The 60,948-nt window shown below is 46.9% G+C and overlaps 1 protein-coding gene across 1 annotated transcript; it reads right to left on the reverse strand.

Annotated features, from left to right (window-relative positions):
• Positions 1-21,550: 21,550 nt before the first annotated feature.
• TOR1AIP1 (torsin 1A interacting protein 1) lies at positions 21,551-54,134 on the reverse strand. Its single transcript, XM_049777583.1, has 12 exons — positions 53,403-54,134; positions 50,742-50,828; positions 48,162-48,213; positions 45,870-45,913; positions 38,020-38,058; positions 36,653-36,742; positions 34,587-34,634; positions 29,354-29,395; positions 27,749-27,817; positions 25,054-25,098; positions 24,297-24,347; positions 21,551-22,944 (listed from the first exon to the last, which is right to left on the reverse strand). Exons 1-12 carry the CDS (start codon positions 54,097-54,099, stop codon positions 22,154-22,156), a joined length of 2,055 nt encoding a protein of 684 aa, XP_049633540.1. The 5' UTR covers positions 54,100-54,134; the 3' UTR covers positions 21,551-22,153.
• Between the last annotated feature and the right edge of the window lie 6,814 nt (positions 54,135-60,948).

Consider the following 60,948-nt stretch of genomic DNA (forward strand, 5'->3'; position numbering starts at 1 on the left):
TCACCCCTTTAAAAATAAATAAGTAAACAAACAAACAAACAAATCCATAAGGATGGGCAATCGATTCCTTATGCAAAAGCTTCAAGATCAGACCCTATTTTGTGACAGCAGTTGAGAGATCAAGCAGAGTGGCTAGGGGCTACAATTTGTTAAAAAAAAAAAATGCAAACGTAGATGAGGGCTATGAAGGGGTGACAGCCTGACAACTTGGAAAGCGTGAAGATTAATAAGCTAAAAATCTCACCCCTGGGTTGCTCGTGTGTGTATATATGTGTATGGAGGGGTTTGGGGTGGAGATAGGGGCCCCCCTTTCCTCCCAGCCTCCCGGAGCTGCTCACATTGGGGCGAAAAAGATCAAGGTTTTCCCTACACAGGAGCATTAAAAATAATAATCATAATAAAAATAAGGAACAGAAACTCGCCCTCCTTCCCTTCCCAGTAGGGGCCAGATGCCCGGAATTCCCCCCCCCCTAATCTTCCCATAGGCCCGATCTTGCAAATTCTCCTAGCAGAGGGGAGGGACCCCTATGGGGGTGCTCACTCACGCCCTTTGCAGAGGAGAGGGGAGGCAGGTGGAGACGATCCTGGGAAAGGGAGAGAGTCCCCCCAAAAGATGACAGCACCGGGGGGCCCAGCCTCGAGAAGCTCGGGGGACAGATCCCCCCCGCGCCCGCCCAGCCTGTCGTCCCCCGCCGCTCACCTGAGTGTCGCCTCCGCCCGCCCGCGGCCCCCACGGTGCATCCCGCGGGGCCCGGCGGAGGGAGCAGCGCCCAGGCCGCCCCGGCCGGCCCCAGGGCTGCCCGCCCGGCCTCGCCTCCCCGGCTCTCCAGACGCTGCCCTCCGGAGACAGGCGGCGGCGCGGCCTCCCGGCCGTCCGCAGTGTCCGCTGGCGCAGCTCCGCGGGCCCTCGCTCCGCCAACCGCCCGCCCGGACGCACTAGGGCAGCGGCGGCGCGGGCGCCATTACGGCCCAACGACTGACACGGACGCGGAGCGGCGGCGGCGGCGGCGGCAGGCAAGGGGCTGGGGTGAGGCTGAGGCTGAGGCTCAGGAGGCGGAGGCGGCGGCGGCGGCGGCGGCGGCGGCGCGGAGCAGGGCGGGAGCGGTCCCGGGCTGGCGCGAAGTCTCGCGAGAACAACAGTCGCTTCGACGGGAACGCGGCCTGCGCGCGCGGCCATGTTGAGTGTGGCCGGAAGGGCGCGCTCCGCGAGAGGAGGCGCCTCGGGCCGCCATGTTGGGCGTGGCGAAGTGTCTCCGGGAGGAGCCCGAGGAGATCCGCAGAGCCGACCCGGGCTCCCTAATTGAGCCTCCGGACTGCGCATTTCACCCCACGCCGGCGCAGAGGACGAGCCGAGCCGGGCTTGCTTTCTCCGGGGTGAACTTGAAGTCTGGGAGATGGCGGCAGCTCCTTCCGCTGGACCGTGTCTGCTTTTTAGTTACCCTGCGGCCTTGGCCCTCGTCATTGCGGCTTCGCGGCTTTTGTCATCGTGACTGGCTGGGATTTGGGGTTTGGTTGTTTGGGTTTTTTTTGCGTTTTTTTTTTTTTATTTGTCGAAGAGGGTTACGTTATGATGTTCAGCCTGTGCTCGCTCGATCAAAGGGCTTGACATTACACTGCAAAGCCAACGCACTGCCTCCCCCCGAAAGGAATGAGCTATTCAGGCCACTGTCCTTTAAACGAGTGTCCCTAGGATAGGCGCCTCCTGGGCTCGCTCTTGCATCCCTTCATCTCTGCAGGGTGGATTCTAGCTTCTGTTCAAAACTGCTTAGGAGTCTGTCTGGAAGTAACGCCGCCTTCCTCCCCGCCCATCACTTCATCACTTTCTCCACCTTCTGAACTGTAGTTATTCACCCAGACCCCCACCCTCTCTCCTCTCTTCTCTCCCTCTCCCTCTCCCTTTCCTCTCTCTCCCCTCCCTCTCTTCTGTCCTCTCCTCCTCCTCTCTCTTTCTTCCTCTCCCTCCCTTCCTCTCCCTCGCTCCCTCTCATCTCTCTCTCCTTTCTCCTCTCTCCCTCTCTCTCCTCTCCCCCTCTGTCTTCTCTCTCTGTCTCTCTGTCTCTCTCTGTCTCTGTCTTTCCCTCCCCCCCCCCCACTGTCTGGGAGTATCTGGGAAACACTATGATTTCTTTATACCCCTACAGGGCCTCACTCAATCACTACATTATTTTTTGTGCTCAATACATACTCAGTCCTTCAGATCTATAGAAGCCAGAAGCAATAATTTCCTCTTGGCAGGATCTGTTCCTACAACCGAATGGGAAGTAAGTGCGTGAAGCCCCCAAACCTTGTACCGAGGTACCACGTGTGCTGTATCTCCAGAGGGCTGGGCTGGGAAAGACAAGAAATGTGTAGGGGGCCAGAGTGGTAGCACTGCAGTAGTGTTTGCCTTGCATGCAACTGACTCAGGACATGCATGGGTTCCGTCCGCAGCATTCCATATGGTCCCCCGAGGCAGGAGGGATTTCAGAGTATAGAGCCAGGAGTAACCCCTGAATGCCACCGGGTGTGGCCCAGAAACAAAAAAAGGAAAGAAAGAAGAAAAAAATGTGTGTTTCTTGATGGTTGAAGAAGAAGCAAAGAAAATTGCACAAAAATGAGTTAGATTTTTCATTCTTTTTTATGGAAAGCTTTTCAGATGTCTTTTTACTGAATATATGTTACAATCTTATAAAATAAGTATTCTGGTCACGAAAAAGAGGCAATGGGCTCTGAAAATAAAAACAAAGTAATGAACGCAGTATTATACTCTCAGTAAACTGTGTCTTTTCAGTATGCCCTTACCACAAAAATGATTGATGCTTTTTTCACCCTACCCTCTATCTCCCAGGGACAAGGAAAATACAAAAAATGTCTGTTCCAGGAAAAGCAATGTGACCATCCTATCAGCCTGTCCAGCCTGTGTACGATTGTCACCACATATGCTTCTGCTGATCTTTGTCTTCTCAAGTACCCCAAGCCACATCAAATCTCAACAACTCTTACTCTTTCCACCCCAGTGTTGACTCGGGTATTCTGGTTTGCACTGCCTACTGTCTAGAATAAGAAGAGGAATTAGGGTAAGAATGGTGCACAAGCGGTAGGACACTTGCCTTACTTGAGCTAACCCAGGATGGACCATGGTTCAATCCCCCGGCCTCCCATATAGTCCCTCAAGCCAGGAGCGATTTCTAAGCACATAGCCAGGAGTAACCTCTGAGTGTCCCTGGGTGTGGCCCAAAAAACAAAAACCAAAAAAAAAAAAAAAAAGAAAAGAAAAAGAAGAAGAGAAATTGGTCTCCATTTGGATTGGAAAGTTCTCAAGGAAAGTCTTGTGACCCTCCCAATAGTTTCCACAGTACCAGGTACATAGCACCTGATGAGTTTTGTGCCCCCTGAACTTTTACTTCCTAGTAAAAACTAAGGTTGGGGGCCTGGAGAGATAACACAGCAGCATTTGCTATGCAAGCAGCTGATCCAGGATCAAAGGTGGTTGGTTCAAATCCTGATGTCCCATGTGGTCCCCCGTGCCTGCCAGGAGCTATTTCTGAGCAGACAGCCAGGAGTAACCCCTGAGCATCGCCGGGTGTGGCCCAAAAACAAAAAACAAACAAACAAAAACAAACCAAGGTTGGAGTTTTCCATCTAATCTCAGTGAATTTTTTTGGCTTTGACTCAATTGTGAGGTTTCTTTGGGGGGGGGTTGTTTGGTTTTGGTTTTGAGGTCACACCCAGTGGTGCTCAGGGGTTACTCATGGCTCTGCACTCAGAAATAGCTCCTGGCAGGCTCAGGGGACCGTATGGGATGTCAGGATTCGAACTGCTATCCATCCTGAATCAGCCAAGTGCAGGGCAAATGCCCTACCTCTGGCCCCCTGGCTCAATTGTTTTTTAGATTAAATTGGTCTTGGGGTCAAGCCAGAGAGTCCTTCTCTAATAGTCTGTTGTCCATCTCTGAGGTACAGAGGTCAACAGAAATTTCTTTCCATCAGATTCCAAATTCAAGGGACCAGTTTTCTCCTTCTTGATTCCGCAAAGCCAGTTCTGTAGTTCTGTCATTGCAGAATGTCATGCTGAGAACTTTTTTGTTTATTTGGGGGCCAGAGTCAGTGAAGTTCAGGAGATTACTTCCTGGCTCTGCACAAAGTAATCAGTTCTTGATGGTGCTCAGGGGACCATAGGGGATGCCAGGGATCAAAACCAGACTGTGCCTTACCTGCTGTTGTTTAGTTGCTGTGCTATCACTCTAGTTTCATGCTAAGAACTGTTGAGAAGCTCCATTGTTTAAACAGAATGCCAGGCATCCATTTGTGTCAGTGTCTTTGCTGTGACTCAACTCAGAGTTTCTCAACACCATTGACACAGATTCTTCTCTCTGTTTCCATCTATTCATTTGCATCACTCACCAAAGACAGTGTCATCTCCACTGCTCAAGGACTGCAATAATCTTCCCAAAGTTCAGTTTCAATTTTGTCCCTGCTCTGTTTGTGCCTGCCAAGATCAATTCAATCATCATGGTCTTTCTCAATATGGCACTAGTCATTTGTCTCCCTGAAACATGACAAACAGGGCTGGGCTGTAGTATCAACAAGACTCTGATTCAGATCTTGGCTCCAATCACTGACCTGCCCTCTGACCCTTCAGAAACCTTCACTTTGCTGTCTCTAAATGAAAGCTGATAGCTACCCTGTGGGGTGGCAAAAAATGAATAATAATCTTCATCAAGAACTTCCTATAGATAAAAATAAGAAGAGGCGGGTAGGATGCACCTATTTTATGCTAGTTTCAGACAAACTAGATCCATCAGCCCTCTAGCCCAAATCACATGGTATCTTGATTCACCATTTCCACCACCATCTGGTAGTCCAAGCTCCAAGTTCAACCTACTAGAGGAAGATACCACTAACAGCTCACACTTGGCTCTTGGATTTCCCCATACTCCACCAAGTGATGTCTCTCCCTTATGATTTGAAGTAACTAGCCACCACAATGGTAGTTACCTCTCCAATCATTCACACATCACTGTCACCCTGAGCACTTTGTCTAGACAATCTACCTCCATGTCTCCTTTGTAATAATTGTCTCCTGCATAATAGGGCAATCAGCCCACACCTACAAGCTTGGCAGAAGCAGAGAGATCCTCTAATACCACATGCTGGCAACCATGTGGTGCAGTGAAAAGATTTACTTGCACCTATGGGGCTCAATGGCACAATTTGGGAGCATTGCTTAGAAATAAATATGCAGTAAAATAGGAGATGGAGCAGGCCCCTCTATCTCTCTTTCTCTGCTCCAAGTTTCCTATGGTCCAGACTGTTCCTGCACCATATTCAAAGTGCCCTTGCATGGATGCATATAATATCACTGCCACTATTTATATTACTCGTTAGGTGAGTGGCCTTTTCTGTAGGACATAAGGTTTGTGGTTATTTTGTTGTTTTTTGGTTTGGGGTCACACCAGCTGGTGCTCAGGGCTTACTCTTGGCACTGCACTCTGCACCCAGCAATCATTCCCGTAGTGCTTTGGTTAAAATATGGGATGCCAGGGATTTAACCTGGGTTGGCTGTGTGCAAGGCAAAGTTCCTACTCTCTATCCTAATGCTACAGCCTCTCGATAAGGTTTTCTTTTTGTTGTTGTTTTTGTTTTTTCACTCCAGCACCTAGATAAGGGTTTTCTTTCTTTCTTTCTTTCTTTCTTTCTTTCTTTCTTTCTTTCTTTCTTTCTTTCTTTCTTTCTTTCTTTCTTTCTTTCTTTCTTTTCTTTCTTTCTTTCTTTTTCTTTCTTTCTTTCTTTCTTCTTCCTTCCTTTCTTTATCTTTTTCTTTCTTTTCTTCTTTCTTTCCTCTTTGTTTCTTTTCCTTCTTTCTTTATTTTTTCTTTTTACTCTTTCTTTTCTTTTCTTTTTTTTTTTTTTTTTGGGCCACACCCGGCGTTGCTCAGGGGTTACTCCTGGCTGTCTGCTCAGAAATAGCTCCTGGCAGGCACGGGGGACCATGTGGGTCACCCAGATTCGAACCAACCACCTTTGGTCCTGGATCGGCTGCTTGCAAGGCAAACGCCGCTGTGCTATCTCTCTGGGCCCTTTCTTTCTTTTCTTTTCTTTTCTTTTCTTTTTCTTTCTTTTTTTTTTTTTTTTGTTTATTTTTGGGGGGGCCACACCCGTTTGATGCTCAGGGGTTACTCCTGGCTAAACGCTCAGAAATCGCCCCTGGCTTGGGGTACCATATGCGACGCCGGAGGATAGGTCCTTCCTTGGCTAGCACTTGCAAGGCAGCACCTTACCTCTAGCACCACCTCGCCGGCCCCCTTTTCTTTCTTTTATTCTTCCTTTCCTTCTTTCTTCTTTCTTTTCTTCCTTCTTTTTCTTCCTTCCTTCCTTCCTTTTTTTCTTTTCTTTTTTTTTTTTTTTCAGTTTTGGGTCACATCCAGCAGTGCTCAGGGGTTACTCCTGGCTCTGAGCTCAGAAATCACTCCTAGCAGGCTCAAGGACCATATGGGATGCCAGGAATCAAACCCAGGGCCTTTCCAAGTTGGCTTCCTGCAAGGCAAATGCCCTACTTCTGTGCTCTAGCCCTGATAAGGTTTTCTTTTTTGTTTGTTTTTGTTTGTTTGTTTGTTTGTTTGTTTTTGAGTCACACCTGGCAGGGCTTAGGGGTTACTCCTGGCTCTATGCTCAGAAATCCCTCCTGGCAGGCTCAGGGGAATATATGGAATGCCAGGATTCAAACCACTGACCTTCTTCATGCAAGACAAACTCCCATATGGTTCCCCGTGCCAGCCAGGTGCGATTTCTCAGTGCAGAACCAGGAATAACCCCTGAGCACCACTGGGTGTGACCCCCAAACTCCCTTCCCAAAAAATAAAATAACCTTAAAAAGTTTCTTTGGGGGTGAGAAAACAAAGTTTCTTTAGGTTTGAGGGCCATAGCCAAGAGTATTCAAAGACTAGTTCTGGTGGTGCATGGGATCCAGGGTTTATAGATTTAAAACAAATTTGGTGGCTTGACAGTTTGATAAGGTTAAATATCAGAGCTGAGACATTTCTGGCAAGGGTGTAGGGGTGGTGTTGGGTTGCTGTAGTTCATGCAGAAAGGGGAGTCTGCCTCCCACCTTTCTGAGGGTGCCGGAGAGGTATCAGCAACTATTATTTCTTTTGTTTGTTTGGGTTTCTTTGGGTTACACCCGGCAGCACTCAGGCATTATTCCTGGCTCTACACTCAGAAATCGCTCCTGGCAGGCTCGGGGGACCATATGGGATGCTGGGATTTGAACCACCGTCCTTCTGCATGCAAGGCAAATGCCCTACCTCCATGCTATCTTTCCGGCCCCAGCAACTATTATTTCTTTTGCCAGGATGTTGTTTAGATTTTTGTTTTGGTTTGGGGTATTTGCCTTGAATCTTTGATCCCTGACATCCCATATGGTCTCCCGTGTCTGCCAAGAACGATTCTTTCTTTTTTGTTTTTGTTTTTGTTTGTCTGTTTTGAGGGAAGCCACACCCGGTGACGCTGGGGGTTTATTCCTGGCTATGTGCTCAGAAATCACTCCTGGGGAGGTGGAGTAGCGGTGCAAGTGGTAGAGTGTTTGCCTTGCACACACTAACTTAGGACATGTCCCACATGGTCCCCCAAGCCAGGAGCGATTTCTGAGTGCATAGCCAAGAGTAACTCCCTGAGCATCACTGGTGTGGCCCAAAAAGCAAAAAAAAAAAAAAAAAAAAAAAAAATCTCTCCTGGTTTGAGGGACCATATGGGATGCAGGGGATCGAACCATGGTCCATCCTAGGTTAGCGTGTGCAAGCGCCTTGCTGCTGTGCCATTGCTCCAGCCCCACCAAGAATTCTTTCTTTCTTTCTTTCTTCTTTTTTTTTTTGGTTTTGGTTTTTGGGTCACACCCAGCTTTGCTCAGGAGTTACTCCTGGCTCTGCGCTCAGAAATCCCTCCTGGCAGACTCAGAGGACCATGTGGGATGTCAGGATTCAAACCAGGGTCTGTTTGAGTACCTTACTGCAGTGCTATCGCTCCAGACCCACCAAGAATGATTTCTGAACCCAGAGCCAGGAGTAACTGAGCACTGCCAGGTGTGACCCAAATACAAAATAAAGTTAGGCTAAACAATTTTTTGGGGGGGATAAAAATAACTTGAAGAGTTAGTGGAACTATTGGGCAAACAGGTAAATTCTTAGTGCATTTGTACCCATCCTGTTATTTTATTTTATTTTATTTTTGGTTTGGGGGCCCAATTCCGGAGTGGGCTCTAGGCTATTCCCAGTGGTTCTCGGAAAACCATGTAGTGTGGGCTGGAACCAAGGGCAACCACCTTAACCCTTGAACTCTCTCTGGCCCTCCCATCCTGTTTTCATTATTGGCTGGCAGTAGTTGATGAAGATAAATTGAGTTGAGAAAATATAGCTTCATAATTTGTCGAGTTATCACCAAAAAAGGGTGAGACCATTAACCCCTTCTTTTCTATCAGATAGAAAGCCTTCATGTGTTTAATACAGTGGTGGGTATTTCATTCCCAGGGAACTTAAAAAGAGAAGCACATGAAATGATCATTGCGATTAATTCATTGCAGCAATGAAGTAGATGAGGAGAATTAGCACAGTCTACTTTTGAAATATGTGGTTACTCAGATCCAAGTAATTGGGGGGGTTGAATTGTCTGGAAAATTGCTTCAAATCTACATCTCCCCTCTGAATGCTAATCCCTCTGATGAGTCCTAAAGAGCTCTTGGAACCTTTTGCACACTTTCCTCTGTTTCTTTTGAGAGCAGAAACAAAGCAAGGTATAGCCAAAATGAAAGGCAGTTGATTTTATTCTCATTTATTTTTGCTTGTTTGGGGACCACACCTGGAAGTTCTCAGTGCTTATCCCTGGTTTCGCACTCAGAGATCACTCCTAGTTTGATTCTGGAGACTATATGGGATGCTGGGGATCAAATTCAATTTGGTTTCATGTAAGTCAAGTGCCTTCCCCTTTGTACTATCTCTCTAGCCCCATGGTAGTCTTACTTTTTTTTTTGCTATGATTTGTTTCCTTATGTTCCTTTTGGGAACACACATTTAGTACTGATTGGGGAACCCTGCAGTGGTCGGGATGGGATCAGCCATATGCAAAGCCAATTCCTTCTCTTTACTATCTCCCTGGCCCAATCTATCTCCTTGCTAGATTTCCCCAACAAGATCCATGCATGACTCAACCAAAATGCTTACATCTCAGTCCTACATTGTTGTATAAATATAAAATATATAGTCCTAGTATTGTTGTGAGACCTTTCTCGGCAGGCGCCTTCTGCCTGTGGGTCTGAAGGCACAGGATAATGGCATAGAAATTCACGGGCAGTCAGTTAAAGTTTCAGGAGTAAGCCAGCCTTATTTCACAGCCCTAACTGCCATGTGTGTTTCTTCACATGGTTTCTATGCTAAGCCTTTTCCAAGCAGCTTCTTCTCTGCTGCTTTCCATTTGCTCCTTTCTCTTCTCCCCTTCCCTCCAGGCAACACCTTTATTCCAAATCTTAGACCCATGAGGTGATATCAACATATGGCATTGGGGGAGGGGTATATCATACCCCTATATCACACTATATTATACTATATCATTTCTATTTCCCCGAAGTAAGTTTTTTTTGTTTTGTTTTGTTTTTTGGGGGGGGCCCACACCCAGCGTTGCTCAGGGGTTACTCCTGGCTGTCTGCTCAGAAATAGCTCCTGGCAGGCACGGGGGACCATATGGGACACCGGGATTCGAACCAACCACCTTTGGTCCTGAATCGGCTGCTTGCAAGGCAAACACCGCTGTGCTATCTCTCCAGGCCCTCGAAGTAAGTTTTTATTGTGCTGGGCAAGAATACTTTTGTAAAACCTGAAAAATTATTCTGACATATTTTTAGTGTTAGGATTTATATTTCTCCAGGGCTAGGAACATAGCATAGATACGACTACCTACCTACCTTGCTATGTAAGGTCTCATCATATATAACCCCAATGAAAAAAAATGAAAAATTTAAAATATACGAGTGTTATTTGAGGGCAGGACAATAGTACAGTAGGGAGGTATTTGCCTTGCATATGGCTGACCTAGGTTTTATCCCTGGTATTCCATATGATCCCCTGAGCCTGCCAGGGGTGATTCCTGAGCAGAGAGCCAGGAGTAACCCCTGAACACTGCCAGGTGTGGCCCCAAAACAAACAAAAGAAAATTAAACATACGAGTTTTATTTCCCTGCATTTAATCTCCAGGAACCTTCAAAAATTAGTTCCTTTTGGGGCCGGAGAGATAGCATGAAGGTAAGGCGTTTGCCTTGCATGCAGAAGGACAGCAGTTCGAATCCCAGCATCCATATGGTTCCCCCGAGCCTGCCTGGAGCTTTTTTTTTTTTTTTTTTGGTTTTTGGGTCACACCCAGCAGCGTTCAGGGGTTACTCCTGGCTCTATGCTCAAAAATTGCTCCTGACAGGCTCGGGGAACAATATCGGATGCTGGGATTCGAACCACCATCCTTCAGCATGCAAGGCAAACGCCCTACCTCCTTGCTATCTCTCCGGCCTCAGGAGCCATTTCTGAGCATAGAGCCGGAGTAAACCCTGAGTGTTGCCGGGTGTGACCCAAAAACCAAAAAAAAAAAAAAAAGTTCCTTTTAATGCTGAGAGTTTCTTGCTTTAGTGGTTTCCTTATTGGCATCCCTTTTGAAACAGCTTTCAAACACACATTAATTATTCTACAATTAACTCTACAAAGGCACCTGCCCCTCCCCACAGAATACTCACAGATAGTAGCAATTAAAAAACGATATGCATAAGAGTTTATAAGTCAGAACAAGATGAGATGTCATCAAACCAAGCTGTTATTTGATAAGGGAGTGAACTTCTCTGTTTGCATGTGGTGGAAAGTTTTAAACTCTTGACAGGCGATTTTCTGTGGTGCTTCTCAGAATAGAAAAAAAGGCAGCTGGGTCCCTAGTCTGGGAGAAGAGCCACAGGTTTTAATGAGGCTAATCAGCCAATAAAAAGGCTTTGGAATCCTGGGAGGTGATGCCACCCACCTGTTGAACAAGGCTTGAGTCTGGAGGAGCATTCGGTTACAAATCCAACGCTGTTCAGAGAAGGCCCAACAATATTTTTTTATGAGGGATCAAAACAGCCGGGACTGTCAGGCAGAAAAACAAACAGGCAGAGAATTCAGATCGGTGGTGAAGCTGAAGCCAACCGGAGAATTCAGAAATGTCTTTATAGAATTAGGGGGACAATGATGCAAACATTTGCTGATTATAATTAGATTTTGTTTTCCATGGTCATCTTCACAGGAACATTTTTCTTTCAATTTTTGTTTGTTTTTGAGCCACACCTCGTGGTGCTCAGGTGCTAAGGGGTTGCTCCTGGCTTTGTGCTCAGAAATCACTCCTCAGGGGCTCAGGGTACCTTATGGGATGGACCCAGGTCAACCTTACCTGCTGTGCTATTACTACCACCCCATATCTTTCTCTCTTTTTTTTAAATGTTTTTTGAGCCACACCCGGTGACACTCAGGGGTTACTCCTGGCTCTATGCTCAGAAATTGCTCCTGGCAGGCTCGGAGGACCATATAGGATGCCGGGATTCTAACTGGGGTCATCTGGGGTTGGCCATATGCAAGGCAAATGCCTTACTGATATGCTATTGTCCAGCCCCATATTTTTCTTTTCTAAATAGCTCTTACATCACCTGTGTTATTCACACACTTTGCTTGCTTTGTATCTCATCACAAGCCATGGTGAGATAACTCTATTCCTGCTACAGAGGAAGCTGAAATAGATTGTGAGGAAAGAACTTGTTTAAATTCACAAAGTTGGTGGAGGGTGAGGGAGTTTTTGGTGGAACCCTGGAACCTCCTTTTTCTGAATCCAATATGTGTCAAGTCCTCTCTTCAGCACAGGGCAGCAGAGCAGGGACGGCTCTAGCCTTGCACATGGTGGACCTGGCTCAACCCCCAGAACTACATAGGGTTCCTCAATTACCACCAGGAGTTTACAGCCAGGAGTAAGCCTTGAGCACCACCAGATGTACAAAAGGTACAGGGTCATTTGTTATTATTGTAGGTTTGGTTGGTTTCGGGGTCCCAGGGATCCAATCCGATCTACAAGCAAGGCACGCACTTGTGGTGCGACCACAGTTGTTTGGTTCTTATTTTCATTTGTTGGTTTGGCTACTGGGGATCGAACCCAAGGCCTCGCACACAGCGTTTGTACACTAATTATGGAGCTCCCTTCCTGGCCCCCAAAGTAGATTGAGAAAGAAATATTTTTGTTCTTTTTGGGTTTTTTTTTTTGTTTTGTTTTGTTTTGTTTTTTGTTTTTGGGCCACACCCGGTGATGCTCAGGGGTTACTCATGGCTATGCGCTCAGAAGTCGCTCCTGGCTTGGGGGACCATATGGGACGCCGGGGTATCGAACCGCGGTCTGTCCTAAGCTAGCGCAGACAAGGCAGGCACCTTACCTCTAGCGCCACCGCCCGGCCCCATTCTTTTTGGTTTTTGAGACACCACTGGTGATATTCACTCTGTGCATAGGACTCACTCCTGGCAGGAGCCAGGGAACTATATAGGATGTCTGAGATTAACTGGGTTGGCAACAAGCAAGACAAGAGTCCTACCCAATGTGCTATTGTCCTGACCTCCAGAGATATGGACTTCTGTACTTTGGCAGAGTGACGAGAGAGAATGTGAAATAGTTCTGTTGGTGAAGGTCAAGACCTTCTATATCCCAACTATCTAATTATGTTAAAACTAGGGGGCTGGAGAGATAGCATGGAGGTAAGGCATTGGCCTTTCTTTTTTTTTGTTGTTGTTGTTTTTGTTTTTGTTTTTGTTTTTGGGCCACAACCGGTGACGCTCAGGGGTTACTCCTGGCTATGCGCTCAGAAGTCGCTCCTGGCTTGGGGGACCACATGGGACGCCGGGGGATCGAACCGTGGTCCGTCCTAGGCTAGCGCAGGTAAGGCAGGCACCTTACCTTTAGCGCCACCGCCCGGCCCCTTTTTTTTTTTTTTTGGTTTTAGGGCCACACCCCGCGGCGCTCAGGGGTTACTCCTGGCTATCTGCTCAGAAATAGCTCCTGGCAGGCACGGGGGACCACATGGGACACCGGGATTCGAACCAACCACCTTTGGTCCTGGATCGGCTGCTTGCAAGGCAAACACCGCTGTGCTATCTCTCCGGGGCATTGGCCTTTCATGTAGAAGGGCATTGGTTGGAATCCTGGCATCTCAAATGGTCCCCCAAGCCTGCCAGGAGTGATTTCTGAGCGGGGAGCCAGAAGTAACCCCTGAGCGCTGCCGGGTGTGACCCAAAAACAACAAAAACAACAAAAAAATCCAGCCCAGTTTGGTGATAAGGAAAATTGGTGTGTACAAATGGGCATTTTTAGGTGTTGGGTTTTTTTTTTTTTTTTTTGGTGGTTATTCTTGTTGTTTTTGTTTTGTTTTGTTTCCTTTGGGGCCACACCCAGCAGTGCTCAGAGCTTATTTCTGGCTTTGCATTCAGGATTTAAAAACTTCTGAAGGGTCATATGGGATGCCGAGGTGTTACTGTATAAATGTTAATGTATCTTTAAGGGGTGATGATACCCCAGTAACTGTCAATGGACTGAGACATGCCCCCTACAACAGTCAACTGACCAGGTATAAAACCAGAAGCCTGGCTGTTAGAGGGTGGGCCCATGATGACACTGGTGGAGACTCTTGGCGGAGGGGGGTTTGGTGGCCCCCCAGGAAGCCCTAGCCCTCCGGCAAGTCTCTCTCTCTCTCTCTCTCTCTCTCTCTCTCTCTCTCTCTCTCTCTTCCCCTCTCTCCCCCCCTCTCTCTCCCTCTCCCTCCCTCTCTCTCTCTCTTTCTCTGCCCCCCACCATGGGGAATCTTCAGACAAGCACTGAAAAGCAATGTTCTGGGCCGGGAAGGTGGCGCTAGAGGTAAGGTGTCTGCCTTGCAAGCGCTAGCATAGGACGGACGGAGGTTCGATCCCCTGGTGTCCCATATGGTCCCCCCAAGCCAGGGGTGATTTCTGAGCGCATAGCCAGGAGTAACCCCTGAGCGTCAAACGGGTGTGGCCCAAAAACAAAACAAAACAAAACAAAAAAAGAAAAGCAATGCTCTTTTTTCTTCTCCCCTTTTCGAACTGTGGTCTACTTGTTTCTTTCTTTATATTTGAAGTCCCTGGGTAGGCCCTGGCACCAGAGATCGAATCTGAGTTAGCTGTGTGCAAAGCAAATGCCCTACCCATTGTACTCTCTGACACCATATAGGCATTTTTTTTTTTTTTTTGGCTCTGGGTCACACCTGGCAGCGCTCAGGGGTTACTCCTGGCTCTATGCTCAGAAATCACTCCTGGCAGGCTCGGGGGACCATATGGGATGCCGGGATTCGAACCACAGTCTTTCTGCATGCAAGGCAAACACCCTACCTCCACACTATCTCTCCTGCCCCCCATATGGGCATTTTTTTTTTTTTTTGGTTTTTGGGCCACACCCGGTGACGCTCAGGGGTTACTCCTGACTATGCACTCAGAAGTTGCTCCTGGCTTGGGGGACCATATGGGACACCGGGGGATCGAACCTCGGTCTGTCCAAGGCTAGCACAGGCAAGGCAGGTACCTTACCTCTAGTGCCACCGCCCGGCCCCCCATATGGGCATTTTTAAATACCTAACATCTCCCAAATTATCTTGAAGTCCTTTCAGCAACAAATTCTATGCACTGGACAAAATGGAGATAGAAATGATTTATGTTCTATTTTTGCAATCTCTTTGAGAGGTTAGGCCAAAGGACTTATTTACAGAAGATAATATCACTTTAGAAGTTTAATACAAATTTACATCAATCAACCTCTTTTGCTATCTAGGAAGCTGGGCCTATTTGAGAGGAACAGAAAAGTATGCTGCATTCCTGGAATAAATATTCATTTGCATCATGGACTTAGGATAATGCTAAGCAAGTGAGTTAATCTCTTGGTATCTTGGTTTCACCACATCTAAAATGGGGATAATAATATTTGCTATAAGATAATGTTAACAAGGCACTTGAAGAAAAGGGTTGGGAGGCGCCGGAAGTGTTTTGTTATCAGAACAATGACTTCATCCTGTCTGAAAAGAGAATTTGTCCAGGAGTGCACATCCCACGGCTCCTTCCAAACCAACTTTGAAACTCTCAGCAACATCTTGCTCATCTCTATTCAGATTCTTTCAACTGAAAGGACCAAAAACCAGGGAAAAACTGGTTTTGGGGTAATACCCTGTAGTTCTCAGGGCTTACTCCTAGTTCTGCACTCAGGAATTAATTAATCCTAGTATGCTCAGGGGACAATATGGAATGTTAGGGGTCTAACCCAGGTTGGCCAAGTGCAAAGCAAGCACCTTCCTGACTGTGCTATTGCCTTAGCCCCGGGGTCAGACTTTTTTTTTTCCTTGCCTCTCTCAAAAAAACAAAGATTGTGCTTCGTGGATTTCAGAACTAATGGCATAATGGTTAACCTTAGGCATTTACCTTGAACATAGCCCACTTGGATTTGATCCCAGTTCTTCATTGGGTCCTTGCTAAGAGTGATGCTTCAACACAGACCTAAGCCTGAGCACTGCCAAGTATGGCCCAAAAGCCAAAAACAAGGGAACATAGTATGCAGGGGTCTCAAACTCGCAGCCCGCAGGCCACAAACAGCCCTCTGTACAACATTTTGTTGCCCTGCCCTAGAGGAATCTTTTTTTTGTTTTGTTTTGTTTTAGTTGTTTGGGTCACACCCCCCAATGTTCAAGGCTTACTACTGAGTTTGCACTCAAGGATCACCCCAACTTTGCCTCCTGAGGCCCTCAGGTAAATTGAGTTTGAGACCCCTGGAAAGGGTAAAGTGCTTGCCTTGCACTTGGCCGACCTGGGTTTAATCCCTGGCATTCAATATGGTCCCTCAAGCCTGCCAGAAGTAATTTCTGAGCTAAGAGCCAGGAGTAACCCCTGAGTGCCGCTAGGTATGCCCCCCACTCCCAGCGAACCAAATTTTAACTTTAAGAGATCATATACCGAGGCTGGAGATAGCATGGAGGTAAGGCGTTTGCCTTTCATGCAAAAAAGGTCATCGGTTCTAATCCCGGCATCCCATATGGTCCCTCGAGCCTGCCAATAGCGACTTCTGAGCATGGAGCCAGAAGTAACCCCTGAGCGCTGCTGGGTGTGAACCAAAAACCAAAAAATAAAAAAAAGAGAGATCATGTACCACGTATTTGAAATAGTTGATTTGTTTCCAGATAAGTGAGAGAAAAATTATTGAAAAAAGAATAGAAAGAGGAAAAGACAAGGAAAAAAGAAAAAATAACAAACAACAGAAAAAGTAGGGGCTGGAGCAATAGCTCAGTGGTAGGATGTTTGCTTGCACGCAGCTGATCTAGGACAGACCTCAGTTAGATCCCCAGCGTCCCATATGTCCCCCAAGCCAGGAGCAATTTCTGAGCACATAGCTAGGAGTAACCCCTGAGCATCAATGGGTGTGGCCCCCAAACCAAAAACAAACCAAAACAACAAAAACAAAAACCCAGAAAAAGTACAGTGACAAATTTGTGAAAATTACTGTATCTTGGGGCCAGCGAGGTGGTGCTAGAGATAAGGTGTCTGCCTTGTAAGCTAGCCAAGGAAGGACTGTGGTTAGATCCCCCGGCATCCCATATAGTTCCCCCCAAGCCAGGGGCAATTTCTGAGCACTTAGCCAGGAGTAACCCCTGAGCATCAAATGGGTGTGGCCCGAAAAACCAAAAAAAAAATTTACTGTATCTCCAATAAGGTCATTAAGTCCTTGTCAGAAGCCTTAGTAAGCAGGTTTTTTTTTTTTTTTTTTTTTTTTTTGGTTTTGGTTTTTGTTTTTGGGTCACATCCGGCAGTGCTCAGGGGCTACTCTTGGCTCTACGCTCAGAAATCGCCCCCAGCAGGCTCAGGGGACCATATGGGATGCCAGGACTTGAACCACTGTCCTTCTGCATGCAAGGCAAACGTGCTACCGCTGTGCTATCTCTCCAGCCCCCTTAGTAAGCTCTTGCTGTTAGCTGATCATTCTCTTATTTCACTTGTCTCTGAACATTGACTTCAGCTACACATTGGCATTTAAATTGGTGTAGATAATGACTTATTCTGTGCTCAGAAATCACTCCTAGTGGGGCTGGAGAGATGGTGTAGCAGTAGGGCATTTGCCTTGCACGTGGCTGACCCAGGACGGACCTCGGTTCAATCTCCAGGCGTCCCATATGGTCCCTCAAGCCAGGAACGCAGAGTCAGGAGTAACCCCTGAGCGTCACACACCCTGAGGCTGTGGCCCCAAAAAAGCAAAAAAAAAAAATCACTCCTGGCAGGTTTGGGGTACTATGAGATGATGATGGGATCAATCCTGAGTTAGCTGCATGCAAAGCAAACGCCCTACCTGCTGTGCTATTGCGCCAGCCTCAATTTTTATTTATTTTTTGCCTTTTTTAGGCCATACCCTGTGGTGCTTAGGGGCCACTCCTGGCTCTGAGCTTGAGTGACCCCTGGTAGAGGGCCTAGCATTGACCCATAGGCAAGGCAAATAAAAGCCTGGACTATCTTTCTGCCCCCTAGAAGGTCATCAGCATGCATTGATAGATTTATACTCCTCTCTGCATATTTCAGGAAAGATTTAAAGGCAGTGTCAGAAACACTAGTGGTTGTGTTTGTCCTCTCTTTCTAGAGAAATGAAATCACATGATCTAAGGGGAAATGAGTTGCTGAATCTATTGCAGAGGAATTTCACCTCGAGTCCAGCCAGCTCATCCATGCCAGACATCTTGGGTAAATGACCCAGGGTTAAAGGGCTACTTCAGGAATGACTCAGAAAGCAGCTGCTGACTCAACAATTGATGTCAGAGGCAGGGAACTGGCAAAGGTTTCTGAACAAGGAAATCCACTCCCTGTGTGTCTATCTGCCTGCCTATCCAAGGGCAACAAGCATATTTCAGAGGAGCAATCCCTTGGATGCTAGAAATTACCAGCTAACAATAGAAAAGCTGTATAGAAATAGTTCTGGGGCTATTTCCAAAGACAAGATACCGCTGGAATGAACTCAATTAGATGTATTTGTTTGTGGGATTAGTTTGTCAGGGATTTGAATTTAGGATCAGACACTAACAAGGCACACAAGATCTGTGAACCCTTGAGCTATTCCTCCAGGCCTATCTAAAGGAGAATCTGCTCTTTTGTTTCTAACTATAAGTACTCATGGTGATGCTCAGTGGAGTGGGCCTGAGGGTGCAGGGCACCCCTGATGGTACTTGGAAGGCAGCGAGGAAGGGAAGGCTATGTTGGGGATCGAACTCAGAGACTCCCACTTGTGAGGCCTGTGCTCTACCACTCATGCAATCTCCTCAGTCCCTCGTCTTTATGCACTGAATAAACTAAATTACAATAATTAGGAAACTAGATTTATTCTTTGGATATTGGGAGAACCTATACGTGCTGGTGTTCAGGGTTTACTCTTAGCTCTGTACTTAGGAAAATCACCCCTGGTGGTGCTCAGGGAACCCTATGTGATGCCAGAGATTGAACCCAGTTAGCAGCATGAAAGTCAAGTGCCCTCCTTACTGTATTGTAATTCCAGCCCCCAGAAACTTTTTGTTTTATGGGCCACACCTGGTGATGCACAGGGGTTGCTCCTGGCAGGCTCAGGGGACCATATGAGATGTTGGGAATCGAACCACTATCCTTCTGTATGCAAGGCAAATGCCCTACCTCCATGCTATCTCTCCGGCCCCAGAAACATTTCTTTCATTCTAAGAAAGTGACTGGCTGGAGCAACAGCTCAGGAAAGTGCATGTGGCAGTCCTAGGCTCGATCCCTGGCACTATAAAATATACTATATATAAATATATAGTGTCTATATAATATAGTATATATACTATAAATGAATATAATTGTATAATTAAAAAGAGGCAAATTAAATCTCTCAAAATCAAAATCTGAGATGAATACTGAACTGTGACTGCTCCCTGGGCCTGTAGCATTACCAAAGCCACATGTACCTGATTTCTCGAGACCTGCTTCCTATTTCCTAGCATGTGGTTTCTGAGCATCTCCCTGGGAAAAGCCTCCAGTCATGAACAGAAAATAAAATTTCGGTTCCTGATGTTCTTCAGCACGTACCAAGATAGTCCAACATTTAGTTTTTGGCAGCTAAAAATTGTTTCAATGCAAGATACATATATGTATCGTCTATAAGTAGATAGCATATACATTGTGGTATATAGGGTACAGGGGTATGCAATTAGGAACAAAAATAAAAAGGGGCCAGAATGATAGCCTAGTGAGTAATGCATTTGCATTGCACACAGCTGATCCGGGTTTGATCCCTGGCATCCCATATGGTTCCTTGAGCCTATCAGGAGTAATTTCTGAGCACAGAGCTAGAAGTGACCCCTGATTGCTGCCAGGTATGGCCACAAAAAAACCAAACCAAAACAAAAAAGGCTCTTTAGGAAAATGGAAGTGAAAAACTGCCTTTGCCAAATTGGGAAGACCTATAGGAATTCCATTTTAGTGATAATTTCAAAGTCCTGGATGAAACAGGAATTCATTCAGAATTGCTATGGCAATTCCATAGTTTGGTGGTTTTTTTTTTTTTTTTTTTTTTTTTGCGGGTGCACACTCAGTGATGCCCAGAACTTATTATTACTCTGCACTTGGGCATCACTCCTTGCAGGGCTTATGGAACCACATGCGATATACAGATATTGAACCCAAGTCAGCTATGTGCGAGGTAAATGCCCTCCCCATTCTACTAACTCTCCAGCCCCAGAAATTCCACTTATAACGTATTTGTGAACAGCTCAACTTCTTTGGGTTTGTTTTTTCCTTAACAAGTCACTAAAATTGCTCAGGGACAAACAGATCTATAAGATTAATTAGGAAAAAGAAAAAGACGTCTGAACCATTAAGTTTATGACAATACACAGAGAATACAAACCAAGAAAGTAAATTTATTTAAATTACTAAAATAGCTTTTAAAAGATATTCTAGAGGGGTCAGAGCTATAATTATGTTTTTTTTTTTTCTGAAAGGATAGAACATCAATTATTTTAAAGTTATTTTGGTCAGTGAAACATTTAATAAAAACATTTCTCTCTATAATATAGATATAAAATAAATCTGAAAACTCTTTGCTTTAGAAAGCTCTAGAAATCAGATGATCAGACTGATAATCAGGAGCAAAGTACAATCAGGGTTCACTGTTTGCAAATACGGTGAACCGGTTGAGAAATTGACCTCATTTTCCTGCCCACTGTGGAAACCATCTATAAGGCAAACAATGAAGTCGAAGACTGGCTCTAGTCCTCCAAAGACAGTATTTAACTTTCGAGTTGGATGAAAAATTTCAAAATAATGTTGCTCCCCTGTAGTTGAGAGGGGTGAGCCCAGTCCAAGGCAGGAAGTATTTAACATTCAGCAACCAGTCCAGTTCATTCTCTCTGTGACACGGAGCACTCAAATCAAAGTCCCATGTGCATGTCTTTATTATCAGTTGCAAGAGAATGATGAGTGGAATTAAGCTGCAACAGGTTGGGAGCATGGAGTTTAGGACATTTTCCAACAGCTGACGGAAAAAATGAATCGCTGATGCTGAAATTATAGTTCTGCACTCCAAACAATAGCTTCCAGGTATTTCTGTCATAAACTGCTTGAAAATGAGCTTATCTTCAAAGTCAAAGGGGCAAGGGTGATTCCACTGTTGTGGACAAGCTTCAGAAGCAAGTTTCCCTTCCGGGTCACGCATCTGTTTCTTCAAGAACAAAGGAAGGGGGCTGGAGCAAGAGGGCAGCAGAGGGCGCTGGCCTTACATGCATCCTAACCTGGGTTTGATCCCTGGCATCCCAAAAGGTCTCCTGAGCTCTGCCAGGACTGATTCCTGAGTGCTGAGCCAGGAGTTAGCTCTGAGTATCACTGGGTATGACCCCAAAACAACCACAGGAAAGTCAAGGCCAGATGAAAAGTGAATTCCCATAGAAGAGAGTTTGTGAAATGGCTTTTTTTTTTTTTTTGGGGGGGGGGGGGGAGACGAACACGAAGTGGTGCTCATGGGTTATTCCTGGCTCTGTGCTCAGAAATGGCTTCTGGCAGGCTTGGGGGACCATATGGATGCTGGGAATTCGAACCACCATCTGTCCTGAGTCGGCTGCGTGCAAGGCTAATGCCTTACCACTATGCTATCTCTCTGGCCCCCTGTGAAATGGCTCGATCTATGCTATTTGCTGATTTAATTTTTGGTGTGCAGGCCTCACCCATTAGTGCTCTTGGGTAACCACTGACAGTGCTTACAGAGACCCTACAAGGTATTGGGGATTTGAACTCAGGTTGGCTATTTGCAAACCTTGCTGCTGTCCTATTTTGGAGTGAAGAAGGCCTCCCATTCCTTTCATTCTCTTTTCTACAGCCTCTCTTTGCCTTGGCAGCCTCCCTGTCAAAAACAAAATGGGAAAAAACTCTAACCCCCACAAACTTGTAGCTCCTCCCATTCACATTTTAACATGATCTTCCATTTCTACAAGCACAGGTGACTAAGGAAGTCACAAAAATGAAGTAAAAGAGAAGAATATGGAAAACCCATGGCCACATCCAGGAAGCTATCGTACAAATTCCAAAACCTGAAAAAGAAACCAAAAACCAAAGCTTTGGGGCCAAAGCAAGCAATAGGACAGCAGGAGAGCACTTGCATTGTACAAAATTGACCCAAATTCGATCCCAGGTACCCCATATGGTCCCAAATCCTGCCAGGAGCAGTATCCTGAGTGCAGAACTGGGGGTAACCCATGAGCATTGCCATGTGTGCTCCCAAAGCCAACAAAAACCTAAAGCTAAACAAATCCTGGGACTGAGTGAAAGGGAAGGTGGGAATTTCTCCCACAGGTCACCTCAGGGACAGCAATAATGATTCAAACCCAGACTAGAGTGGAGGTGAGTGGGAGTCCCTCCTAACCTCAGAGGACACAACAAAGAACCCTTTCAAGCAACAGACCATGCAATGGGAGAAAGTGGTTTGCACAGTCATGTTTTAACATCAGAGCTTCCTTTCCAAAAGAAACCAGTTCCTTTCTGAAGAGCTCCCAGGCCTACTTTGGTGTAGGGAGTCTAAAAAGTTCTTGGCCTGGAGTAGCCTCCCCCATTTCCCTGGGGTCACAAGCAGGTGCCTCGCTTTTGGGCCTGTTCGGGCTGCACGGGCAGGACCAGGTGTGAGATGCGGCTCCAAAGCCCGCTCAGCTTGTCTGAGTCCATGCGGTCGTGGGCGCTGGGACCCTGGTGGTCGATGAACTTGCCTCGGAGGAAATCACGCACTTTCTCTTCCGTCTGCTTCAGGTCAGGACTGGCACCAAGCGTCTGGTCATCCAGTAGAACAGTAAGTACCAGGGCCACATCCTTGAAGGCTGCATTCTCGTGGTCACAGTACTTGTAGAAGATGAGTGTGGCCCCGGCAGGCAGGGACTCGAAGCGGTGCACCACGGCTGCCCTCTGGCCGCTCTCGAAGCCTGTACTCAGCTCCTGGTCCACTTCGTGCTTGACGGCGTCACTGTCCTGCGCTGCCTTGCCTGTGCCATCAATGCGGATGGCTGGCACGCTGTGGTGGGCCCATGAGGCTGAGTAGGCATCGGCAATCTGCTGGCTCAGGCAGCGCAGCACCTCCTCAGCATCTTGGGCAGCTGCCAGCAGCAGGACTGCGGGCTGCGGGCGCGGCTGCGAGTGGTTGAGGTGCCGCTCTAGGAACAAAGCGCTTCTCTTCCACAGCTTCTCGTCCTGCGCCTGGTACTTCCCCATCAGCTGCTGCATCTGCTGCTGGAACTCACGCACGCCTGGGTCATTTGTGGCCGGAGAATGACGTTGCCACACGTACAAGGCCCCACAGGCCATCACCAGAAGGAAAAACAATTTGATGCCCAGATATGACGTGTTGTTGGGCGGCTTGGCCTCCTCTGTGTGGGACAGAAATATCATGGCATATGGTATTCACTTAGCACCCAGGGACAGACAGGTGGCCCCCACCTTGATGAATTCTGGATAAAAGTAGGAGCTTACTTAATTATATATATAATTTGGGGGGGGAGCATACCCTGTGGGTAAATCTTAGAGGTTACTCACTCCTGGCTCTGCACTCAGGCAACAGACCACACAGTCCCGTGGGGCTCTATGGGGGGACCCTAAGGGATGCCAGGGATTGAACCTAGGTCAGGTAAGTGTCTTCCCTACTAAACCAATTCTCCAGCCCTCTAAATAAAAGTTTAAGAAAAGTGGACACTATACTTTGTTTGTTTGTTTGTTTTGAGGGGGGTCATACCTGGCAATGCTCAGGGGTTACTCCTGGCTCTACACTTAGAAATCTCTCCTGGTAGGCTCGGGGGACCATATGGGATGCCGGGATTTGAACCACCATCCTCCTTCATGCAAGGTAAACACCCTACCTCCATGCTCTCTCCAGCCCCGACAATTTACTTTTCTTTTCTTTTCTTTTTTTTTGGTTTTTGGGCCACACCCGGTAACGCTCAGGAATTACTCCTGGCTATGCGCTCAGAAATCACTCCTGGCTTGGGGGATCATATGGGGGACTGAACCGCGGTCCTTCCTAGGCTAGCGCAGGCAAGACAGGCACCTTACCTCTAGTGCCACCACAGTGGCCCGGCAATTTACTTTTCTAAAAAACAATTTATTTTATTTTTTGAGAGTGCTTGATAGCCTTCTAAATTTGAAGTTTCTTGCTTAAATATGAGCATGTTTCTTCAATGTCAAAATGACCAAAAATGAGGCGGGAGCAGTGACGCAAGCAGTTAGGCCTTGCTTGTGCTAGCCTAGGATGGACCGAGGTTCAATCCCCCTGTGTCACATATGGGCTCCCAAACCAGGAGCGATTTCTGAGTGCATAGCTAGGAATAACCTCTGAGCGTCACTGATGTGACGGTGCTTGCCTTGCACGCAGCCAACCTGGGTTCGATCCCCGGCATGCCTTAGGGTCCTGGGACTCCACAAGGAATAATCCTAGTGAAGAGCCAGGAGTAAGTTCTAAACACCACCATGTGTAGTCCAAAACAAAACAATATTTTGGCATGTGTATTAATATTGCTAGAAGGAAAGCTATATGGAGACCAAAAGTTCTACAAAATAACAGTAATTTCTCTTGGCACTCACCCAGGATAAATAACAGACTCTTTCCTTGGGAAGTGCTTAAAACTTAATCCTTCAAATGGCTTAAAATATTTTACTAGGAAAAAAAAAAGTGAAGTGGTAGATTGTAAACTCAACTGAGAATGAGACAGGAAAGAGAGAAACTTACGGTGGCTGGAGGTCGGTGGATATTGGTTTCTGGACTTGGGTAAACTGTCATCTAGGGGGAGGAAAAACAAAGTCAGTGATGATTTTCATCATGGATGAGCTTCCAGGAGAGAAAGAAAAGATAAAAGCCACTATAAAAGTTAGGCAGAGGTCAGCCAGAAACAAGGAGGAGCAGAAGACCCAAGAGCTTGTGATTCTGCTCTATTCAGTTATACACGAGACAGGATGGCCTGCACCAGGAGCTCCCAGAGATCTGGCTACTGGTCCCTTTTTGGGAAAAAATATCACGGGAGGGGCCGGGCGGTGGCGCTAAAGGTAAGGTGCGCCTGCCTTGCTTGCGCTAGCCTTGGACAGACCGCGGTTCGATCCCCCGGTGTCCCATATGGTCCCCCAAGCCAGGAGCAACTTCTGAGCACATAGCCAGGAGTAACCCCTGAGCGTTACCGGGTGTGGCCCAAAAACCAAAAAAAAAAAAAAAAAAATATCACGGGAAACCTTCTGCAAATTGACCCCTTTCAAGCCAAAGAGCAAAAAGTTCAGTTTAAGTGGCTCCTGCTCCCACCCCACTGTTCTAGTGGCCCCCTGGTGGGGTGGTGCCACCCCACTTTGGAAAACACTGGTCTGAACTGAGCAAGCTCTCAGCACTGTTTTAGGAGAAAACCAAACAGCTAACCCAAACGACTTAAAAAAAGTTGGTGAGACTTTTGGAACACAGAGGAAAAAGAAAAACATTTATGACGACAGGGAACATATTATACCATCTGAGAAACCGCCATATGTTGATCTCTTGCCTCCTGGGGGCACTGTTAAGAGGGAGAAAAGGAGAAAGTATGGATTATAGATGGGGATAAGGACCTGGTGATTTAGCCTCACCTAAATTTTTTTCTTTTTTTTTTTTCTTTTTTGGTTTTTGGGCCATTCCCGGCGGTGCTCAGGGGTTACTTCTGGCTGTCTGCTCAGAAATAGCTCCTGGCAGGCACGGGGGACCATATGGGACACGGGATTCGAACCAACCACCTTTGGTCCTGAATTGGCTGCTTGCAAGGCAAACGCCGCTGTGCTATCTCTCCGGGCCTTCTTTTCTTTTTTCCTTTTCTTTTTATTTTTTTTTGGTTTTTGGGTCACACCTGGCGGTGCTCAGGGGTTACTCCTGGCTGTCTGCTCAGAAATAGCTCCTGGCAGGCACTGGGGACCATATGGGACACCGGGATTCGAACAAACCACTTTTGGTCCTGGATCGGCTTCTTGCAAGGCAAACGCCGCTGTGCTATCTCTCCGGGCCCCTCTTTTCTTTTTTAACCTTAAACTGAATCAAGTAATTCCTCTGGTTACATAACCTAACTGGATATTTAAAAAATGACACTGAAAACCTACCATCATTTTTACTAGAAGACAAATTCACTATGAGATGGGTGATTATTAAATCAGATTTCAAAAATTTTCATATAACTCTTCATGAACTGTTTTCAGCACAGCAGTTTAGAAAAAATTAGTTAAAGGGGCCTGGCCAACAGTACAGCAGGGAGGGCGCTCGCCTTAAATGTGGCTGAGTTGGACTTGATGCCGGGGCACTGCCAGGAGTGATTCCTGAGTGCAGAGCCAGGAGTAACTCCTGAGCATAACTGGATGTGGCCCCCAAACAAAAAACAAACAAACAAACAAAAGTAATCTTGACAGATCTTATCAAGAGCTTTCATTTGCACGCTCCTGGACTGAATTGGAAGAATTCAATAAACAGACTTGTAACCTCTTAGGGTACATTGCTGTAACACACAGAGTAATGGTAAATTGTCACCAAACTTTTCTTCTTCTACTTTTTTTTTTTTTTTTGGGGGGGGGGGCACACCCGGCGGTGCTCAGGGGTTACTCCTGGCTGTCTGTTCAGAAATAGCTCCTGGCAGGCACGGGGGACCATATGGGACACCGGGATTCGAACCAACCACCTTAGGTCCTGGATCGGCTGCTTGCAAGGCAAACGCCGCTGTGCCATCTCTCCGGACCAAACTTTTCATAGTACAGAAAGTTAAGGCAATTCCTCACCCTCTTTTTTGGTTTCTGGGTCACTTTTAAAGATGCTCAGAAGCAGGGGAGAACTCAAAGGTCAAGCATGAAGAATGTGGAATGGATCCCTCAAAAGAGTTCAAAATGAGGGGACTGGAGAGATTCCTCAGCAGATGAGGCGCTCGCTTTGTAGAGGACAACTCATGTTTGATTCCCTGCAGCCCAGATGGGTCCCTGAACCTCACCAAGAGTGATCCCTGGGGCTGGAGAGATAGCACAGCGGTGTTTGCCTTGCAAGCAGCCTATCCAGGACTCAAGGTGATTGGTTTGAATCCTGGCATCCCATAAGGTCTTCCTGTGCCTGCCAGGAGCTATTTCTGAGCAGACAGCCAGGAGTAACCCCTGAGCACAGCCGGATGTGGCCTCCCCCCCACCCAAAAAAGAAAGAGTGATCCATGAGCACCACCAGGTGTGGCCCAAAAAACAAAAAACCAAAAAAAAAAAAAAAAAAAAAAAAAAAGGAAAAAATGGTTTTTGTGTTAAGACAGCTAATGTATGGTGTGAAATGGAACCATTAGGAACTACTCAGTTATGAACACAGCCACTTTACTGATGGAGAAACAAGAGTGTGGTTTCCCAGGAGGTTTTACTTACAACCCAATAACAGTCCTTCATTTCTGAAAGAAGAGAATTGTTGGGGCCGGAGAGATAGCACAGCGGTAGGACATGCCTTGCACGAAGAGAATCCAGGACAGATAGTGGCTTGAATTCTACCATCCCCATATGGTCCCCTGTGCCTGCCAGGAGCGATTTCTGAGTGCAGAGCTAGGAGTAACTCCTGAGTACTGCCGGGTGTGACTCAACCACCTCCCCCCCAAAAAAAAGAATTGTGATACAGATTTTTATTGTTTTTTTTCTGGGGGGGAGGGAGATACCTGGCAGCGCTCAGGGGTTACTCCTGGCTCAGCATTTAGAACTCACTCCTGGCAGTGCTTGGGGGACCATATGGGATGCTGGGGATCAAACTTGGATTGGCCGAGCATGCAAGGCAAACACCCTCCCTGCTGTGCTATTGCTCCAGCCCCTGATGCAGAATTTTATATTCTTTTTTTTTTGTTTGTTTGTTTTGTTTTTGGGCCACACCCGTTTGACGCTCAGGGGTTACTCCTGGCTATGTGCTCAGAAATTGCCCCTGGCTTGGGGGGACCATATGGGACGCTAGGGGATCGAACCACGGTCCGTTCCTTGGCTAGCGCTTGCAAGGCAGACACCTTATCTCTAGCGCCACCTTCCCAGCCCCGAATTTTATATTCTTTAAAGGATCTCTGGGACCTACTGTGAAAAAACCATGTCAATGCTTACCTAAAGATAGAAGTATTTTTGTATGTTTACTGATCAAGAAAACAAGAAAGTACACCCAAAGAAATGATTTGTTACAGATTAATCACTTACTTGGCCTCCTCGACCTGATTCCTCCACTTTGTTCGTCCCATTCCTGAGATATTTTTGGATATCCTGAACCTGAAATAAATACAGAGATGGATCATTTCATGTACTTTGAAACTATACTTCAAAGTCAGAAGGTAAATTTACCAGAAAGACAAAATGCCGGGGGAAAAAAGAACAAACTGTCCGACTTTTTAACCTTGAAGTAATTTACTGGAGTATGGTGAACACATTTTACTTAAGTAACACTAAAATCAAACTGTGCTCATATGGCTATGGCCTAAAGTCAAAAGAAAAAATATGTTGGACAGTTTGTTGTTTTGTCACACCCAGAGTTGCTCAAGGCTGACTCCTGGCTCCGTACTCAGTAATCATTCCTAGCAGAATTTGAGGATCCATACAGGATACCAGGGATCGAACCCAGAACACCTATGTACAGGCAAGCACCCTACCCTCTATGCTATTGCTCTGGCCCCAGTCTGGAACATACTTCTACATCATGGGTAATTATCACAAATAATTTTCAAAGTGTCAGAGATGAAAAGATTAGAGTTTAAAAGGTAAAATGAGGGGCCGGGTGGTGGCGCTAAAGGTAAGGTGCCTGCCTTGCCTGTGCTAGCCTTGGACAGACTGCGGTTCGATCCCCCGGTGTCCCATATGGTCCCCCGAGTCAGGAGCAACTTCTGAGCACATAGCCAGGAGTAACCCCTGAGCGTTACCGGGTGTGGCCCAAAAACCAAAAAAAAAAAAAAAAGGTAAAATGAAGGGCTGGAATGATAGCACAGTGGGTAGGGTGTCTGTGTGCCTTGTACACATATGACCCAAGTTGGGTCCCTGGTATCCCATATGATCCCTGAGACTACCAGGAGTAATTTCTGAGCACAGAGCCAGGAGTAACAACTGAGCACCACTGGTGTGGTCCCAAAAAATGGGCAAAATGATTAAAATATCATTAGAGCCAGATATAGAGAACAGCAGGGAAGGCAACTGTCTTGCAGCTGGCTGACCGGAGTTTGATCCCAAGTTCTGCAGGGGGTCCCCTGGATACTCCCGGCCAGGGCTAGAGTAAGCCCTTGAGTACTACCTAATATAATACATTCACCTTCCACCTCCAGCAAGAATCCTAGTAGAACTTTCTGGGGCGAAGCTATATAGTAGGTAGAGCTTTTTTAGGCAGGTAGAGCTTTTGCCTTGTGAACAGTTGATTTAGGTTCTCTCCTGGCATCCCATAAGGTCCCCTGAGCACCGCCAGGAGTTATCCTGAATGTAGAGCCAGGAGTAACCTCTGCGAATTGCTAGGTGTGGCCCCAAGCAAATAAAAAAATCACAGTGGAACTTTATGTGGTAAGAATAAAACAGACTCAGGCTGGAGAGATAGCACAACAGTAGGGTGTTTGACTTCCACTTGGCCAACCCAGGATGAATGGTGGTTCGAATCTCGACATCCCATATGGTCCCCTGAACCTGCCAGGAGTGATTTCTGAGCCTGCCAGGAATGATTTCTGAAGAGTAACCCCTGAGCACCCCTGGTGTGGCCAAACAAAATAAATCAAAACAAGAATAAGACAGACTTAGAATTGACTGATAAAGGGCAAACCGCCAGCCACTCACTCAGCACTGCAGGTAACTTATCATGAACTGCAACGTCTTGATCTGCAACAGAGAACAGAATCAAAGTGCAATGACTATGGCTATGAGACAGTTTTCTTTTTATGTGAATACTAGAGCCAAATTTCCTCCCAGGAAATCAAACTTTTTTTTTTTTTTTTGGGTTTTTGTGTCACACCCGGCAGCACTCAGGAGTTACTCATGGCTCTGCACTCAGAAGTTGCTCCTGGCAGGCACGGGGGACCATATGGTATGCTGGGATTGGAACCACCTCTGTCTGAATAAGTTGTGTGCAAGGCAAATGCCCTACTGCTGTGCTATCTCTCCAGCCCCAGAAATCAAACATTTGAGATTTGTCTCAAATATAGATAGATATACAGGGGCCATAGAGATAGCACATTTGCCTTGCACATGGCCAACCCTGGATGGAGCTGGGTTCCATTCCCGGCATCCCATATGGTCCCCCGAGCCTGCCAGGAGTGATTTCTGAGCACAGAGCCAGGAGTAGCCCCTGAACACCACCGGGTATGGCCCCAAAACCAAAAATATAAAAACCCTCATAGATTATACATATATACATATACATTCCCAACATGAATTTTTTTGTTTTTTTGTTTCTTGGGTCACATCCGGCAACGCTCAGGGGTTCCTTCTGGCTCTATGCTCAGAAATCACTCCTGGCAAGCTCGGGGGACCATATGGGATGCTGGGATTAGAGCCAATGACCGTCATGCTTTATCTCCAGCCCCTCACCATGCATTTCTGGGCCCAGAGAGATAGCACAGCGGCATTTGCCTTGCAAACAGCCGATCCAGGACCAAAGGTGGCTGGTTCGAATCCCGGTGTCCCACCACATGGTCGTCGTCGTTCCCCCCCCCCCCCCCCCCCGTGCCTGCCAGGAGCTATTTCTGAGCAGACAGCCAGGAGTATCCCCTGAGCACCGGCGGGTGTGGCCCCAAAAAAACAAAAACAAAAACACCATGCATTTCTAACCTCTCAGATGAGTAGGAATTAGATATGAGGTCAAATTTCAGATCAATACCTTCAAAAATCAACAACTAGGGGCCTGAGTACAGAGGGGAAGGCTCTTGCCTGGCATGTAGCCAACCCAGGTTTTAGAACCCCAGCACCCCTAAGCCCTGTTAAGAGTGATCCTTGGGGGCCAGAGAGATATCATGGAGGTAAGGCATTTGCCTCGCATGCAGAAGGTTGGTGGTTCGAATCCCGGCATCCCATATGGTCCCCTGAGCCTGCCAGGAGTGATTTCTGAGCGTAGAGCCAGGAGTAACCCGAGTGCTGCCGGGTATGACCCCTCCCCCCCAAAAAAAAGAGTGATCCCTGAGCAGAGAGTCAGGTACAAGTCCTGAGCACTCCTAGGTGTGTCCCCCAACCCCAAAAATTGATGAAGTATTTGCAAGTGTCATCATCAAGTGAAGTAGGGCAGATTGTAAGTTTGAAAATTGGAAAGCTGCCAAAAAAAATTTGGAAATCTGAAATGGTTAGTTTGCTCCAAATTCTGTATTGCTAAGTAGTAAGACTAAGCTCCAAAACAAGACAGTCCAGAAAACAGTGGATACTATCCAAAGTCCATTGTAGCTATTGTCAAGGAATGATGAAATAAAAGCAATTGTTTGAAATCTGCTGTTCTTTCTATTTAATATCTCCAAGGAATTATACTAGAGCAGGGGTCTCAAACTCAATTTACCTGAGGGCCGCAGGAGGCAAAGTCGGGGTGAGGCAGGGCGCATAAGGGATTTCACAAAAAAAAAAGTCCTCAAACATAATTATTAACAGTTTTAATTATTTCTTCTGAACATGAATAGAACATTGAGTGAAGATCATGAAGAGTTCTTCTGAACATGGCATCTTTTGCCTATTCCTTGCTGCCAGAGACTTGACAGCGCTTCTTCTCACAAATCTGAACCACATTTGGCTTTAGAGAGGAAGCAGTTGAGACCCTCAGTATGGCTTGAAGATGATCATCATTAAGTCTAGACCTGTACTTTGACTCATTGAAGTTCAGTGTGGAGAATAACTTTTCACACAAATATGTGCTCCCAAAAAGGCACATGGTACACTTGAACATTCGGGAAAGCTCAGGGAAGTTGGGGGGCAATTCTCTCAAAAATTGCCCATGCATGTCTGCTTTTCCACTAATCTCCCTGAACTTGGTTTTGAGATCAGAGTTGCATTGGAGGTCAATGAGCTCCATTTGAAGCACAGGAGGGGCATCTTGCACATCAAAGGAAAAGGGGTCCAAAAAATTTGGAAAGTGGCTCTGTGCTTTTTGACGTCTGCAAATCTGTGATCAAATTCCTTCTCTAGCTTAAAAATAGCATCAACATATTTCTCACCACTGAATGGTATGCCTGCATCCACAAGTTTCTTGCATGCTGGGAAATGGCAAAGGTTTGTCTGAGAGAGCTGGGATTTCCATAACACAAGTTTTGTGGAGAATGCTCTCACGTTGTCATAGGCAGCACTGATAAGCTGCCCCGGGCCTTGTAACATCTTGTTTAGTACATTCAGCTTATGTATGATGTCAACAAGAAAAGCTAAGTCCATTTGTGATCACTCAACTCAGAAACAGCATTCCCATCCTTCTCTATGAAGGCTTTCACTTCTTCTCTCAACTCAAAAAATCTTTTCAGGACATTTCCCCTGCTGAGCCAATGTATCTCGGTGAAATAGAGCACATCTCCATATTCTGACTCCATTTCCTCTAAAAAAGCATGAAACCTCATGTGCTTTAAGCCCCTGGATCTGATTTGGTTGATGCATTACACAACAACAGACATCACATTGTCATACAGCAGGCATTTACTGCAAAAGGCCTGCTGATGGATAATGCAGTGAAGAGCAAAGGCCTTCTCTACACCCTCCTCTTTAAGTTTTTTTTTTGAACAAGTGCCACCAGTCCATTTTTCCTCCGTCATCGATGACGCTCCATCGGTTATTATTCCAACAAACCTCTTCCATGGCAAACCTGCATTCTCAATGCCATCACACAGATGCCGAAATATCTCATTAGCGGTGGTCTGGCCATGCATTGGAATTATTGTGAGCAGCTCCTCTGTCAATTCAAAATTGCAATCAACACCATGGACATAAATTGTGAGCTGCGCAATGTCTGTTATATCTGTGCCCTCGTCAAGAACAACTGAGTATGCATCAAAAAAGATTTGGCTTTCTCACACAGTTGATGATAAATGCCACTTGACATGTCAGAAATGCACTCTGGGGCCAGCGTGGTGGCGCTAGAGATAAGGTGTCTGCCTTGCCAGCGCTAGCCTAGGACGGGCCACGGTTCGATCCCCCGGCGTCCCATCTGGTCCCCCAAGCCAGGAGCGACTTCTGAGCGCATAGCCAGGAGTAACCCCTGAGCATTACCGGGTGTGGGCCAAAAACCAAAAAAGAAAAAAAAAAAAAAAAAAAAAAAAGAAATGCACTCTGCCACAGTGTTGGCAGAAAGGCTGATTTTGCTAAACTGACCTTTCTTTTCCGGACAGATAATACTTGCAGCCTTTAACAAGCATTTTTTTTTTTAACAAGCATTGTTTAACAAACTCTCCTTCTGTGAATGGTTTCCCTGCCTTAGCAATCATCTCACTAAACATGTAACTAGCTTCGACTGATGCAACATTCTCTTTTTTTCTTTTTCTTTTTTTTTTCTTTTTTGTGGTTTTTGGGTCACACCCGGCAGTGCTCAGGGGTTATTCCTGGCTCCAGGCTCAGAAATTGCTCCTGGCAGGCCCGGGGGACCATATGGGGCACCAGGATTCGAACTGATGACCTCCTGCATGAAAGGCAAATGCCTTACCTCCATGCTATCTCTCCAGCCCCGCAACATTCTCTTTGGTTGCTTTCTTGAGGAAATCTTGTTGCCTCATTAGACATGCTTTAAGACTGGCAACCCGCTTGGCTCTCTCATTTTCTTGATATTTTGCATATTCTTCAGCATGTTTAGTTGAATAATGGCATTTCAAATTGTATTCCTTATGCATTGCAACTTTTCTCTGAGCAAATAAGACATGTGGGGATGCCCCTGTGCTCAACAAAGAAATACTGCGTCTTCCACTTTTCCTGAAATTGTCTGTGCTCATCATCAATCTTTCTCTTCACTGCAGGGTTTGATGAAGTCATGATGAAGGTAAGACAAAATCTAATTCTGTAACGAACTTCTCTCCCTTCTCTTCCTTAGGCCTCCTATAATGCAAGGGACAGTGGGCAGGAGCAGCGGAAATGACATCTGTGCTAGGCGCAAAGTATTCGTGATTATTCGCTTACCGAATATTCGCAATAAAAAATCGCAAAAAATCACATTAAACATTTGCATACTCTGAACAGAACTGCTCGGGGTATGCGAATGTTTAATGCGAATTTTTTTTTTTTTGGTTCTTGGGTCACACCCGGTGATGCTCAGGGGTTACTTCTGGCTATGCACTCAGAAGTCGCTCCTGGCTTGGGGGACTATATGGGACGCCGGGGATAGAACCGCAGTCTGTCCTAGGCTAGCGCTTGCAAGGCAGACACCTTACCTCTAGCGCCACCTACCGCACTGGCCCACTAATGCGATTTTTTTTTTGTGGTTTTTGGGTCACACCTGGCAGTGCTCAGGGGTTATTCCTGGCTCCAGGCTCAGAAATTGCTCCTGGCAGGCACGGGGGACCATATGGGGCGCCAGGATTCGAACCGATGACCTCCTGCATGAAAGGCAAACGCCTTACCTCCATGCTATCTCTCCGGCCCCACTAATGCGATTTTTATTGAGATTATTCAGTAAGTAAATAATCGCAAATACTGCGATATTTCAAGGCCGGCTGCGGGCCACAAAATGGTCTCCGGAGGGCCGCAAACGGCCTGCGGGTCGCGAGTGTGAGACCCCTGCAATAGAGGCTCCTGAAACATTACGGCCCACGGGTCTCGAGTTTGAGACCCCTGTACTAGAGGCTCCTGGAACATAAGAATTGCAATGGGGCCAGAGTGATAGCATAGCAGTTAAGGAGCATGCAGCTAAACCAGGTTCAATCCCTGGCACCCTATATGGTCCTGTGAGCACCTCCAGGAGTGATTCCTGAGTGCAGAGCAAGGAATAACTCCTTAGCATGGCCAAGTGTGACCCAAAAACAAAACAGAAGAACTGCATTTGACCATACTCAGAGATAAACTTTTAGGAAGAAGTGTTTTGAAAAGTCTTTGACATGACTTAAAAGCTTTTAAACATAGATTTACTTACATTGCAATGACTGTTGGTCTGAATATTGACTTGATCTGACAGGCTGATCTAAAAATTAAAAATATGGTACACTGTGAAGCACATTTATTGGGGACGTTGGGGGCAGGAAAGGAGCAGTGGTAAAGGGATGGCTGTTGGAACATTGTATTACTGAAACTCAACATCACCAATGATCTTTTTTGGGTTGTTTTTGGGCCACACCCAAAAGGACTCCGGGGATACTCCTGGCTCTGCGCTCAGAAATCACTCCTGGCAGACTCAGGGGACCATATGGGATCCAGGAAACGAACCCGAGTCTGTCCCAGATCGGTCACGTGCAAGGCAAATACCCTACAGCTGTGCTATCACTCCAGCCTCACCAACAAATTTGTTTGTTTTTTGGGTCACACCCGACAGCACTCAGGGGTTCCTCCTGGCTCTATGCTCAAAAATCACTCCTGGCAGGCTCCGGCCCCACACCAACAATTTTTTAACTCTGCCTCTGATGGTGATTTAATAAAAAGAAAAGCATGGCCGGAGAGATAGCATGGAGGTAGGGCATTTGCCTTGCATGCAAAAGGATAGTAGTTCGAATCCTGGCATCCCATATGGTCCCCGGAGCCTACCAGGAGTGAATCCTGAGTGCAGAGTCAGTAGTAACCCCTGAGCGCTGCTGGGTGAAGCCCAAAAACCAAAACCAAAAAAGAAGTCAATATATTAAGTATTTTAATCTATTCCTCTTAAACTTTATTTATTTTGTTTTTGGGTCACACCTGGCGGCGCTCAGAATTCATTCCTAGCAGGCTCAGGGGACCATATGAAATGCTGGGAATCAAACCGGGGTTCATCCTGTGTTGTATGTGTGCAAGGCAAATGCCCTACTGCTAGGCTATATTATTTTGGCCCCTAAACTTTATTTATTGATTGATTGATTAATTGATTTTTGGGCCATACCCAGCGGCACTCAGGGGTTACTCCTGGCTCTGTGCTCAGAAATTGCCCTTGGTTGGCTGGGGAACCAAATGGGATGCCAGGAATCGAACCGGGTCCTTCCAGGTTGGCCACATGCAAGGCAAATGTCTTACTGCTGTGCTATCTCTCCAGCCCCCTAAACTTTATTATTTTTGGGTCACACCTAGCAGTGTTCAGGGGTTACTTCTGGCTCTATGCTCAAAAATCGCTCCTGCCAGGCTCAGGAGATAATATGGGATGCTGGGATTTGAACCAATGACCTTCTGCATGCAAGGCAAACGCCCTATATTCATGCTATCTCTCCGACCCTTTATTTTTTTAATAAAAGAAAAAAAGAAACATTTTAACTAAGCCAATCTAAAAATGTTCAGACTGTTCTTTTTGGAACAAAGTATTGGACACCTATCAGTGTTCAAAAACACTGTTTTATTCTAATCTAGGTGACATGTTTACAAAGTTCACTGATTAGTCCTTAGCCCAGCTCAGGTTACTTCTGTACCTGGTCATGCATATTACAAATAGGCCACAAGAATTTATTAAAAAAGAAAATCAAAGAACTTGGGGCTCTATAGTGCCAAAGAGCAATGGCATAAAACTACTGATTATATAAATGGAACATTTAGATTTGCATTTTTTAGTTTTAAAGTATGCATAGAAAATCTAGGAATAGGGGCTGGAGAGATAGTATAGAGGTAAGGCATTTGTCTTTCATGCAGAATGTCATTGGTTAAAAAAAAACAAAAACAAAACAAAACCAGAAGGTCATTGGTTTGAATCCCGGCATTCCATATGGTCCCCCTAGCCTGCCAGGAGCAATTTCTGAGCGTGGAGCCAAGGGTAACCCCTAAGTGCTGCCGGGTGTGACCTAAAAACAACAACAACAAAAATCTAGGAATACAACTAAATGAGTGTTTAATTGTGCTATGTGCCAGGTACTTTTGTTTGGGGGCCACACCCAGCAGTGCTCAGGGCTGATTCCTTGAATTGGGGCCAGCAGCATGCAATGCATGTGCCTTTAAACTGTCTCTCTGGTCCCTTGAAGTCATTCTTTAGAATACAAACTCCCAGACTCTCCCCCATCTACCAGCATCCGGGGCGTCTACACCCACCGTTACCTTCAGACTGCATGGACTCCCCCAACCAGAGCTGGGCTGATGATTCATCACTCTTAGAGCTTCCTTGGTCATCATCCTCCGTGGTGTCAACTGTAACAGCAAACAAGAAATGGAGATGGGCTGCATTTCTGTGTTCCAGACACATTGATTTCACTCAAAAACTCAAACAAGCCCATTCAGCATGAATAGGAAACCTTTTGTGGGGCAAGTGATAGCACAGCAGGGAAGGCATTTGTCTTGTACACAGCTGACCCAGGTTTGATTCCAACATTCCATATGGCCCCGGAGCACTGCCAGGACTAATTGCTGAATGCAGTCAGGAGTACCCCCAAGCATGGCCAGTTGTGACCACCCTCCCCCCAAATAAAACGTGTAAAAACAACAACAACAACAACAACAAAAAACTTGGGGCTGGAGAGATAGCATGGAAGTTAAGGTGTTTGCCTTATATATGCATATAGAAGGTTGATGGTTCAAATCCCGGCATCCCATATGGTCCCCCGAGCCTGCCAGGAGTGATTTCTGAGAGTAGAGCCAGGAGCGCTGTCAGGTGTGACCCCAAAACCAAAAAAAAAAAAAAAACAACCCACAAAAAAAAAAGAAACTTTTTTTTTTTTTAATTGAGGTAACATCGGTTTCTAAAACATAAATACTGGTGCCCAAGAAACAGAAAGGGCTGGGTACAGAATTCATATTCGAGTTCCATTCTAGACTGCATAGACACTGCCCTTTAGCACCAAGATGAAGCAGCCCCCAAGAACTATTTTAATTTGGTGCCCCAGCACATCTGAAATAAAAAACTAGTTATGGGGGCTGAAGCAGTGGCACAAGCCATAAGGCATCTGCCTTGCCTGCACTAGCCTAGGATAGACTGCAGTTCGATCCCTCGACATCCCATATGATCCCCCAAGTCAGGAGTGATTTCTGAGCATCCCCCATCCCATATGATCCCCCAAGTCAGGAGTAACCCCCGAGCATCACCGGGTATGACCCAAAAAACGAAAGAAAATTATGCATGTATGTTTTGGGGAAACAAAACCACTTGACCATGTGTCAATAATTTACCAGACTTCTCAGCCTGTATCTGCAAAGGGACTATATGAATGTCGGTATCACAGATGGGCAGTGTGAGGTACTGTAAGTTTGCTGTAACTTTGCACCACCAATTTAGCCAGTGGCAGAGAAACGACCCTACAGTGTCCCTCGGCCCTCCCACACCTGCCCACTCAATGGTCTGAATAAGGCCACTTGGTTCATGAAGCAAAGGGTTCTGCTCTCAACAGTGGATCTCCAGTGGTTCCCACAAACACTTCCAAAGACAAAAAGTCTTAGAATACACATTTTTATGCAGTTTCAGAAAAAAGTACCTTCCGAAGAACTGGCCCGCTGCTGCACATTGGCAACTTCTAGAAAAACAAAGCACATATGTTACACTCATCTTCAAAATCAAACACATAAAAATCCAGAACATCTGGAGCCAGAGTAATAACACAGTAGGGAAGGCACTTGCTTTTCACACAGCTGTCCCAGATTTGCTCCCTGGCATCCCACGTGGTCCTCTGAACCCACCAGGAAATCTCAGGAATCTGAGTACAGAGGCAGGAGTAACTCCTGAGCATCTTTAGGTAGGGGCCCAAAACACACAGATATACCAAAGAATAAAGAACATCTAGTATCAGAGCAAGAACATGAACAAACTGCTTTCTTCAAGGCCAGTGACTACCAAACTTTGGCAATTTTTTTTGGCTTATTTTAAGAGGAAATAAAAATATCACCCAGGCCAGAACAATAGCACAGTGGTAGGACGTTTGCCTTGCAGGTAACAGATCCAGGTTAGACCTCAGTTTGATTCCCAGCGTTCCATGTGGTCCCCCAAGGCAGGATCAATTTCTGAGCGCATAGCCAGGAGTAACCTGAGTGTCACTGGGTGTGGCCAAAAACCACACACACACACACACACACACACACACACACACACACACACACACACACACAAAATCACTCAGCATCCTCCTGAAACTACTTTATTTTTTTTTTTTAATTTTTGGGCCACACCCGACTGTGCTCAGGGTTTACTCCTGGCTATCTGCTCAGAAACAGCTCCTGGCAGGCATGGGGGACCATATGGGACACTGGGATTCGAACCAACCACCTTAGTTCCTGGATCGGCTGCTTGCAAGGCAAACGCTGCTGTGCTATCTCTCTGGGCCCTGAAACTACCTTCTTTAAAGCAAACAGAAAGTGGCTCCCAATTATACTTGATTCTAGTACTACTCTCACTACTGTTCTAGCATCCCTTCTCCTGGGCAACAATATTCTAGATTATTCCAGAAACACAAAATCGATTGGATTGGGAGAAAAAAAAAATTATTATTATTTTTTTTTGGAGGGGTTTTGGGTCACACCCAGAGGCGCTCAGGAGTTACTCCTGGCTATGCACTCATAAGTCGCTCCTGGCAGGCTCAGGGGACCATATGGGATGCTGGGATTCGAACCAGGGACTGTCCTGTGTTGGTCGCGTGCAAGGCAAATGCCTTACCACTCTAGTATTGCTCCAGACCCAGAAAAAAATTTTAACTGTTAGCTACTGCCTTTCCAATGTTTCAAGGTACAAACTTGAATCTGAAAGATTTGGCTGTGGGATCAGAGCAATTTGCCTTGCATGTGGCTAATCCAGGTTCGATTTCTAGCATCCCAAAAGGCCCTTGATGCCTGCCAGGAGTGATAAAGCAATGGTAGGGCATTTGCCTTTCATGCAGCTGATCCAGGATGGACCTCAGTTCGATCCGTATGGTCCCCCATGCCAGGAGTGTTTTCTGAGCACATAGCCAGCAGTAACCCTTGAGCGCTGCCAACTATGACCTCCCCCCCAAAAAGAGTAACCCCTGAACATTACTGGGTGTGGCCCCAAAACAAAACAATATTTATCTGTTCCTTCATTCCAAGCCCTATTTGTTCTCATAAAGAGAATCTGTGTTTGTAGGAAACATAATGCTAAAAGCACCCCAATTCTTCAGGGCTTATCTCCTTGCCCCACCTCCCTCAATGCCAGGTACTTCCCAGGAAAACCTACCATGCCCCAGGGTGGGACTGGTCCTCAACTGCTTTCTTCCTGGAGCCGGGAAATGGTAGTGAGTGGGATAGGGCATGGGCTCTATATGTGGGAGCTCCATGCTCAGTCCCAGGCACCAGATGGTCCCCAGCACCCAGTCACAATCAGCTCCTGGAAACTGCAGTGGTGTCACAAAAACCAACCTACCAGGGCCATTGAGATAGCACAGCAGTAGGGTGTTTGCCTTGCACATGGCTGACCTTGGACAGACCCAGGAGTGACCCCAAAACCTAAACAAACAACCCCCCACAAAAACAAAAACCCCACTAAACCTACTCCATAAAAAGAAAAACGAGAAAAAGGGAAGAGAGCCTCTTTTTTTGGGGGGGTCACACCCGGCATAGCTCAGGGGTTCCTCCTGGCTCTACGCTCAGAAATCGCTCCTGGCAGGCTCAGGGGACCATATGGGATACTGGGATTCGAACCACCGACCTTCTGTATGCAAGGCAAATGCTTTACCTCCATGCTATCTCTCCGGCCCCATGAGAGAGCCTCTTAATTCCAGCAGGACCATATACATCCTTCCCTGCCTGTCAGAGACTCTGGGAACAGATATCTGAAAAATGATGATGCAGGAAAGCAACCGAGATGCAGTGTGTCCACCCTGGCTTTTCTGCACGTTCTCTCTTCATTAAGGAAGGTCAGCTCCAGGGTTGCACAAGAGGCCTAGGACACTGCTGAGTAACACTGTAAAGGGGAAGCCGCAGGAATGATTCATTCTGCTCAGTGCCTCTGTCGATTCGTGTGTGTGTGTGTGTGTGTGTGTGTGTGTGTGTGTGTGTGTGTGTGTGGTTTGTGTGTGTGCATGTGTGTGTACAGACAGAACCTGCAAAAGGCAGTTGCTAACATGAATTACAAGAAATTTTTTTCCTTCCCCATCAATTCAATGCTCGCTGAACTACTCAAGAGTGACGGGAGAACAGGAAGACTGTCCAGGGAATTGGCCCAAATCACCGCTACAGAGAAGATCAGGCCTTGAGGAAAGTTCCTGCCTAATACCATGTCACTCTCCAAAGTGGAAAGCAGGATTTTTTTGTTTTGTTTTGTTTTTTGTTTTTGTTTTTGGGTCACACCCGACTGTGCTCAGGGTTTACTCCTGGCTGTCTGCTCAGAAATAGCTCCTGGCAGGCACGGGGGACCATATGGGACATTGGGATTCGAACCAGCCACCTTTGGTCCTAGATTGGCTGCTTGCAAGGCAAACGCTGCTGTGCTATCTCTCCAGGCCCGGAAAGCAGGATTTTTAGGTGCTGTTTCAATCCTGAATCCTCAGGGAACTGACATTTTCCCACTCTTAAAAAGTCAAATGGCCCTTTTCTTTTGGGGGATTCTGGGTCACATCTGGTAATGCTCAGGGCTTACTCCAGGCTCTGAATTCAGGGATCACTCCTAATGGGACTCAGAAGACCCTATGGGGTGTCAGGGATCAAATCTGGGTCTGCTGAGAGCAAGGACAGTCACCTTCCCCTCTGTGCTATTTCTCTGGTCCAAAAAACATCACTTCGTTTCTTAGTACTGTTCCCTTAACTTTGTAAAAGAGTTTTTTTTTTCCTGGTTTATTCACAGAAGCTGCTGCTTTTTCTACAGTTAGCCCCCCCCCCTTTTTTTTGGGGGGGGGGGGAACCACATTTGGTAGCGCTCACGCCTTACTCTTGGCCCTGCACTTATGGATAACTCCTGGTGGTTCTTGGAGGCTATATGGGATGATGGGAAGGGAACCCAGGTTGACTGAGTGCCAAGCAAATGTCCTCCCCTCTATCTATTTATTGTTATAGCCCCTGGAGTTTTTCTTTTCTTTTGGACAACATCCAAAGGTGTTCAGGGATGCTCCTGACAGGCTTGGGGGAACATATGGGATGCTGGGGATTGAACCTGAGTCAGCCACATGCAAGGCAAAATCCCTAACTGCTTTGCTACTGCTCCAGTCAATGGAGTTTCATTTTTGTTCCTGCCCAGACTCAAAGTCAAGAATGTTTTTCTGGGCTGGCATGCTGTCAATCCAGGACAGACGTGGGTTTGATCCCCAGCATCCCATATGGTCCCCAAGCCTGTTAGGAGCGATTTCTGAGCATAAAACCAGGAGTAACCCTGAGCACTGCTGGCTGTGGCCCCCGAGAGAGAGAAAAAGAAAGAAAGAAAAGAAAAGAAAGAAAGAGAAAGAAAGAAAGAAAGAAAAGAAAGAAAAAGAAAGAAAGAAAGAAAGAAAGAAGAAAGAAAGAAAGAAAGAAAGAAAAGAAAGAAGAAAGAGAGAAAGAAAGAAGAAAGAGAGAGAAGAGAAAGAAAGATAGAAAGAGACGAGAGAACGAGAAAGAAAGAAAGATAAGGCGAAAAAAGAGAAAGAAAGAAAGAAAGAAAGAAAGAAGAGAGAGAAGAGATCGTGAGTGAGAGAGAGAGAGAGAGAAAGAGAGAAAGAAAGGGAATTTTTTCCCTCAGGACTAGAGCAATAGCATATGCCCTCTTATGCAGCTGACCCAGGTTCATTCCTAGACTCCACATGGTTCTCCAACCTTGCCAGGGCGTAACCCCTGAGCACTGCTGGGTGTAAATGCCCTCCAAAAAAAGTATTTTCTTATCCTACAGTGTCTACTACTCAAATGACCTTCCCTCTACTTCTCTCAGGCAACCATATATGAGTATACCACATTTGTACAATTCTTTTTTTTTTTTTTTTTTTTTTGGTTTTTGGGTCACACCCGGCGGTGCTCAGAGGTTACTCCTGGCTGTCTGCTCAGAAATAGCTCCTGGCAGGCACGGGGGACCATATGGGACACCGGGATTCGAACCAACCACCTTTGGTCCTGGATCGGCTGCTTGCAAGGCAAACGCCCCTGTGCTATCTCTCCGGGCCCACATTTGAACAATTCTAACACTGTAATATGTAAACTCTTTTCGCTTAGCTAAAAAACTAGAGAGAAAACTCTCCATTGCTGTATAATTCCTAGTATTTAGGTCAGCCACTGACATTTAGAAGATAGTTAAAATAAATGTTTACTTAATGAACAGATTTTTAGGATCCCAGGCTCGAAAACACAAGAAGCTAAGATGTTGGCTATATTTCCTATTTTATGAAACTTTCAACCTCATGCTAAATTAGCAACTTTTGGAGTATGTTACATTTTAATTTCATTTCCCTCATGTTCTTCAGCTTCCTTTATTTCAAACTGGCTGTACATGGAAAGGATGTTAACAAAAGAGAGAGAGAGAGAGAGAGAGAGGAGAGAGAGAGAGAGAGAGAGAGAGAGAGAGAAGAGAGAGAGAGAGAGGAGAGATGAGAGAGAGAACAGTAAAGGCTAAACATTTTTTTTTTTTTTTGTGGTTTTTTGGGTCACACCCGGCAGTGCTCAGGGATTATTCCTGGCTCAGGCTCAGAAATTGTTCCTGGCAGGCACGGGGGGACATATGGGACGCCGGGATTCGAACTGATGACCTCCTGCATGAAAGGCAAACGCCTTACCTCCATGCTATCTCTCCGGCCCCCGAGGCTAAAACATTTTAAGAAATATTTGGGGGGCCGGGCGAGGTGGCGCTGGAGGTAAGGTGCCTGCCTTGCCTGCGCTAGCCTAGGACGGACCGCGGTTCGATCCCCCGGCATCCCCATATGGTCCCCCCAAGAAGCCAGGAGCAACTTCTGAGCGCATAGCCAGGAGTAAACCCCTGAGCGTCACAGGGTGTGACCCAAAAACCCAAAAAAAAAAAAAAAAAAAAAAAAAACCCCAAAAAAAAAAAAAAAAAATTTGGGGGAGCTGGAGAGATAGCATGGAGGTAAGGCATTTGCCTTTCATGCAGAAAGTTGGTGGGTTCGAAGCCCAGCATCCCATATGGTCCCCCGTGCCTGCCATGGGCGATTTCTGATCGCAGAGCCAGGAGAAATCCCCTGAGCACTGCTGGGTGTGACCCAAGAAAAACAAACAAACAAAAAAAGAATATTTGGAAGGAAAAGATTTTTCTTCCCTAGGCTCAAACAGAAACTGAGAAACTAAAGCCTAATTTGGAGAAGTAATAAATTAACTTGAAAACTATCTGGAAAGTTATAAAACCATAAAATATGCACTAAATATGTATTGTTTTGTCTTGTTTTTTTTGGGCCACACCCATTTGATGCTCAGGGGTTACTTCTGGCATAAGCGCTCAGAAAACTGCCCGTCTTGGGGGGGACCATATGGGATGCCAGGGGATCAAACCGCAAGTCTCGATCTTTCCTTGGCTAGCGCTTGCAAGGCAGACACCTTACCTCTAGCACCACTTCGCCAGCCCCTAAATATGTATTTTAATGCATATAAAATAGGTATTTTATACATATTATCCAATGGGTGTCACTTTTCTCCCCCACCTTTAACAATTAAGTTTCTATACTAGTAAACCAGGCTTTTCACTTGCAGTCAAACAATCCCATCACTTTCTGTTCCCTCTTTCATTTCTTTTTTTATTCTTTTATTTAAAGAGGGGGTATTGGGGGCTACAGTTGGTGATGCTCAGGGGTTTACTCCTAGCCTTGGAATCAGGGAATTATTCCTGGCAGTATGTGGGGAACCTGACAGGATTTTGAGGATTGAGCCTGAGTTGGCCACATATAAGACAAATGCTCTCCCTGTTGTACTATTGCTGAGTATTGCCAGGTGTGGCCCCCAAACTCAACCCAAACCAGAGTGCTTAACCCATATCTTTAACTGGGTATCTGTTAAGTCTGTCTGTGCCAGACAAGCAGACTCTTGGAAAAGTCAGGATGTGGGTTGCTGAAGGAAAAAAACTACTTTGAGGGTGATCCAAGCCCTGTGAATATGCAGAACTGCAAAGGATCAACATCCCTGATTTAGTCACAAAAAGGTCCTTCAACTGAAAGTGGCTTCAGTTTTTTAGTCTTTATTTAAAAGAACTTATAAAAAAATGATCTCTAGGGGCTGGAGAAATAGCACAGTGGTAGGGTGTCTGCCTTGCACGCAGCCGACCAGGAAGGATTGTGGTTCAAATCCTGACATCCCATATGGTACTCCATACCTGCCAGGAGTGATTTCTGAGCACAGAGCCAGGAGTAACCCCTGAGCGCCGTTGAGAGTGACCAAAAGCAAAACAAACAAACAAACAAACAAAAATCTCTAGGGTGAAGAGATAGTTCAGGGGTTAAGGCACTTGCCTTGCATGTACCTTACTTGGGTTCAATCCCTGGTACCGAAATTGGTACCCAAGCCCTGGCAGGAGTGAAGCCTGGGCTGAGCATAGCTAGGTGTGGCCTCACCCTACCACACCCCCAAAATCCCAAAATCTGGCACAGACTGAAAAAGTGCTGGATTATTTCAGTTCCAACAAGTCTCTCTTCAAGTGAAGACTCCAAGACTTAATTTTCTTCTCCCGCTTTTTCAGAGTTTTTTCAGAGGCTGCTGGTGGGTATTATTAGTACATGACAAGCTGTAAACTCTGAGGCACAGTTTCAGGACTCTGAATTGGTCTGAAGATGGACCAAATGACTTTTTATAAGGGAAGTTGCAACTCTTGAGAAAGAAAAAAATCGAAGCTTCCCTCTTGTTGACTCACCTCCAAATTTAGAAAGATTCAGGGCCCCACAAACTGGGTCTAACCACAATCAGCAGCTCTCTGCAAAGCCACAGCCCCTACTATTTTGTGCACTTTATAGCAAGGAAAAAGTGAAGAGAAGAATTTCAACCAGCTCAACAGGCAATGCAAAGGTTGACTAAAAAAACAAAAACCCTCTCAAATTCACTTTCTAAATTCAGGAAAATGGTCCCCTTGTGTGTGTCCTTTTATGCCTGGTGTGACTCGAGTTACAACTGCATCAGTGGACTGAGAAGGACGCCACTCAAGAACTGAGCTCATCATGACTACCTCCTTCCATGAATTGAAATGCTAAGGCCATAAAACACATGATTTCCAACAGGAACTGGAACAAGAATGAGATGAGAGAAACAGATAGATAGACAGTCAGATAGACAGAGACAGATAGGTAGGTAGGTTCTGGTCAGAGCAACCAAGACCTTGTCCATTTCCCAGCCTGAAATAATGAAATACAGGAACAGGGAACATGCTTATCAGCACCCGTGGCAACTGAAACTCTCAAAAGGAAGCTGGGAAGAACGAGGAAATTATACAAACCTAATTCACTCATCTTAGTACTTCCATTGGTTCTGAACACGAATCTGTGGTGTGTGAGAGAAAGAAAGAGAGAAAGAGACAGAGAGAACATGATTAGACCGAACAAGAAAAATGGGGGATCCATCAAACCACTAGATATTTATCGTATTGATACTAAAAGAACAAACAGTTATCTGTCCATAACTCAGGGCCAACACTTTTTTTTTTTGGTCACACCGGTGTGTTCAGGATTTACTCCTGATCTGCACTCAGAAATTGCTCCTGGCAGGCTGCGGGTAGGATGGAGTGGGGGGAATGAACCATATGGGGGATGCTGGGATCGAAATACTGACTGGTCCTGGATCCACTGACTGCAAGGCAAATGCCCCTACCACTGTGCTATTTCTTCGAGGGCTAGCACATTTAAATACGACTTTTATTTTGTGCTTGAGTCATACCCAAGCAGTGCACAGGGATTGTTCCTGGTGGAATTCTGGAACCATGCAGGGATGGAATAGAACCTGGGCTTTCTGCTTACAGAATCTGGACTCAGCCTGAGTTACTTCTCTGGCCCCCCTCTGGGAATCTCTTAAAGCGAACAACTGAAGAATAAGAACCTAGTGGGTGCCAAAAAAGCTGCCCTTTAGGCTAGTAGGTTGTTTCCTGGAGGGACAGTGAACTCAGAAATCATAGAGTGGGAGCAGACAGCAGTCAACACCATGAATGGATCCATTTCAGGACCAAAACATTTAGGAAATTTTATCCCCTGATCCCACAAGCCTGTCTCTTTTTTTTTTCTTTTTTTTTTTTTGTGGTTTTTGGGGTCACACCCGGCAGTACTCAGGGGTTATTCTGGCTCCAGGCTCAGAAATTGCTACCTGGCAGGCATGGGGTACCATATGGGACACCGGGATTCGAACCGATGACCTCCTGCATGAAAGGCAAATGCCTTACCTCCCATCGCTATCTCTCCGGTCCCTGTCATGATTATCCTATTAGCACTCAGTACTAGGAAGAAATAAAAAAGAGGGAGTGAAACTGAGTTTAAAAGCTTTGCACTAACAAAAAGAATTTTAGGGGCTGGAGAGATAGTACAGCAGTAGGGCATTTGCCTTGCATGCAGCCGATCCAGGACAGATGCTGGTTAGAATCCTGGCACCTCATATGGTCTCCCATGCCTGCCAGGAGTGATTGAGTGAAGAGCCATGAGTAACCCTGAGTGCCGCCAGGTGTGGTTCAAAAACCAAAAAAAAAAAAAAAAAAAAAGAATTTAGAAGAAAAGAGAAAGAACAAGGAAGCCCTTTATATGGAAAGAACTGGTCCAAATGCTAAGGAAATAGAAAAGGTTCAGAAAAGAGCAACAAATCAAAACTTGCTATTCCAAAGGAGAGAAGAGGAACATTTTTGTTGGTTTTTATTCAGGGGTCACACCTAGCTACATTCAAGGAATCACTCTGGCTGTTTGGGGAGTGCCAGGGATTAAAACTTGGGTCAGCTCACTATACAAGAAAAAGGCCCAACCTGCCTGTCCTACCTCTCCAGCCCCCAAGACTTTCTGTTTGCTTGTTTTTGGGTCACACCCGGCGGTGCTCAGAAGTTTACTCCTGGTTCTGCACTCAGAAGTCACCTCCTGGCAGGCTCAGGGGATTATATGGGATACCAGAATTCGAACCGGGGTCCGTCTCCTATGTTGGCCATGAGTTGGCCATGTGCAAGGCAAAGGGCCTTACGCTATGCTATTGCTCCAGTTCCCACCCCCCCCCCCAAGAATTTTTTAATAGTGTCATGAATCTCTCTGAAAAAAATACCCCAAGAAATGAACATGTGATAGGGGCAAAGGCCAGGGAGACTTTTTATTTTGGTTTTGGGTTACACCCAGCAGTGTCAGGGGTTACTCCTGGCTCTATGCTCAGAAATCACTCCTGTCAGGTCAAGGGGACCATATGAGATGCCTGGGATTTAAACCACCTGACTTCTTCATGCAAGGCAAAACGCCCTTATCTCCATGCTATCTTTCTGGCCCCCGCAGGGAGACTCTTCACATGAAGCCTCACGCATTCATAGATTTCAGCCAAAAGACCCTTTCACATGTTAAATCATCTGATAGGGCCAGAATGATAGCACACAGCAGTAGGGCATTTGCATTGCTGCCCGACTGAGGAATAAACTGGGTTTGATTCTGGCATCCCATCTTGGTTCTCTAAGCCAGACAGGAGCAATGTCTGAGCACAGAGCCAGGAGTAGCCTGAGTGCTGCCAGGTGGTGGTCCAACCAAACAAATAAACAAACAAACAAAAACCAACAGTAAAAAACAATCCCTTACCAGATCTTAGTGGTGGTCTACGGAGCACAGAGACAGGATCATCTGCCCAAAACTAACATAAAAAGAAAGGACAGACTTAAAAAATAGACAATGTCAGACATGTTAGATTTATTACGTAGATCAACAGGAGAAAGCCCTGAGCACCAATGGGTGTGGCCCCAAAACAAATAAGTGAATGATTTTAGTTTGGGGCTCAAGTCTGGTATAAGGGATATTCTAAGGGGATCAACAAGAAGAGTAAAGGCAGGGTTCCCCACAGGAAGAAATAAATTGTCAAACAATGATTGGTATATATTGGATGGTGAGCTTCCTACATCATTTAACTAACGCGCTGATTTTTAGAAATCTTTTATTTTTACAACCTGGTAACTTTAGCTTGTTCAGTTTTTAGCTTGTAAATTTATACTGTAATTTATTAATACTGTAAATAAAACTTAGAGATCAGGACTTTTCCAGAGCCTGGAAAATCTTATTTGAGCATCTATTACTTAGGGAGGCATTTGGTTGTTTTTTTGTTTATTTTTGTCAGCAGGGCCAGGGACTAAACCCAGGGCTTCACACATACCAGACAAGCCATGCTCTGCAGAAGTTAAGTCTCCTTTGGCTGACTTCCAGGCATTTTTATTTTGGGGAGAGGAGATTGGATTACACCCAAAGTGCTCAGGGTTTACTCTGAGATCAGGAATTACTCCTGGTGGTGCTTGGGGTCAATATGGGATGCTGGGATACAACCAAAATTGGCTGTATGCAAGGCAAAAACACCCTTCGCACTGTCATAGCACTTGGGCCCCACCAACTTGAATTCTTTGTTAGTCTCTTGGGGAACTGAAAAACTGCAGAAGGGCTGGAGTGGTAGCACAGCGGTAAGGTGTTTGCCTTACATGTGGCTAACCCAGGACGAATGTAGGTTCAATCCCCAGCATCCCATATGGTCTCCGAGTCAGGAGCAATCTTTGTTTTTGGTTGGGTTTTTTTTTTTTTTGGTTTTTGGGCCACACCCGGCGGTGCTCAGGGGTTACTCCTGGCTGTCTGCTCAGAAATAGCTCCTGGCAGGCACGGGGAACCATATGGGACACCGGGATTCGAACCAACACCTTTGGTCCTGGATCGGCTGCTTGCAAGGCAAACACAGCTGTGCTATCTCTCCGGGCCCAAGAGCAATCTTTGAGCACAGAGCAAGAAGTAACTTCTGAGCACAGTAGGGTGTGTCCGCCCCCCCACCAAAAAAAGAGAGACGAAAGGAAGGAAGGAAGGAAGGAAGGACGGACGGAAGGAAGGAAGGAAGGAAGGAAGGAAGGAAGGACGGAAGGAAGGACGGAAGGAAGGAAAGAAAAGAGAGAGAAAGAAAGAGAAAGACAGACAGACTGCAAAAGGACAACTGTCCAGACCCTAGGAATGTTGGACCTTTGGATCTGTGATTGATTTCATTAATTTAACTCAGTTCCTCACTCACCACACTGATCTGAAAGAAGCACAGCTTATATGAGTCTTTGGAATTTTTAAGCTGATCATCAACTATCACCTATTTCCGTGTCACATGGGTACAAAGATGCAACAGTTGGAACCAAAGTACAGTGGGTAGGGTGTTTGCATGCACCTACTTGAGTTTGATCCCCAGCATCTTCTTTGGTCTCCCAACCTGCCAGGTGTAATTTCTGAGTACAGAGACAAGAATAATCTCTGAGTGCACCCAGTGTGGCCCCCTCACAAAAACAAAAACAAAAACAAAAGATGCAATTGTTTTTACATCCTCATGGAAATGAGGGAATGTACCCCCATCTAGAAGTGTACCCCCTTAAGGGAGGCATCATTGCCTTTGACTGAGAACATGAAAAGAAGGAGGGTACTTCAAAGAACTGGCAACTCCTGGGTGGTGAACCCAGTTTCCAGCTGATGCGATTGACCAGTTTACTTCATGGCTTTCCACTGCAGTTCAAAATCCTTAGTGGATGTCTTTCTCTGTCTGCCCTTCAGACTTCACCAAGAGGCTCTTTTGTAAGAGTTATAGTGCAAATAGTGGAGGGAATGCAAAGGGTTTTGGACAGGACAAAACTGAGTCAAACATTGAGCTGAGTCATCTGTGTTCTCAGGAAATGGAAATGTCATGGCTACTCAGAACCCTGATTTTCTCATCTTAAGATGGGTCTAGTATCTGCGTGGAACTGTAGGAATTCACAGAACACTCCTTTCCTCTTCCCACTTTCCTTTTTTTTTTTTTTTTTTTTTTGTTTTTTGTTATTTGGGCCACTCCCCAGCAAGCGCTCAGGGGTTTGCCTGGCTCTGTGCTCAGAGTCACTCTAGCAGGCTCAGTGGACCATATGGGATGCTGGGAATTGAACTCAGGTTGGCTGTATGCAAGGGCAAACTCCCTCCCTGCTGTGCTATGCACCAGTCCCACCTCCCACTTTCCTTAACCCAGGCCTGAATCTAATCAACTTATTCTCTAAGGAAACAGAGAAAGAACATTAACTTAACTAGAATGCAGGTGTGCATAGTAATTGAAGACACCCAAGTTATGACTGGGAGCACATTTCAGATCTATGCAGAAGCAAAAACCAGAAGAAAATCACGAAACTTACTCGGAATCTCTTCAGATGTCCTCATGCTTTTCTTTGTGCTTGTTGAGCTTAAAACTTGTTGCGAAGATGGTTCATCCTCTAAAGAATGACAAAAATTACCCAAAACCAGAACTCAGAGACCAGGCAGAACAGTAGAGACTTTGACAACAACATATATGCAGAATCATGAGAAATGCACTTCCTTTAGCATGTGTCAGTAAGATCTGGAAAAATTTAGGACTTAAGTGTTCATGAGAACCCGTAACAGCTTATTCATTATGCAACGGTACCACTTTATAAGAAAGAAACACAATGTGGAAGAAAGTTATGTATGTAAATGATGTAAGTTCCTTACAGCTTTATTCAAATAGAGGTAACTCTTTTCTGTGCTTTAAAAAATAATTTCTGGCCCGGAGAGATAGCACAGCGGTGTTTGCCTTGCAAGCAGCCGATCCAGGACCAAAGGTTGGTTGTTCGAATCCCGGTGTCCCATATGGGCCCCCCCCGTGCCTGCCAGGAGATATTTCTGAGCAGACAGCCAGGAGTAACCCCTGAGCACCGCCGGGTGTGGCCCAAAAAAACAAAACAAAACAAAAAAATATTTCATGGCCAGAGTGAGAGTACATTGGGGAGGATGCTTTCCTACATTGGTCTAACCCAAGTTCAATCCTAGCACCTATAAGGTTCCCTAGAGCATTGTCAGGAGTGATTCCTGAGCCTCAAGCCAGGAATAAGTCTGAGCACCCAAGGGATGTGGTTGCAAAACAAAATTAAAAAACCTAGTTGTGGGGCTGGATAGATAGACAGCAAGTAGGGAGTTTGCCTTGCAAGTGGATGACCCAGACCAACGGTGGTTCAAATCCCGGTTTATCGCATATGGTCCCCCCATGCCTGCCAGTAGTGACTTCTGAACAGGAGAGTCAGGAGTAACCCCTGAGTGCTGCGAGTGTTGCCCAAAATACAAAACAAACAAACAAAAATCTAGTTGAGGGCCAAAGCAATATCACAGTGGGTAGTGCATTTCCTGGCACAGTCAACCTGGTTTTGATCCCTAACATTCTATATATCCCCAGAGCATGCCAGGAGTGGCCCAAAAATCTTAAAACAAACAAAAACTTAACAAAATAAAATGAAAAATCTAGAGTTGATACAGTTGCATTTGGGTTAGGCCCACACTGTGTAATTAATCTATGGTCTATGTAATAAAGCATTCTTCCAGCTCAAAAGAGAAACAGTCCTTGAAAGGTACTGAATAAAATGCTTAGTTTTAGAAAGTGTGAACACTCTTCTTTATTTTATTTTATTTTATTTTATTTTATTTTTGGTTTATGGGCCACACCCGTTTTGATGCTCATGGGTTACTCTGGCTATGCACTCATAAATCGCCCCTGACTTGGGTGGGACCATATGCCGCACAGGGGATAGAACCGCGGTCAGTCCTACGCTAGCTAGCGCTTGCAAGGCAGACACCTTACCTCTAGCGCCACCTTCCCGGCCCCTGAACGCTCTTCTTAACAGAGAGAGAAAAGATGGGGCACTGCAGAGACCTGGGGTAACTCATTAACAGTTCCCCAAATCAGCACACTGTCAATGTGTCAGCCTTTCTTAGAAGGCATACATGTATGACTCACTCCCAAATTGAAAACCCGCTCCCACAGCACTTGGCTCAGTGGATTCATTGTGAGTCAAACCTGGTGCTACCTCATCGGTGCTTTTCAGGGGCCTTCGAGAACATGCTGTACCTTAGATCGGTCCTGGGGAATGAGAAGGAAGGAACGAGTTCCAATATACGGGCTTCCTCAAACTACAATTCGTTGTCGTGTGTATGTGTGTGTGTGTATGAGAGATGTCTTCATAAGCCCAGATGTGTGTGTTTAGTCTTCATAAGCCCAGATGTGTGTGTGTGTGATGTCTTCATAAGCCCATATGTCATAGTAAGGACGGTGTGTATGTGTGTGTGTGTGTGTGTGAGAGAGAGAGAGAGAGAGAGAGAGAGAGATGAGAGAGGATGGAGAGAGAGAGAGGGAGAGTGAGAGAGGAGAGAGAGAGGATGAGAGAGAGAGAAGAGAGAGAGAGAGGAGAGAGAGAGAGAGAGAGATCCATGGTGGTGGTAGATCTGGGCCATCATCTGGGGCTGGAGTGATAGCACAGCGGGTAGGGCAGTCGATCCCGGTTCCACCCCCGGCATCCCATACGGTCCCCCGAGTCTGCCAGGAGCAATTTCTGAGCACAGCCCAAAACCAAACCCCCCAAAAATAAAAAAAGGGGGAGGGAAACTCAGGCTGCGCTTGATCAACTTGGAGGAGCGGAGCGTGGCAATCGCTCCCACTGGTCCCGTCTCTGGGTGGACTGGACTCCTCAAGGCCAACCATTCATTCGTTCATTCATTCATTCATTCATTCACAAACTAGGCTGGGTGGCGACGGGAAAGACCTAGAGAGACTGGACTGGGGCCAGGGGGTGCTCTGGAAGCTCCAGGAGGCGGTGCAAGTGGCTGTGCAAGAAACAAGCTCCCAAACCAGGGAACCCCGAAAGAGAGCACGCCTGCAGTGCCCCCGTAGGGCTTCAGCTGGGCTTCCGGAAACCGGGGTTCCTCTCTCCTCTCTACCGCCGGCTCGTACCCCAAGTGGCGATCGTGGGCACCCCAGACCTCGCTGCAGGCGCCGGCCTTACCTTCGGAGACTCGGGAGTCCCGCAGCGCCCGCCGAGGGGTGGCCGGGGCCGGTGGGGACGGCGGCGGCGACCGCTGCAGATGCTCCTGTTGCTGCTGCTGCTGCTGCTGCAAGCGAGTGACTCGGCGCGTCTTCATGTCGTCGGGGTCGGGCGGCGGCAAGTGCCTCCGCCCAGAGCGCAGATTGTAGTAGGCGCTTTCTACCACTTCCTCCGTCTCGGGCTCGTGCCGGAGCTCTTCTCGCGAGCTCCACTTTCCGCCCGGAAGCCTTTCTCGGTGGCTCACCGCCGGCGCCGAGTCGCCGCCGTACACTTCCGGCGGCGCTTCCGAGAACCTCACTTCCCGTCGCCGGCTAGGGCGTTGCGGCGAGGGCGGCGCGTCCGGAAGTGTGTCACTGTCCCCGCCCTCGGGAGGCGTGGCCTGGCGCCGCCGGCCGGACCGTAGGGGGGCGCGGGGCGTGACTAACGTCCCCCAGTCACCTCCCCCGGCTCCGCCCGCCCCTCCTCGCCCGCCATGGTTGTTGACGACCCACTTGAGTGGAAGATCCCGGGGCGTCCGAGGCGGCTTTCGTAGCGGGTCGTGCCGCCTCCGGCGAGGGCTCGTCGGGGTCCCGGGGCGCTGGGCGCGGCGGTCAGGGCGGCAGCTGAGACTCCACGAAGCCTCCGCCCGCGTCCTCGCGGCTGCGCGGCCAACCCGCATCTGGGCCCATGCTGCGTCCTGCGGGTTGTGGCGCAGCCCGGCCTGCCGTGCCAAAGCCGGGTCAGCTGGCTCTGGGTCACCCCCGCCTCCTGGCCGGCCGCCGCCCCATGCAGGAGGAGGAGGAGAAGGAGGAGGACGTCGCTGCCCTTGGCCCTCGGGGGAGGGCGGGCGCCGGGGCCGGCCTGGATGGACAGCTGGTCCCAAGCCCTGCAGCTGCTCGTTTGCAAGGGGTTGCGGGCGCCCGGACCGTGCTCGGGCCCAGGGCCTCCTCCTATCGCCGAGGGCTAACATTGCTCGGCTTTGCAGGCTCCCTCCGGGTGATCGCGAAGCCCCCTCGGCCAAGCCTTGCTCCTGCTCCTCGGTTTGAAAGGGGTGATCGCCCAAGGGGGCTTGGCAGGTCCGCACCAAGCTGTCACCTGTTGGCGCAGCCCAGTTGCCCACTACTCTCCCGGGGTATATATTTCCTTACGCCAGCTGGGCTCCGAGTAAAGCGGCCTCGCTCAGGACAGGGGGATTTAGTTGCGTGCTCCGCGCCCTGGAGAAGGAAGGAAGGAAGGTACAAATGAACCTTGTGATGAAGGTGCGCTCTGGCCTTGGGGTCGATCCCGGCACACCTACGCCGCTATAAAAAAGTAAAGTAGGGGCTGGAGAGATAGCATGAAGGTAAGGCGTTTGCCTTGAATGCAGAAGGATGGTGGTTCGAATCCCCGCATCCCATATGGTCCCTTGAGCCTGCCAGGAGCGCTGCCCGGTGTGACCCAAAGACAAAAACAAAACAAAAAAGTAAAGTAGGGCCCGGAGAGATAGCACAGCAGCGTTTGCCTTGCAAGCAGCCGATCCAGGACCAAAGGTGGTTGGCTCGAATCCCGGTGTCCCATATGGTCCCCCGTGCCTGCCAGGATCTATTTCTGAGCAGCCAGCCTGGAGTATCCCCTGAGCACAGCCGGGTGTGGCCCAAAAACCAAAAAAAAAAAAAAAAAAAAAGTAAAAGTACTGTTACTTCAACTTGTCATCCTTTAAAAATAATTTTATGGGGCTGGAGAGATAGCATGAAGGTAAAGCGTTTGCCTTTCATGCAGAAGGTCATCGGTTCGAATCCCGGCGTCCCATATGGTCCCCCGTGCCTGCCAGGAGCAATTTCTGAGCATGGAGCCAGGAGTAACCCCTGAGCACTGCCGGGTGTGACCCAAAAACCACAAAAAAATATAATTTTATTATGGATGTTTAGACAACACCCGGCTAACGAAGATTAATTCTGGCTCTGATCTCGGGGTTCTCTCCTGCCAGGGTTCAGGGGATCATATGGGATGTTGGGGATCAAATCCTAGACGGCCGCACCCTAGGATCAAGTCCTAGGCAAGCACCTTATCCACTGTACTATCTCTTTGGGTATTCTCTTGCTAGTGTGTATATTTTGAGTGGGGAAATTATTCTTTTTTATGAAGTTTTGATAAGTATTCATTCTTTTTGTTTTGTATTGTTTTTGTTTTTTGGATCACACCCCGGCCGGCAGCGCTCTGCGGTTACTCCTTGGCTCTGCACTCAGAAATCGCTCCTGGCAGGCACGGGGGACCATATGGATGCCGGGATTCGAACTACTGTTTGTACCTAGATCGTCTGAGTTCAAGGCAAAAGCCCTACAACCGTGCTATCTCTTTGGCCCCTTCATTTTTTAAAAAACGCTTTCTAAAACACCTATTATTACTAGTGTGGAATTTCCATAAAGGGCCTAGTAATCATTAATATACAAAGTTCATATTATATTAACTTCAGGTTAATGACTATTTTAAGAGTCTCTTTAAAGCCTTACCGCATAGGTGACCATAAACTTGCATACAGACTTGTAAAAATAGGACAGGAGGTTGTAAACTTTATTGGCATATAAAAAAGGTGTACACATTATTAATGAGATCTTATTAAAATATATATGCATATATCACTTTATAATTAAGAGTGCTTGTTAGGCTTAGGAAAGACTTTCCAATAGGTCCCTGAAGATCTTCAATTTGTAGAAAAGGCATAGTAGCGTTTTGGACCATGGGAGGATCCCCCAATGGCCAGATAAAAAATCCGTAATCCTAGCTCCTCAGCTGCTTCCCACATTTAGCAATACCAAACACTATTCACTGTGGTGAAATACAAAACACTTGTCAAACCAGCTACTCGTTGTATTTGGCTTCCAACCAAAAGTGATGACATTGCAGAGCTTATATGAACTGTTAATAAAAGGGAATCTAAGCCAGCAAATAATACAGCAAGCAGGGCATCTGCCTTGCAAGCAGCTAACCCAGGTTCGATACCCCAGTATCCCATACGGTTCCCTGAGAATGACTAGTAGTGATTCTAAACTATGGAGCTAGAAATAATCCGAGTACCTCTGGGCATGACCTAAAAACAAAATAAATTAAGGAATCACTAGGCTACTGAAACAAAATGGCCAGAAGGGCATAACTATTAGGAATCATTTTGTGTTATTTTAATATATTGAAAAAAGTCCACGTGTGTGTAGGGGGATGGTGAGGCCTTTCTCTGCTCAACTGACGCCTGCCAGCCCCTATGGCTAGGCAGGTCTGAAGGTTGCAGGGTGATGGCGGAAAAAATTCACAAAGCAGTCAGATGAAGTTCCAGCAGTCAGCCCGCTTAATTTCACAGTCCTAACGGCCATGTTTCATTTCCTCACATGATTTCTATGCTAAGCCTTTTCCAAGCAGCCACATCTCTGTTCCTCCTCTGGCTCTCTGTGCCTGTCTCACCTTTGAGCAACTCTCCAGACTTCCTAGCTGACTGACTCATTTTTGCTGACTCTTAACTCTCCTTATCCCTTCTCTCTTCCTCCCCCCCCCCCAACTGAAGTAACGCCCCAGGTTTGGGTGGTTCTGATCACTCAGGTGGGATAAACAAATTGGAGGGGAGGAATACCCACAACTTTGGCAGTTTGGAAATTCATGATTCAAAAAGAGGGTTAGGAGCTGAGGGTTAGGAGCTGAAGAGAGAGTATAGTGGGCAACTGACAGATTTGATCCCCAGCATCATATAAAGATCCTCCACACCCTCCAGGAGTGATTCTTGAGCAGTACAGGGTGTGGCCCAAAACAACAAAAAGGAAATGTTTGCAACAATACAATAACTGGGTTTGCTTGTTTTTGGGCACACCCAGAAGTTCAGGCACCCAGCCAAGCTGCCTGTCCCCTGGCAGGTTTAGGGGACCATATGGGATGCCAGGAATCAACCCAAGTCCATCCTGCTTCGTTGCATGCAAGGCAAAAATGTTCTACCGCTGTGCTATCTCTCTGGCCCTGATAATTGTTTAAGTATCCATGATGGCAAAGTATGTTCAATAAATGGAGTATTTTTTCCCCTTAAAGGAATATAACACCTGCGGTCGAAATTACAATCTGTTATCAAATAAGATTCCCAAATCTTTTGGCTTCTACCCCCAAAAGGGCAGGTAAGGTAGTGGTAAGGGTCTACTCATGATCACTGTTTGATGAAGAACAAAGTATCTGAGCTTCTATGTACCCAGCTTGATCCTGTCCCCAGATGCTGAAAATACATCAGTGAAAGGATAGAATAAAAAAAAAAAAAAGAATAGACCCTTCTCGCCTTCTTGCTGTATATTATTTTTGGAAATTAGCTAAAAACCTAAATAGTATTTTAGTAAGAAAGCAGTGTGTGTGAGGAGGGGAATGGAGGGTTGGGTCACGCCCAGTGGTGCTGGAGTGGAAGGTGACTCAGCTCTTTGGGGTGAAATGAACCCGTGCGGTGCTGAAAAATAAATTTTGCTAATCAAAGCAAATTGCTTGACACCTATTTCCGCACAAATTTCAGATCAGATCCCGAGCGTTTGTGTAAAGCGTTTTGCTTTACACAAGCGGCTGCCCGGGGTTTGATCCAAGGAATCCCATAGGGAGCCTCGCCAGCAGTTATCCCTGAGTGCAGAGCCAGTAATCAAATCTTGAGCATACGTGTATGACCCAGAAAACAGGCACAAAAAGTTTCAGATCTGAAATTATATATATATAGGGGGGTCACACCCGGCGGTGCTCAGGGGTTACTCCTGCCTATCTGCTCAGAAATAGCTCCTGGCAGGCATGGGGGACATTTGGGATGCCGGGATTTAAACCAGCCACCTTAGGTCCTGGGTCGTCTGCTTGCAAGGCAAACGCCGCTGTGCTATCTCTCCGGCCCCTAGCTAATATTTTTTTATTCGACGTTGACCGTGCTCAAAGTGCGGACAGCACCGAGACGGGCAATAGTGTTCAGTTCAGGGGTCCAGTCTGTTCTCCGGTGGACCCCCCTTCCCCTAAGCCTACTTAAATTTCAACTGAAATTCCAGGCTCCCAAGTCAGCTCGGCTAGGTGCAAGGCCTGTTTCCTACGCATGTACTCTGGCGTGCTTCTGCGGCTCGCGCAGACCAAGAGTTTCGGATCACCGAACCAGTCCTGGACAGACATTCGGGATGATGTTCAACTCAGTAAGAGAAATGCCAGCCGGCGCGGCCGCTTCATACCGCCCGACTGCGCATGCTCGTCTCGCCACGCTCCCTCGGCGCAGGCGCGCTGGCAACGGACAGGGCGGGGCGACGCGCCTGGGCGGGAACGGGCGGGCCGGGCGACGGCCCTTCCCGGCGTCCCCCGCGCGCCGCCCGCCTGCCTGCTGAGGTCGGGTCACGTGAGCACGGTCGGGGACGCTCCTGCTTTTCGGACGCCTCTGAGGGGTGCGCAGCAGCGGCCTCTAGGGCTGCGAGGACGCCCCCTCTTCCCCCGGTCTCCCGCCGACGCTGACATTCTACCCTGCAGCACCTCGCTGGCTTCTTGTGAGTGCCCAGAGACGCTCCCGCGCCACTTTGCCGGACGTTTCTGCCCTTGGCAAGCTTGTCCGGGGCTGAGTCCTCCCCGCCCCCACCTCCAGTTTGGGGAGTCGGAAGGAAAAGACGGGTGCGGGGTCTGAGGAGACGTGGAACTTGGGGTGCGGGTGGAGTGTGTTGGTTGGACCTGGGGACGACGCGGATTCCTCTAAGACTCGGGGTAGCGGGCGTGAGTGTGAGCGAACCCTGCAGGCCCCCCAGCCCCCCCATCGCCCCTCAGCTTTGCTCGGAAGACAGACACCCCCGCTTTCAAGAAAAGACATCTATAAACCCTCATTGCTGCTGCTCTTTTTTTTTCCCCTCTAAAGCTTGTAAACTCTTCATTGGTGCTGAAAAAGGGCAAAAGTTTAAAGCCAGCTCCTAACAATCGTCTTTTTTTGTTTGTTTGTTTGTTTTTGGGCCACACCCGTTTTGACGCTCAGGGGTTACTCCTGGCTAAGGGGCTCAGGAATCGCCCCTGGCTTGAGGGGACCATATGGGACGCCGGGGGATTGAACCGCGGTCCTTCCTATGCTAGCGCTTGCAAGGCAGACACCTTACCTCCAGCGCCAACTTCCCCTAACAATCGTCTTTTAATAATAGTCGTGACTCCCAACTTGCTAACTGGCTGAGCAGATTTACCCCTTCTCTTTCCTTCTGTAAACTTGCACTTCAGCTAGGAGATCAAAATGATCTCTATCTAGAAGTTTACCAGAAAGGAAGCCTGTAATCCTCCCTCCTTTATCAGTTTAATGCTGGTCTTTGGACTTTATTCGCAAGTCCAGAGTGGCCTTATCCTACCCTGATTAAGACTTATTTTTGATCCAGCCTGACCATTTTTTTTTAACTCACTTTTGGGGGGGGGGATTTGGGGTCACACCTGGCAGTGCTCAGGTGTTACTCCTGCTTCTAGGCTCAGAAATTGCTCCTGGCCAGGCTCGGGTGACCATGTGGGATGCCCGGGATTCAAACAACCGTCCTTCTGCCATGCAAGGCAATCGCCCCTACCTCCATGCTATCTCTCCGGCCCCTAACACACTTTTGGGATCACTACGGGAGAGTCTTGTCTCCTCTCTTTATTAGGAGTCAAGGCTATGGCAGCTTGCCTATCAGTTTTGTTTGTCGTTGTTCACTCCTCCACCCCCGCATTGAATTAGTTTTTAACTGGACAGTGGAACATTCTATATTGGAGAAGAAGGGTGGGTTAGACTCTACCGGGTAGAAGCACCTAAAACAGTCTTAGAAGTTTTTTTGTGTAAGTTAGAACAGTGTGAGTAGCTGACATTTGTTTGGGGAACTTCAAAACCAGAGCCTCTGCTTTCTGTTTATTAGTAGAATGCAGAGTCCATCAAGATTACCAGCCTGGGGACCTGAGCAAAAGCACAGCGAGTAGGGTAGGATATTTGCTTTGCATGCAGCAGAGACCCGGTTGGAGACCTAGGTTCAATCTAAGGCATCCCATATGGTCTCCCCACAAGCCCTCCAATGCTAACCCCTGAGCGCCTCTAAGTGTGGCCCCAAAAACAAAACAAAGAATGAACTTTGTATAGCAATTTGCTCAAATTCTAAGGAAAGCCATATTTCTCCAAAAGAGTGACTTGAAATTTATAAAGGAAATTTTTTTTTTTTTTTTTTGGTTTTTTGGGCCACACCCGGTGACGCTCAGGGGTTACTCCTAGCTACTGCGCTCAGAAGTCGCTCCTGGCTTGGGGGACCATATGGGACGCGGGGGATCGAACCGCGGTCCGTCTCCTAGGCTAGCGCAGGTAAGGCAGGCACCTTACCTCCAGCGCCACCGCCCGGCCCCTATAAAGGAAAATTTTACTCCTGTTTTTTTTCCTCTGAGCCCAGAGGAAAAAGCTTAGGAAAAAAAAGAAAAGAGATGGACTGGTTTTCATTTTGCATTTAGAATTTATTTTTGTTGTTTTGTTTTGTTTTTGGGCCACACCCAGTGATGCTCAGGGGTTTCTCCAGGCTATGCGCTCAGAAGTCACTCCTGGCTT

This window comes from Suncus etruscus, chromosome 7 (genome assembly GCF_024139225.1).
Source record: "Suncus etruscus isolate mSunEtr1 chromosome 7, mSunEtr1.pri.cur, whole genome shotgun sequence".
Lineage (NCBI taxonomy): Eukaryota > Metazoa > Chordata > Mammalia > Eulipotyphla > Soricidae > Suncus > Suncus etruscus.

Excerpts from the sequence above, each read along its gene's own strand:
- TOR1AIP1 (XM_049777583.1), bottom strand. The coding sequence starts at position 54,099 with ATGCGGGTTGGCCGCGCAGCCGCGAGGACGCGGGCGGAGGCTTCGTGG. Across the intron at positions 48,214-50,741 it reads AGAGATTCCGAGTAAGTTTC|ATGATCCTGTCTCTGTGCTC; the intron begins GTGATTTTCTTC and ends AGTTTTGGGCAG. Across the intron at positions 25,099-27,748 it reads AATCAGGTCGAGGAGGCCAA|TGCCCCCAGGAGGCAAGAGA; the intron begins GTAAGTGATTAA and ends CCCTCTTAACAG.